The 72,089-nt window shown below is 43.6% G+C and overlaps 1 protein-coding gene and 1 long non-coding RNA gene across 13 annotated transcripts in view; both read right to left on the bottom strand.

Moving 5' to 3' along the window:
- Positions 1-12,788: 12,788 nt before the first annotated feature.
- On the bottom strand, positions 12,789-38,502 carry Gm31630. Of its 4 annotated transcripts, none has more exons than XR_873805.1 (3): positions 37,499-38,502; positions 23,025-23,226; positions 12,789-14,565 (listed from the first exon to the last, which is right to left on the bottom strand). It is a non-coding gene; the product is annotated as a predicted gene, 31630 (long non-coding RNA). The 4 variants fall into 4 exon arrangements; XR_382750.2 differs by lacking the exon at positions 37,499-38,502 and adding an exon at positions 24,331-25,846; XR_382749.2 differs by lacking the exon at positions 37,499-38,502 and adding an exon at positions 25,018-25,048.
- Positions 38,503-63,281: 24,779 nt separating this feature from the next.
- Positions 63,282-72,089, bottom strand: part of Mtx3 (metaxin 3) — a 13,488-nt gene continuing 4,680 nt past the window's right edge. The window contains exons 8-10 of one of the 9 annotated variants that reach the window (NR_160868.1): positions 71,989-72,089; positions 71,134-71,222; positions 63,294-68,728 (exon numbers count right to left, since the gene is read on the bottom strand). The exon at positions 71,989-72,089 is cut by the window's right edge and continues 93 nt beyond it. Coding sequence is in view for 3 of the 9 variants with exons in the window: in XM_006517717.1 (XP_006517780.1) it covers positions 68,618-68,728; positions 71,134-71,222 (200 nt within the window). In the remaining 6 variants the exon portion in view is untranslated. Of the gene's footprint in view, positions 68,729-71,133 lie in introns of those variants that run through there. The other 8 variants (NR_160869.1, XM_006517717.1, NM_001162945.2 and 5 more) reach the window with 8 other exon arrangements.

Below are 72,089 nucleotides of genomic sequence, written 5' to 3'. Positions count from 1 at the left end.
TAGCTAAAGCATAAAAACATAAAAACAGCATAAAGAAGGGAGGGTGTCTTAGTTAGGGTTTTACTGCTATGAAGAGATCCCATGACCAAGGCAACTCTTATATAGACAACATTTAATTGGGATTGGCTTACAGTTTAAGAGGTTCAGTCCATTATCATCATGACAGAGAGTATGGCAGTGTGCAGGTGCACATGTTGCTGGAGGAGCCAAGAGTTCTACATCTTGATCCAAAGGCAGCAGAAGGCAGGTGTCTTCTGCAGGCAGCCAAGGAAACTCTGATTCAACACTGGACAGAGCTTAGGCTTAGGAGACCTCAAAGCCCACCCCCACAGTGACATACTTCCTTTAACAAGGACACACCTACTTGAACAAGACCACACCTCTCAATAGTGTCGTTCCCTGTCGGCCAAGCATTCAAACACATGAGTCTATGGGTGCCATATCTATTCAAACCACCCCGCAGAGGATTAATTTTGGCTCAGTTTCAAGGAGCTACAGTCCATCATGGCACAAGGCAAGGCACCAGGAAGGTGAGACACCTAGCCACATTGTAGGTACAGTCAGGAAGTAGAGGTGGGAACAGGCTGCAGAGGTCCTTACTCTTTTCTTTATCACAGCTGAACCCCTAACCATGCGATAGAGCCATGCACATTCAGGGTAGACCTTTAACTCTTGGTTAATCCTCAGACTCACCCAGGAATGATTGCTTTCATCTAAAGCCAGAGCTCTAGGCTCCAGTGTTGGAAGTACAAACCCCAAGGAAGGCTGACATCTAACCTCATCTCCTAGGTGATTCGAAACTGTCAGGTTGACTGAAGGTTCACCATCACAACTCTTATCCTTAGAAAGGAAACCCAGCAGCTGTCAAGACCAGGCAGAGAACACAGAGGGATGAGTCTGGCCAGGAGAACACAAGGGGGATTGGTGCAGACTGTAGAAAAAGAGACCTCAAACTCTATCTATAGTTATTAGAATTCCATTTTATTTTCAAACCATGGAAGTCCAAACAAACAGCATGAGGCTGAGTTTCAACAGAGAAACCACCAGCTAATCTGCAGTAACTGGTCCTAATGCTCCTCACTACATAGCAGGAAATCAAATTTAGACAGAATAAGTAGTTACCTCAAAGTTGTAATACTACTTAATTTATAATACCCTGGTTTAGCGTTTATAATTCCAAGACCAGAGTTCTTTTTTCTTTTTCTTTTTTCTTTTTTTTTGTTCTATATTGGCTCTGGCTCTAGATTAAGACAACAACTTCAAAAACCATCAATAAGAAGCACTTTAAAATGAGGAAGGGTCCACAAATAGTTAGCTCTCATTAAATTAAATGTAGCCAAACTCTTTTATCCCAGAATGTATTTAAACTGAGAAGCCTGGCCCTGGTTGTGAAAGACAGACTGGCAGCTGTTGTGTAAGTCTGTGTCTCAGCACTGAACTTAACAAGTACAGGAAGCCTGTAATCACATAGTCACACCTGACTCAGAGCCCTGACACAGTCACTTTCCAGTCACCGTGAGGCTGGAGGCCAGCCTTCTTGCATCCTGAGAAATGATATTGGCCCAGCAGCAAAACCTGGTGGGAGTCATGTCTGACAGACAGGCCCAGCCAGCCATGTCGTGGACCCTTGTGCAGCGGCAGCATTTGACTGTGGTGGCCCTTTACTGCTTTTACTTCTACCTCGAAGGGATGGTTGATTCCATAAGAAAGGAGGAGTGTGGCATTGTGATGAGGACCCATCCTCTTGGCTGCTTTGCTAATTAACAAACATTTGCAGGTGCCTACTGTATGCCAGGCACTGCTCTGGAATCTGAGGGACAATTGTGAACAAATAGAAAATGTCTTTGCTTTTGTAAGGTGTATGTCTTAGTGTGGGATTGGGGAGGAGATCAAGGGTAAGTGAGAAGTTGTTCAAATACTGTCTAGTTGAAGGCAGTGGGGGCGAGGGATAGAATGAAGAGAGTAGGAGAGAGCAGTTTAACTAGTGTGTTCAGGGACGACTCATGAGCAAAGACGGGAAGGATGTGAAGCAATAAACTGGACAGATGTGCAGGATTCCATGCAAGACTCCAAGGACCAGGAGGCACCTCGCTAGAGGGAACAGTGTTCCAACAGTGGTAGGAGGTGGTTGACAGAGGCATTGAAGGGACATCAGACATCTGCAGTGGCTTGAATAACATGGCATCTGCTATGGCATAGATTTTTAAAAACATCCTCAGGGATTAAACAAGAGATTAGAGAAAACAAGTAACAACGAGGGACTCCAAGCAATCGGCTTGAGAAACTCAGAGGAGAGGTACCATTTAGGGCTGCCGAGAGAATTGGTTGCAAGGAAGGATAGGGACTTGGGGGTGTATTTGGGAACTATTAAGTCGAGATGCTAAACATAATTATGAGTCTGAAGAACATGAGAACAGTCTAGACTCAGGACGGGAATTTAGGATAACATTGTGATGGTTTGTATGAACTATCCACATGACAGGATATAAAGTTGTCTTTGAGGCAAATCTCTGGGCATGTCTATGATGGATTTCTGTGACTACGTTAATTGAGAGCAGAAGACCCACTTTAACTGCTATACCAAATAAAAAAAGAGAAGGCAGCCAGGCACTAGCATCCATCTCCCTTTGCTTCCTGACTGTGGATGCAGCGTGATCAGCTGCCTCAAGCTCCAACCAAACTAATACTCTTGCTGTAACAGGCTGGACCCTTGAAGTACAATCCAGCCTCCCAGCCAACAACTCTGATGATGGCTCCCTAGTTCCTGTGGCCTCAGCTGAAGCCGCCATCTCACCGGTTCCTTTTGTTCAATTTCCCTCTTAGCTGATGTGGCTGACATCTTTCTCCTAGTGGTTGGTGACAACACTCCTACACTAATTCTCCATCCCAGTCCATCCCAGTCCATCCCAGGGAACCACTGCTCAAACACTGATTTAGAGCTACCTGGTACTTACCTGGACAGTTTGGTCATTTGCCCTGAGGTGATGACCATGCCCACCTGGCAGTGTCTGGCAAGGTGCCCAGAACAACAGGCTAACAACAGTCACGGAACACCTGGTAGCAAATCTTTTGAGAGTCAGATTTTCACTGTTCTCCTACTCAGAAGAGGGGAGAAATGGGCCCCACCATGCTCAAGTGGGCAGCCTGTTCCCAGACACCCCAAACTCCAGCCTGCTGTGCCCCATCAGTTCCTCTACCTCTCCTGTCTTGATTGTACTTACCCTGCCCTCTGTCATAGCCACACCTCCACCACTCTCTGCAAGCTCCACATCTGTCTCACAATATGGATCTCTATACTATGGACATTCCATGAATATCAAATTGAACCTAATGAATTGACATTTATCTGAATTTGTGGACTAAGGTCTAGCTTGACTGACCTAAGTGACATTTTGAAGCATTTGCTCTGGTCCAGTGATGACATCCCCAGAATACTATCCATCCATGTAGTCATCAATTTAATAGCTATTTCTAGAATTTACTCTGTGCCAAGCACTAAAAACACAACAGTGAGCAAACCCTTACAGCTCATATTTGCTTATGAATAATAAGCAAATAATTAAATAACTATGAAGCCTGCCATGGGGAGAAGTTACACTCTGATGAGGAAAGTAAGGAAGGTGGCATCTGAACAGAGTGACCAGGGACATCTCTGAGGAAGGAATATTTAAGAGGAAACATTAAATGACTAAAAACCAGTTGTGGGAAAGGTAGGAATATTGCAAACCAGGAAGGATCCCTCGAGAGGGAAAGGGGTTGGCTTTTTGAGAAAACTGTTGTGAATGGGGCAGAGGGAGATGGGCTGTGATGGAGGGGATGGGGCAGGGAAGGGCAGAGGAAGATGGGCTGTATGAGGGATGGGGTGGGGCAGTGACATTGCATGTTGAACAAGAAACTGTTTAAGAATCTTGTTCTTGGGCATGTGTGGTGATATGTAGCGAGGATTTTGGTTTCTTTGAGAATCATGGAAATAGGATTTGTTTTCATCTTAATTCCAGCTGTGAGAATGTGCAGCTGTTTCAGATTGTGCACAGCAGCTGACTGTGATTTGCCTCATGCTCTAGCAGGAGTGTGGCTTTTCTAGCTGCAGATAGTTTCTATGAATGTGTGATGTTCGTAATTCTGGGAACTTTTTGGAGGGTATAGAAATGCTAGAGCCCTGAGAGGTTGGTTATTGGCTATTGGTTGGTTGCTGTTGGTTGCTGTTGGCTGTTGGTTGGTTGCTGTTGGTTGGCTGTTGACTGTTGATTGGTTGCTGTTTGTTGCTGTTGGCTGTTGGTTGGTTGTTGTTGGTTGCTGTTGGCTGTTGGTTGGTTGCTGTTGATTGCTGGTGGTCGCAGTTTGTTAAGTGGTCATGCGCAAAGAAGAAATTAGATGCCCTGATGGAGAAGATCAAACTTGCCTCAAGGAACTCAACACCCCTAATCAGCAGGAAGTAGTCTAATGATAACGTCACCCCCTTTCCTTTCTATCCTTTTTTCTCTCCTGTATAGTCTTTGGGGGTTAAAAGAGTGAAAAAGGATAGAAGGAAGAAGAACCCACAAAGTAGCAAAACCAGCTACAGTGGCGTGAGCTTTGACTCCCAACACTTAGGAGGCAGGGGTAGGTGAACTCCGTGAGTTCCAGTCCAACCAAGACTACATAGTGGGATCTTGTCTCAGAGAAAAATCTCATTCTTGGGCTCATGGAGGAAGAAGTTTATGGGTGATGTGAACTAGAGGTTGTTACAAAAAATGGTGACAGACAATGCAGATGAGAACGGGTACCTCTCTTCCATGTTTTTTCCATGGAGAGGAGATCCAGCAGAACTTCTAATAGCATTCCTACTCTGAGAAAAAACTGAAGGAAAAAAGAAAGAATGGTTTGGGATCCAATCTGCTTGAATACTGATGCTTGTAGCAGAAAAGGGAACGGCTGAGGGAAGAGAGCAGGACTGGGGAAAGAACGAAGTGTTCCCATTTGGAAATGTTACAGTTGGGAAACTTGAGAGCCTTCTGTGACACAGCCAGGTACAGTCAGCTCCTTCCTTGGGCCTGCCCTGACTATGAAAACCCAAGACTCTGTTGAGATTGCCTGAAGTTCTTGGGGCTGAGGAGAGCCTTGGAAGGAAAGGCCTGCTGGTCTGGGAGTGAATAAGCTCTGAGAAAACTAAGAATAAGGAAACCTTGTCTCCAGTTGAGCAGACATCCAATGTTCTTGGAAACTAAGGCACGGGAGCTGGAGTGTCTGCCACTAGGGAGGAGAGGTGTTACCCAATAAGGAAGGCAGCCCCAGGCCAGCTCTCAGCTCCATTTCATGAAGGGTCTCTGGTCCTACATGCCACAGGGATGGAAACCAGATTTAAAAGGGAGCTAGGACCTGCCAGCTGGGTACTGTTCAGACATCTGTGGACAATCAATGGGCCTCTTCTGTATTCAGTTCTGCTCACAAGTCCTGATTCACACTAATAAAGGAAGCCTTTCTATTGACCGCTGTCCTGTCAAATCCACGGTGTGCTTTAGGGCTTGCTGGGCTCTGGGGAAACCCTGTAAGATGGAAGGCACTGAGCCCACTACCCACTTCTTGTAGGCAAGGATTAGGATCACTAAAGTCCTGTCCACTGTCACCCTGGGTCATAGTATACCTACCCCTTAGTCCTGGTGACCTCTGCTCTGAGACTGTGCACTCTGTGTCTCCATCAGGATGAATGGAACCCTTTTTCTCCCACTGTTCTGTGCTGATTAAGATTGCTGTGAAACATGACCTTCATCACTGCTGTGTTCCCCTGTGATAAGACTGTTCTCATTAGCCACGGGGTACTATATAACTGGACAAGATCCCATACCAAAATAGAACTTGGATCCATGGCCTGCAGTGACCTGCCCAGGACACCAGCCTCTGACCTACAACAGAGTCTGTAGCCTGTTCTGTATAGCTAACCTTACAACGAGCCAGATTGCTATCCTTGGTGACAATCCAGGAAGCTCAGCATTAGCTCTCATAACTGCCAACCCCATATGTCCAAGACTCAACTAATAGCTGACTAATACCTAATAATTTTGCTGACTTTTTCCCTGTATCCAAATTAGGACACCCACCTCCAAGAAAGCCAAATAGGAACCAAGCCATCCACATGGAGTCCCCTGTTTCAGATGGGCTACCACCTACAGCCACTACCTCCCTGCAGATTCCCATGGTGTCTGATACTGTATGCCTTTTTCCACTTCTCTTCCTGCCATTGAATTTGATGGTGTCCAGTTCCCTAGATATATTACCTCCTTTGAGATGCCATTTTTAAAGCCATTTATTGGCATTTCCTCCGTGAAGTAATAGTGAGTAACTATGTTGAGTGCTAGTATAAAGCATCAAGGAGCTGTAACAAAGACCCCCCCAAACACTGTGGTCCAAGAATGGCAGATTATATTCCTTCCTGCAGTTGTTTCTTAGGAGAGGGGCATTGTCAAGGGTGGAAGGTGACTCTCCTCAAGAATGTATTGGGACCCAGATTCACTTGTCCTCATTATTCTATTTGACCTCACTTCCCTAGTGGAACTGGCTTAGCCTCACTGTACCTGTAGTTTGGGTTTCCTGTCCACTGCCACAAGAAGGAGGGAAGGGGGCTGCAGATGAGTAGCTGCCCCATCTAGGATGTGGTCAGAAATTGGCCGCATCAGTTTCTCCTACACCTGGCAGAGCTGAGCCTCGTGGCTTCTGCCAGGTGCCAAGGAGGCTGGGACACAGAGTGTCTACAAGTACCCAGCTGAAGCTTTGTCCTCTGACTAAAATAACAAGAGACGGTGACTATGAGTGCTCCCATCACCCTAGGAACTGAGAGATGAGAAAAAAAAAAACATTGCTTTTGCCATCAGAGGACAATGGTCCATAAAGATTTGTGTGTCCTGTGAGGACTAGGGCTCCAGACCATGCACACTCTGCTCTAGCCTCTTTCCTCACACACACCCAGCCTCTCCCCTCCCATGTGCTCTGCAGAGCCATGCTGTACCTATTATCTGGCTCCTCACCCAGGCTGTGGGGTAAGGGTCACGTCCAAATTGAATTTGATTCCTCCATGGATTTCAGTGCCTATGAATAATATATACAGAAATAGATGTAGATGTAGATATAGATATAGAAGCCAAAAGCAGTTGGAAATTTATTTGAAATGACTAGTTTGTGCTCTTTCTGAAGTATGTTAAATGTAGCTTTTGAAACAGAAGCCTTGAATTGAAATTTAATACTTGAACGTTTTTGTATATATTTCTTTGTATATAATTTTGTGCAGAACCAATGACAGAAATATTGTGTCATAATAAAATCAGGTTTGTTGATCTTTCAAAAAAAAAAAAAAGAGGTTTAAAACCCTGCCCATCAGTGCTGGTGCAGGTGAGCGAGAGGGTAGCACTCCCAATTGACATCATTGACAGAGTACTTCCCCATTGGCTATCCTGGTTTATCCTTGCTCCCAGTTTCCTGTGCTTTCGCTCAACTGTGATTTCAGTTAGGGACCAAGTCTGTCTTCTACAGCATCATGCTCTATACCTGCTGAGCTCAGGCACACAGAGGATTATCACAGCCTTCTTAGGTGCCATCACCTGAGTAACCCCCAACATCCCTTCTCCCCTCACCTAGCCTTTCCATTGCCCTTCTGACAGCCCCGAGAGCACAGCAGGCACCTTAGAGAGTAGGAAAGTTGAAGGTCATGACATCAAAAGCCATGTGCTAACTCCACTAACATCATAAGCCATGTGTGCTGACTCCAATGACATCATAAGCCATGTGTTAACTCCATTGACATCATAATCCATGTGTGCTGACTCCAATGACATCATAAGCCTTGTGTTAACTCCACTGACATCATAAGCCATGTGTGCTGACTCCAATGACATCATAAGCCATGTGTGCTGACTCCAGTGACATCATAAGCCATGTGTGCTGACTCCAGTGACATCATAAGCCATGTGTGCTGACTCCAATGACATCATAAGCCACGTGTGCTGAACTCCATTGACATCATAAGCCACATCATAATACCACAATCACCATAAAACTCCCCACTGATGTTTTTCTTTGTGGAAAGGAGGCAAGCTCCTAGGTCCTTGAAGTCTGGCCTTTGGCATACAAATTTAATTTGCTAGCCTGTCCCTTACAGTGTGTTCTGCAATGTACTTTCAAGTGACACAGAGTTAATCTCTTCCCAGTAGATCCCAGTCCTGTATCCGTAACCATTCTGGGAATTCCGTGAATTTTGCTCTCAACCCACCACCATACAACTTCAGGCCAGGACTCCTCAAGCCTAAGGACAACTGGAACCCCTTCAGCTCAATGAGAGAGGTATCCAGAAGGGTGAGTGAGCAGCTCTGGGGGAGAAGAGCAAGTCCTAGCAGTAGTCCCCAGCTTCATCTGCTGGTATCAGCCATTCTTTGTCCTCTGCTCAGGCAAACAGCACCACCTCCCATCTTCTTCAGAGAACCCACAATAGCCCCACTATTCACCCTTAGACAGCTTCTCCACTGACCCCTCCATCCCTTCCTGAAAGGCATTTCTGATAAACACTACATTCTCCATCCTGTTCCACTTCCAAGAAGGTCTGCACATACCTAACGGATGGCTGCCACCTCCCCTCACCCCAACTCCTCCCAGACAGCTTAGTGCCTGCCACTGCTGACCCCTTGAGTGGCAGCATGGCTCTGTCCCACCAGCACCAGCCTAAGCCCATGGCCTCTGTCTCGCCCATGCCCAAAGCCAGCACTTATCCATGCCCTGCCTCAGTCCTGCACCACTTAGAACACTGATGGGAAAATTGAGCATCAAAAGTCACCTGAGTTTCATCCCTCCTGACCTCCTGAGGAGCAAATTAGGGGTTTAAAAGAAGACAAACCAGGCTTGAGCAGGGGTGGGAAAACTGCCAATTACAAGTGCTTAATTTCAGGTTCCTTGTTAGGAAAAAAACAAAAAACCCTCCCTGGAACTGTTTCCACGGTAAATGTCTGATGATAATTCTGACCTGAAAATGGTGACGAGGGGAGGAAGAAAGAAAATAGATATTCCTCATGACTGAATTCTCAATGTGGTGTTAAATCAACCCTCAGCAGCACTGAGACGCTGGGACGGGGAGAGGGTTGTTTGTTTGTTTGTTTGCTTTTCTGACTGACATAAGCCCCCAGATGATCTATAAAGGAAACGAGGAGTCTAAATCCCCAGCACTGCTTTCCACACACCCAGCAAATCCAAGGACCCCACCTGCGACTCCTCCTTGCTGGAGCCTTCCCCAGCTTATACGTGTAGACTCAGTAATGTGTGTGCATGTATGCTGGGGGTGGATTTAGCAGTTCCCTTACTTTTCAATGATGGGATTGTTCATGTTTCAACACCTGCAAATACTTGAGAGAGCCTTAATCTAGTCCAAAGATCTCAGCCAGGAGTCCTTCCAGCTCTGTGCCGCCCTTTGCTAATCAGAGCTAGACTTCAGTTAATCCCTCCAGAGGTCCAATTATTTTGCGTGTGCAGTGGCTCTCCGGGAATTATGACAACGCTGAGCAGACCCAGCAGAAGCGTAGAGCTGATACATAAGAAGTCGTCTGCTTTGCAGCTCAGAGAAGCAATTTTGGCTAAGCCGTTCTTGCCTTTACACGGGTTTACATGCTTTAGAATCCGAATGTGGGAGGACCAGGATGGAGGAGGGTTTGCTAATGTCTTAGAGTACTTGGTGGGAGCACTGATCTGCCGATCACTGTGCTTGAGGGAACAGGAAGAGAAAGAGGTGGGTAGAAGAAAACTGGGGAGGCAAATCAGTGTATGGGCAGTTTGAGGTTTCAAGCAGTGTGTCTACCTGGTGCAGAGTGGCTTCATTATTTCCCTTTATCTATCCTACCCACCACCACAGAGGTGCCAGCCTTCCTGTAGATTGGGAGTATACTATTACACTCTGGCTCTTTCAGGAGCCCATGCAATTATAGACATTTCAGTGTCAATCATGCAGAAAGATGCACCTGACCAAGGAGGAAGGTGTGAGTAGTGACTCATCATGATGAAGGTTCCCACATCTACAGTGAAGGGAGAGAAAGAACAGTGTTATCCATAGATGAATCCGCTGGTGCCCAGGGATGACAGGCGATGGTGTAATATTACTAACTTGGGGGTGATGTAACTCATGAAACTTCATTGTAGAGCACATCCTGGGAGGACAAAGGTAAGGCAGATGATGGGCGGTTGGTTTGTAGTTAATCTGTCACTGGGCACACGACCCTAAGCAGGTCTCACATGCACACTGACTCCCTATTCTAAAGCTTGTTCATTTGGATCTGAAAGAGCTCTGACCTAGAACTCCACTTATTAACGGGCTGGAGCCCTGCAGCTGGCAAAACCTCCAGATGCCCACTCAGCCTGCCTGAAGATGCACCTCACCTGCCTGGGATCTTTGCTGTGTCTAGCTACTTGGCATTCCTTGATAATGAACTTTATAAGAAGGCTGACTGAGCTCCAGGGAAGAAGATGGACTTTAGCTCTACAGTCCCAGGCACGGGTTTCCATTGCAAGCAGAGTGGTAGATCAAAGCTAGGCTGGTTTCCTTTCTTTGCTCAATGATGAGGCCAAATCCTCATATGCGTATGCGTATGTGTATGTGTATATATCTTTTATATCTGATTTCCTTAGAGGGCTACCTAAATGCTCTAAAACAGTTAGATAAACAGATATATCCTTTATCAGATGAGTCAGCCATCTGTTGTCACAACAATGGCTGCCATTACAGGCAACCACAAAACCTCAGTAGACACACAATAGGCATTTATTTTGTGCAGAGTCAAGTCTGCCTGGAGGTCACCTGGGTGGGCCTCAGATGGGCAGTTCTTCTGGACTCATCTGTGTCTGCTCAAATGACTTAACGTGGGCTAGCTCAGCTTAAATATCTCGCACATCCATCTTCCTCTTGCAGGCTAGCTTGGGTTGTTCTCAGAGGGACTACAGAAAGCAGGAGGGCAAGGAGGAAGGCATAGACATCCAGCCTGTTGGCCTCGCCTTTGAGATGCCCCATCAGATAAAGCAAACCATAGAGCCAGGCTTAGAAATGGAGATGTGGAAGAGGGGCAACTCCAGTTACCTGGGCAAAGATGGAGGATCCAAGGAAGGATATAAAATTAGAATGACAGTAGCCCGTTTCATCCAAGCCCCAGTGGGGCCTGACGCCATGGTCAGTACTGAACTCTACCCATGCAAACTATGGTAATGTTGAATGCTTATAAATTAAGCAGAAAGGAGATAAACATCAGTAATGATAAAGCAGAACAATATAATATGCTAATGAACGAGATTCTACCACAACTCTCACCTGCCTGGGATCTTTGCTGTGTCTAGCTACTTGGCATTCCTTGATAATGAACTTTATAAGAAGGCTGACTGAGCTCCAGGGAAGAAGATGGGCTTTAGCTCTACAGTCCCAGGCACGGGTTTCCATTGCAAGCAGAGTGGTAGATCAAAGGTTTACCATTAAAATTAAGAGCTGTTTGTTAAAGTTGCCAGTGGCCAATGGTTGGGCAGGGAGACAGAGATGGGACTTTAGGATTCAAGGATAAGAGGACCGAGAGAAGAAGGAGGAATTAGAATCGCCATGCAGGGCAAAGGAATAAGGTCCAGGTTTGAGAGCTACAGAAGAGAGAACGTCCCAGTCATGTAAGAGCAAAGGAAGAGAAGCCCCAGAGGGCAGCCCTGATTGGGTCTAAGGCAGCAAAGACGGAATATAGATTTTAGTAAGTAATAACTCAGGAGTATTGGAGGGGAGGTATTAGCCACATGGAAGTTTGGGAGTGGTCCAGCCATTGAGCTGTTTAAGGCATGTTAAAATTTAAGGCTGCTTGTGTGTATGTGTGTGTGTACACATGCGTGGAACCCAGAACGTGGGGCAAGTAGCAAGGAACTCACATCACTTCCACTTGGGTGATTTGAGCAGGATTAATTGCCTACAGCAACCGTTTGTTTCTGGAATTTTCCATTTAAAATTTTCAGACTGTGGGGCTGGAGAGATGCTCAAGGGTTAGAGATGCTGCCTTTTCAGAAGACATCAGGCAGCTCCATATAGCTCCATCTCCAGGGAACCTAACACCCTCTTCTGACCTCCACAGGCCCCTTCGTGTATATGCCAATACACACAAAAGCATAGATAAAAAGTAAAGCCCTGAGAAGAAATGGACACCTTGAACTGCCCAGGAGGTCATTAATTGATTGCTATCTATGGTAGTTTGAGTAGGAATGGCCCCCATAGACTCGTGCCTGTGAATACTTGGCAGACAGTGACTGGCACTGTTAGGTCTGGCCTTGTTTTTAGTAGGTGTGGTCTTGTTGGAGGAAGTGTGTCACTGTGAAGGTGGTCTTTGAGGTCTCCCATGCTTAAGTTCCACCCAGTGTGGAATTCCAGTCTCATCCTGGCTGCCTGCAGAAGACAGTCTTCTTCTGGCTGCCTTTGGATCAATATGTAGAACTCTCAGCTCCTTCCTCCAGCACTATGTCTTCCTTCACACTGCCATGTTTCCAACCATGATGATAATGGACTAAACCTCTGAAACTGTGAGCAAGTTTTCCTTTATAAGGGGTGCATTGATCATGGTGTCTTGTCACAGCAATAAAACCCTAAGACACTATCTAAGCCTGACTCCAGGAACCCAAACCTTATGAGTATATAACAGGAGGTGTTCTGACCAGGAGCAAGAACATACCATTGCCAACCCCACTTTAAGAGTTCATCCGAGGGCAGGCAGTGGTGGCGTATGCTTTTAATCCCAGCACTTGGGAGGCAGAGGCAGGCGGATTTCCAGGACAGCCAGAGCTACACGGAGAAACTCTGCTTCGAAAACAACAACAACAACAAAGAGTTCATCCGAATGGGCTTCTCCGTCACCGAGACAAGATAATCCTACACAGGAACAGTCTATTTCCCCAAACTTAAGAACTGTAGGTTGGCAAACAGTCCCTGGAGATTGTCTCTTCTTATCTGGTGATAGCATTCCCCCTGCACTGATCCCTGGCTGGTGTCCACTGATAGCCTGTGAGAATGTTTTCCCCTGCAGTGGTCCCTTTAGCCATTACCCAGCCTCGGTCCTTGAATGTGCCTCACTTTATTCTGTAATATACTGTCTTCTATCAATATGTTATGCCCTGTGTGTCTCATCTGAATTCCTTCCACCCATATCACAAGGCCTGGGGAGCACAGAGGAGTGCAAAGCAAGACCTCAGTAACAAGTAGGCCTAGCACATAAAGCAATCAACCTACTACAATACCCTTCTGATTTCTATTGAGGGAATCTGTCTCACAGCCCCTGTCTTCCTTTCAGTCTTCCACTTCACACCTGTGCCTTCCCAGCAGGCTGTCTGTGAGATTCCCACAAAGCTAGGGATGTGTCGAAGATAATTATTAATAAATACCAACAAACACCTCTTCAGACTCCCTCAATTACAGAGGTGACGCAGCCTAGTGTTGCTGTTTATGTGAAACGAAGGTGTCCTTCCCAGCTCCACACACATTTGTGAAGTGTTTACAGTCAAAGAAGCTCCATTAGAAAAAGCACAACACACCCCAGAGTCCCTGCGCTGTGTCACTGGAGCAGGCTGCTCTCTCCATTCCCACCCCACCCTTGTGGAAGCCTAGCCAGCTCAGAGGCCTGGTGACAGCTTTTGTGAATGGAGGAGCCCTTCTCCTGGGGTGGCAGGAGCTATAAAAGGTGGGATCTTGTGCAGAGCAGGACCAGCACTTGCTATTTGGCCTGGATCTCTGGATCTCTCGCTTTCTGGAACTCTCTGATTTCCACTAAGTGCAAACCACCTCGTGCAAGGTTAAAATAAGTGGCTGTCTTGTGGTCCCCCAATCTGAGATCACAGCTGAGAAATGAATTAAAGCTGTTGAGAGCAGGGCATAAGGGTGGTTTAAGGGTTTTCTTCCTGTCTCTCTTTGTGTCTCTCTCATCTCTGTCTCTCTGGTACTGACTGCCTAACCGGGTCTCTGGCCCACACTGGCCTATGCTACTGGTGAGAGGGCAAGAGGTTGAGAGGTCCAGAGGTCGTTGCTTCCCTTGTCTCTTGCCTTCTGCATCTGCATATTACAGCTCCAGCCTCACTCCAGTTAACCCCACGCTCAGCTTCCTGGGAGAGGAAATCTTGTTGGCTTTGCTTTGGAGGGAACTTCTTCCTGCCTCAGGGGGAAGCAGGAAGGGGGAGGGAGATGATGTGCACTCTCTATTTCCAGAGGGCAGCTACTGGTCTGCAGAACCCTGTAGATATTAATACTGAGCGAAGGGTTTCAAAGCTTATTTTCTTGTCTGTGAGGTGGACAGCCTGTTAGAGCCCAGATCTCTCAGTACTGAGAAAATGCAGTCGTCTCAATGCATGCATAAGAAGGAATACGAGAAAAGAAGGGCTTTTCGTTGAACAGTCAAGTGTTAAGCCACCAATGTAGGGGTCCACAGGAGTCCTTTTATCCAAATCCTCTGAAACCACGTAAGGAATCAGTGTGGGCCAGTGTGAGATCAAGCAGCGCTTCCAGAGGACCCGTCCTGCTTCTAGGTCTTTGACACACTGATTTATGGGGTTGCTTCAAATAACCTGGAATAACAGATATAAATAAAACAGAATAAAATATTGTTGAAATATGTTCACTAGTAAAAAAAAATGTTCACTATCCACCAATGCCCACCCCAAGAACCCCAACAATGACACTGTTATATTTTGAACCACTCTTGTGAGTGGCTTCTGTCCAGGCACCCATGCAGACTCCAATCCAGGCTGGCCCTGGGCTGTGGGGTTTCCCTCTTTGAACGTCCTTCTTATCCACCAGCCTTGTTAACATGCATAGGCTCTAGTCCTTTGGGACTAATGCTCAGTACCCCCTTGCACACCATCCTGCAAAGTCTCTGCTGCTAGGCACATGTGCTGCTAGGTGGTGAGTGTTTAGTCAAACCTCAAATATGTTCCCATTTAAAATCACTTTCTTATCCCCTCAGGGCATCCCAATGCCTTTGGAAGAGAGAGACATGGTGGGAACACCACACAGAGACAAAGGCAAAAATAAATGCACTCCCTCACCTGAGGTGGCTGAGTCAGTACAGGATGTTCACATGAATGGTTAGAACCCTAGGCCTCAATGAATTCACTTTGAAAATAAAATGGTTTCCACTTTATCTTCAGATGTAAGAGCCCAAAATAGTACCAAGACATGTTTAGTGACACAGTTCAAATGGCAAGCCTGGGGGTTCCCATGCCATTTGGTTTCCTTTGCTCTGACAACCACAAATCCATCCTAAGTTTATTCCGCAAATCATGTGGGCTAGATGAGAGACACCTGCTCTGTTGATGGGGATGGACAGTCTGCCTCAGAAGCAGAGAATTCGCTCATTTCCCCTCTGGCACCTTTCCCTTATCAAGCTGAGAGAGAAAAGTACCACAGAGCATGTTAGCATCCCCCACACCTGCGAAGTTATGCCAAAGGAGAAAGGATGGCCCCGTCTGCCAGTATCTGTCACATTCCATGCCCTCATTTGGATGCATGGGCTTCTCCACCGAGCTTTACTTTTACAAAAGCATGAGGGACAAAAGCTAAACAAACAAATTACAAAACATTTAAAATGATGAGTGTTAAGAATAAAATATATTAGGAAAGGGGAGTAAGGAGCCCAAACATTTCCTATTTCCTTTTAAAAATTGTGTGTGAGCATGTGAATGTATGCATGCACATGGGTGTGCGTGCATGTGTGTGTGGTGTATGTACAAGTGCGTGTGTGAGTATGTGTGCATGTACTCATGCTTGCATGTGTAATGTGTGTGATGCATGTACATGTGTGCAAGTGTACATACGTACATGTGCACATGTGTATGCCTGTGTGTGTGCATGTCTGTGCACACTTGCCAGTGCAGGCACATGTGGAGGCAGAGACCTGTGTCCACATTCCACATTTTAAAATTAGGATACAGACCCTGAACTTGGGGTATGTGATGGTAGTTGGTTTTAATTGTTAAACTGACACAGTCTGGAATCACCGAGGAAGCCGGGCGTGGTGGGGAATTATTTTGATTAGTAGGAAGACCCACCCACTGTGGTTGTAAAGTCATGGCTCAGGCTGGGGTAGGACTTCTTGGTGATGTAGCTGTGTTCTCTTACATTTATATTCTATTTTTTCTTTTTTGATAATTTCACATATGCATAAAATGTGGGTGTTTGGGTTTTTGTTTTTTCTTTTTTACATGTATTTTATACATGTATTTTGATCAGATTACCAAAATGAAGCAAGCAGAAGTAGTAGTGACAAGAAAGACAAAAAATATAATGTGAAACTACAAACATTTTTAGGTGAATAGAAACTAATACTTGGAATAATGGTAGGTTTGACTCCATTTAAAAAAAACATTTTTCTATAGTATGAAGGACATTATTCAGCGAAAAAATTCAAAACCTTAAAAATAATTTTATAATATATCTGAATGACTAAGGATTATTATCTAAAACATTTTAAGCATCTATACAACCCTCCCACACACAGAGAAAAAGAAAAAGTAAATATAGGCAATTAATATGAGAGAAAATGCAAATAAACTTAATAAAATATACTCAATCAGACTAATAATCAAATAAAACATTAAAACAACACTATGCATCTCATCGGATTGGCAAAAGTTAAAGTTTGTTATTGTCTGGATTTGGTCAGGATATAGGGTAATAAGTGTGCCAACTTAATGCTAGGGAAACTGTGAGTATTAGGAGCTGTTATAAAGAGCAACCTAGGAGTTAGTACCTAGTAAAAAATGAAGAGTCCCACAATATCCGATGCAGCAATTTTCCTCCCTATAGCTACACTTAAGAAATACCTTACACATAAGAACCCATACCAAAGATGTTCACTTCTTGTAACAGTGAACTATGGGAAACCCTCTGAATATCTAACCACTGACAAGTACTGGCTCTACTTTAGAATAAGGCATGTCATTGGATATATAGACCTTCAAGATACATTACTGAACCAAAAAATATATGCAGTTCCAGGGCCCCAAAATAAGGTATTTTATGACATTTGGGAAGAGAGCAAAGGGGGCATTGCCGTGTGTGCCTTTGAGCATGTGCACAACAGAAAGTTCTAGAAGGAAATAAAGCAAGATCTAGGTGGAAATGCATCTACTAATGAGAGCAATCCTACTCTGGGAAGGGAGAGAGAAGACAGAATTTTGATTCCTGGGGAGAGTGTACTCACACTACTGAATACTTGAAAATAAGTTACTCAGAAATACTAATATCAACCACAAACATTCACCATGAGAGATGAATATGGAAAGGCAACAGGGCCCTTCTGCTTTATGGGAGGGGTCTAATTGGTTTGTCTGGGGGCTCTCTGGAGCCCTGGGCCTGAGCTGTGGTGGTCCCTGAGAACGGGAAGAATTCCATGGGGACTGGGCTGCCTGAAGCAACCTATCTGGAAGACACAGAAAGGTCTTGTCATTCTGAACCTTTCTAAAAGTGGACGTATAGTTTAATTATCAAGTAAATAACCCAAGCTTGCCCCCAAATGTGACTGATACAGAACGATATTAAGAAGAAATAAGGCTCACCCCATTATTCCACCTTCTGGAGATATACCACAGCATTGGGGGTGCATACACTCCCCTGGCTCTTCTAAGATCCAAGCTAGTTTGAGCAATAAAATGAGCAGCCCCAGGCTCACCCAAATTAAGCAAAGTGTGGTGGTGTCAAGGAAGGATCTGTCAGTGTGTGAGAGATGAAACAGAAATGGACACATAGCTTCTTGATAAGATTAAATATTGCTTCTTTTTCTAAAAATAGAAGAAATAACCTATTTCTCAAAACCACACTTTACCCCCTGTGAACATGTGCAACTGTTGCCCAGACAGCAGATCATTCTTGGCTCTTTGGACGCACAGAGCATGGATGAGCCCTCTGGATCTTCTCAGGGTCGTTCCAAGGGGCCTGGCCAATGGAATACAGCCAGGAGGGCTGGAAATGCCTGCTCGGCAAAGTTCTTTCTTTTCCTCATTCCCATTGATAAGTCCTGAGCCTTTTTTAGCCAGACACTTGTCAACAAGAGATAAACCACACAGAGGCTGAGAAGGGAGGATGGGCAGTTGCTGGCTCAGAACTGGCATAGGCCCTGCAACTGCCTGAATGGCCTATATTTAGGGATGAAGGCTGTTCATCCTTAGAAGGACAATAGGATCTCTGTATGTTCGAGGACCCTGGCCAGGGTTGTCACATGCCTGTATGATTGGATCTAGATCCACATTCTGGCTTTCCCAGGTTCTAGGATAGCAATGATGGATACTGTGCTGGGCAATGGTGGACACTGTGCCTTTTGTAAGAAACCCTTTACTCATGGGCTTCTCATCTTATGTAGCACACTTCATGGTATTCTCCAGTCTGCAGGTTCAGAGAATATTATGCCCAATCCTAAGGTAGCCAATAAAGATGAGGCCCAGGCTTTGCCAGTAAGTAGCCCAGACAGATATAAACAGATCTGACACTAATTAAGAAAGGATAAAAAATAAATTACAAATGCCACTGGTATATGTCTATAACTCACCTAGGAAGCAGAAGCAGAAGCAGAAGGATTGCTACAAGTTTGGGGCCAGGCTGTTCTACATAGTGAGTTCCAAGTCAGTCAGGGTTACACAGTGAAAAGCTTCCTCACAGAAACAAACAAAATATTAAAAGAGAGCAGAGCTCGGTGGAGCACCCCTGTTACCCCAATGCCAAGAGCAAGGGGAGGAAACATTTCTTTCTTTAGGATCAAGTTCTCTCTCATCGTTACCAACTGCAATGTGATAAAGGTTGTCCTCAGCTGTTGAGTCAAGGCACAGAGCCTGTTGATCAAGTTAGAACATGTGCAGAGCAAATACATCCAAAGGATTATGGACTGAGCACAGAGACGTTCTGCCCTTTCCCTAGTGAAGAGACTGCACGGGCACATTAACAGTGCAGTAGCTTTGCCTTCTGCCATGCTAGGGAACAAAGGGGTCAAGAGGGAGTCAGTAGCTTCTTATTCATATTCCCCAGTTTAGACTTTTGCTTGACTATGAGATCCAGTCTATGTTGCTGTTCTGCCTTGTGACCCTGTGACACCCCCCTCCCAAAAAAAACAAGGACATGTGCTGGTTTAAATGACCTTCTTCATGTCTCCAGCTATGTATAGCTCTCAGCTGCATCATCTGTAACTCAGTTCTGAGCCAGAATCTCCTTCAGAACCCATCACGTTCTCCCTTTTATCATGGATAATTTCTGATTCTGTGCTTATCCTCAAAGGAGCTCAGCTTCCAAAGCGGGGGTGGTGGTGAGGTCGGGGAGCCACCCATAGCGTTTGGCTTAGCAGACATTTCAGTCAGTGTGCTGTCTTTACCTTCCTTGAGCAGTGGGCCTGTGAACTAAGCCAGGCCAGTTACACTGTGAGCTGCAAGATGAATCATGCAAGAATGGGAACGGTGCAGACTCCTTCATTCAGGAGTCATCTGTCTCCAAGACCGCTGACTAAATACTAGCCCTCAAATGATCATGACTCCCTCTGGACTTCAGTTTCCTCATGGGGAAAGGAGTGAGAGCTGACAAATCCTTTCCTAAGACATTTCAATGATCAGCAAGAACTGACTTTAGTAAACATAAAGGTGGTAGCCATTAGGGACACCTAGTACATCTCACAATTGAAGAGAAGACTAAGGATTCAGATGCTGTGGTTTGAATTCATTCCTCAAATGCCCTGTGTTAAAACGTAACCCCATATAGTAACTGTAATAACATAGACTAACCTCTTTATGCATTGGAGAGGTGACTGGGGCTTCAAGCTTCTACTATTAGAAATATACTATTTACCTAAAGAGTCACCGGCCATCAGGTTCTGTTATGAAGTAAGATCTCTCTGTCATGCATGCTCTGCCTCCAGACTGTGAGTTCAGTAACTTCTAGCCTGTACACATTACCCAATCTCAAGCATTTTATTATAGCAATATAAAATGACTAAGACCTCCCATTTGAAACTAAAGGGAAGACTGGAGGGTCCTCAGATATCAACGGGATCTCTGAAGCTATCCTGACTTCTGGCTTTTTTTTTTTTTAACTTATTCACATTAGATCTCACTCGCTTCAATCTTCCAGTCAGCCCCTCCCACAATCCTTCCCTCATTCCCCTCCCCTTCTCCTCTGAGTAGATGGGCGCCCTCTTTGTATCCCCCCCCCCCCACAACACACACACATCAACTCTTTGCAAGGCTAGACCCATCCTATCCCACTTAGGCCAGACATGTCAGCCCAGCTAAAACAACATATCCCACATACAGGCAACAGCTTTTTCTGACCTTTTCCAAACCTGCTTCTAAAGCCTTCTCTAAAAAAGGTGGGTGTCTTAATTTCTATATAGCACCTATAGTGCCTACTAAACATTAGTTGACATAAAACAGTAGACAAATGAACCTAGATGGATCCCACCATCACCCCACACACACTTTGTTTTTTGAGACAGGGTCACATTATGCAGCCCAAGCTGTCTAAAACCCACCTCAAGCTCACAGTCCTCCTGCCTCTGACCCCGGACTGTGGGATTAGCAGGCATGCACCATCATATTCAGCCTTTCTTGCTTCCTGGCAAGAAACTGATTCTTTTCTGCTCTCTACCTTTCTTCTGGCCTGTGGACTCACACAGCGCTTAATCAAATCGTAACATCTTGTCACATTTGTGTCCTATGCTTTAAAGCGATGAAACACAGACGCTGTTAGAATCCATTCAATATGCCTTCTGAATTCCTTTTTGTTTCTTCCCAAAAGTAATGAATTTGGTGCTTATGTATTCTGCCTGCCTGTGGTGGTTTGAAGAACAATGGTCCCCACAGGCTCAAAGGGAGTGACACTGTTTGGAGGTGTGGCCTTGTTTGTGGGTGTGGCTTTGTGGGGGAAGTGTATCACAAGTGGGCAGGTTTTGAGGTATCAGAAGCTAAAACCAACATTTCTACTGTCTGCTGATCAAGAAAGTAGTAGACCTCTCAGCTCCTCCAGCACCATGTCGGCCTGCAAATGAAGGCAGCAGACTAATCCTCTGAAACTATAAGTCAGCTCCAATGAAATGCTTTCCTTTATGAGAGCTTCCAATGTCATGGTGTCTCTTCCCATCAATAAAATCCTAAGACACACATTTACTCTACACAGGGTCCAGATAATTGAGCTGATAGCTTGAAGAGACCCAGTGCTTTAGTAAACAAACACAGGCATTTAGAACTCCGCAGTAGCAAACAAAATATTTTTTCATAGCAAGTCATTGGCTTCAGCCCAAATGGCATAAAAGGCAGTGGGATGCAGGTGAGGGGCTTCCTGGGTTCTCTTTATCCCGGGAAAAAGTTGAGACAGAGATTTTTATGCCTGTGTCCTGAAACAAGGGTCTTAGGTCCTTAGGGTGTTCCTTCTACCTGGTTCCTCACACCTGACCTGGCCTCTGTAGTATTGTCTAGCTTGTGTATTACCTTAACTCTCAACAGAGTAGAAGCCAGGCGTGGTGGCGTATGCCTTTAATCCCAGCACTCGGGAGGCAGAGGCAGACAGATTTCTGAGTTTGAGGCCAGCCTGGTCTACAAAGTGAGTTCCAGGACAGCCAGGGCTACACAGAGAAACCCTGTCTTGAAAAAAAAAAATCAACAGAGTAGAATACATTTGCGCAATTTCAAATTTACATAAGTAGCATGTTGATACTGTTTGTATCATTCTGAAACTTGCATTTCCCCCTTGACTTCATATTTTAGAAGTTTAGAACTACTTGGAGTTCTATAAGAACTATCCCAGTATAGCCAGAAAAAAAAGTCCTTTTTTTTTTCTCCTAGTGAAAACTTGCAGTTTTAGAAATGTGACAGACCCCGCTGTGAATGTGCTCATACACACCTCGTTCCTTGCTCCTATCTCATGCGTTATGCTCTATGACAATCTGACAGTCATGTGGAGTAGAGTATGCTGGTGGTTGTGCTGCATGTGTTTCTAGAAAGGGTCAAACCATGAAGACAAGGGGGTGTCAGCATTTTCTTCCTGTGTCAGTGTAAATAGTGCAACCTCTAGCAGACACTACACATCCCTGCCTAAAAGCAGAGAAAGCTGCCACAGATAACACATCGGCCAATGGACATATTCCAGGGAAATATTATTTACGAAACCAGGAAGCTGGGGGTTAGGGTGTAGTTCCTTTAGTAGAGTGGCTGCCTAACATGCACGAAGCCCTGGGTTCAATCATCTGCACCACATAAATTAAACACCTAGTGGAGGTGGAGGAGATCAGGAGCTCAAAGTTATCGTCAGCTACATAATGAGTTCCAGGCCAGCCGGGGCTACATGAGACCCTGTCAAAAACAAACTAACCGATCAACCAACCAAATAAACAAACAGGAAAAAAAAAAAAAACTCTCCAAAACAGGAGACTGACCAGTAGGCCATACTTATTCAAGATAGACTATATGAAAACAAAAACAAACAACAACAACAAACCACAAGTTAATAGAAAAATAAACAAGATCTGAACAGGTAGTACACAGAGCTGTTGCCATAACGGGCAGCGAGTACACAAACAGCTCAACCGCCTCAGACACCAGCTCCTTCAGCTGTGTCTAGGCTGGCCGGAGGCAGCCATGCAAATGGGACCACTGACCAGAGCCTCTGGAGGCAGTTCTGCCCAGTAGGCCCTGTCTGTTATTATTTGCACTGAAAAATTTCAGGACCCTCCTGGCCACCCTCATACTTGTATATTTAAGAAAAGTAATGAATAAATAGATGAATAAATAAATTTTTAGAAAGGCATCTGCCAGAGTGGAGAAACTGGAGAAAGCAGCATCCAGGGAAGTCATTATAACAAAGGCCCAGAGAACATTTGCCGATCATCCTTCTTTGGAGGTTAGATCCTTTCACTGTGAAAAGGAGAAACAGAGAACAGGATAACAGCCGACTCAAAGAGATTTCCAGAAGGCTTTCTGCCTAGTCAGCTGTAATGCTGCCTCAGAACACTGCTGACATCACACATTTCAAAGGAGTCTGGCCCAGGAGAGTTTACCATTAGAGAAACGTCCCATTGTCCTGATGTGCGTGATCAGTGGAGAGACCAAGAGCTGCGGAATTTGCAAAACTCCTCGGATAAATCTGCAACCTGGGAAGAAGCTAGGGCAGATGGTTCATGATCTGTATTGAACACTCCGAGAAGAGCTGCATTTCTGTCTGTGACAAGTGACCAAGCCCGCTCAGTCAGTCAACAGGTTCTCCAGTTCGGGAGTGAGGATTAAAAGGAAAAAAAAAGACAATTAGACAACATTGTAGCGTGACCCCAGTCAATTCTGAGACTGAAGGCAAATTTTTATTTTCCAATCCACTTTTTATACTATTTTAATTATATGCAAGTATTTTGGGCAAGCAGTACAATAAGGAACTAACAAAGCAGCAAGCGATTACTCCCGTGACAGTTGTTTAAAAGGGCTTGTCATAATGACTTAAGCCCACTCCCTCATCCAAGCCCAAAATCTTGCCTAGTTCTTCTGTTCCACCCTAAGACTAAAATTCCTGCCTTATTCTACTTCCCTATTACAGCCTAAAGTTAGATTCTTGCTTACTTCTTATGCCCTAATGTTAGATTCCTGCCTGAGTTTACTTCCAATGTCAGATTCCTGTCTGAAGCCCACTTCTTTGTCCTTAGCCAATGTCAGACTCCTGCCAAGCGGTACCCCAAAAGGCTTCCCACAGAAAAGCTGATGGAGGAAGCCTGTGTGCTATATTTGGCAGCTTGGAAGGTTCTGGCTGTGTAGGTTCCATCAGGAAGAACCCCAAGCAATAGGGGTTTAGATGAGGGGCTGATATCTCCAGTTAAGACCAGGTTAGTCCTGCTCTCAGCTCTCTAGGATGATCTGACACCTTCAATATTGCAAATGTCAAATAGCTGTTAGCCAGGTGACAGCAGATGCCACCTGCTGTGTCTGACTTTGGTCTGACATGAATCTTTGAACATTGATGACCCTACTTCCCCCAAGGAAGTCCAGAGATCACTGCAGTGGAATTATTTTCTTATCTGCATCCTGCTCCTTGCTGCTAACAAGGAACAAACTAAACAGACCCCCATCAGTCAAATGGCTTAGGGAAACTTGGAACCAGCCTGAGACCTCAAAGCTCTGTGTTCTCAAAGCAGGCTCTTCAAACCGCCACTTTGAACAAAATGTCCCTTATATGCCACATGTCTGGTAAGACACTAATTAAATTCTCTGAAATAGGTGACAGAAGAAGTCACTCTGGCAGTTATTTCTCAGTTTGTCTGTCTTCTTCAGAGACTGTTTTCTCTAAAGCTCACAGGACCCAAGTTGTGTCTCAGATCTCACCAGAACACAGAGACCAAGGATGTCAGTGGCACACCCACTCCAGTGGAGTCTTTGTGGCAAGTCCAAAAGCTTGGCCGCAGTCCTGAGGCACAAAGTTTCATGGAAACTGGTCTCCTGGAGAGTCTTTGTCATCCCATAACAGAGATGTGTTTCAGATTTGTCCTTGCGATAGTGTGGAGGGTCTTGCATGCTTTCTTTCAGTATTTTACTGGATAAGAGCTAGCAATCTCAGGGCTACTTCAACAAAGTAAACTTAGAATTCTCATTACAGTCAGGTATGGCAGACTACATTACATATTAGAAGAAAGTTGGTGAGTTCCTCTGACAAATGGAGGTTCCCTATGGATACTTAAAATAACAGCTGAGTCACTCCCATATTCAGGAATTTACAAAGGTCTAAGAAGAAGGAGGGTTGTGGTTTAAGGAAGAACTAGAGTATTGCATTATTCATGAAAAGGTTAACAAGAGCAGAACCCCCTGGTGCTCTGTTCAGGGGAATATCACAAATTGCATAAGGCGCAAAGGAATAGCATAAATTGTGACTAGTGTGCAAAATCCTCACCTGGCTCCTAGAATAGCTGATTTTAGATAGGGCTGCTTTTTATCTCAGTTGTAATCACTGCCTGGTTCCTTTATGTATGCATTTCTCTGTTTTGTGTCATTATGCATAGGATAACTTCAATGTACCTTGGCTGATGTGTCACCTGACTTCTTTGTTTTCTTCTGTAATATAAGTCTGATGCTCGCTTTGAGAAATTTCATTCAGCCTTCCAGTCCACTCGAGCACCGGGGTGCCATGCCAGCGGAGTCACCCGACACCCGCAAGGGCCCACACAGGATTCCACACGGGATCCTAAGACCTCTGGTGAGTGGAACACAACTTCTGCCAGGAGGCAGTTTCGAACACCAAATATCTGGGCACCTTCCCTGCAAGAAGAGAGCTTGCCTGCAGAGAATACTCTGACCACTGAAACTAAGGAGAGAACTAGCCTCCCAGGTCTGCTTATAGAGGATAACAGAGTCACCTGAGGAACAAGCCCTAACCAGAGACAACTATAACAGCTAGCTTCAGAGATTACCAGATGGCGAAAGGCAAACGTAAGAATCCTACTAACAGAAATCAAGACCACTCACCATCATCAGAACGCAGCACTCCCACCCCACCTAGTCCTGGGCACCCCAACACAACCAAAAATTTAGACCCAGATTTAAAAACATATCTCATGATGATGGTAGAGGACATCAAGAAGGACTTTCATAACTCACTTAAAGAAATACAGGAGAGCACTGCTAAAGATTACAGGTCCTTAAAGAAAAACAGGAAAACACAACCAAACAGAAGTCCTTAAAGAAAAACAGGAAAACACATCCAAACAGGTGATGGAAATGAACAAAACCATACTAGAACTAAAAAGAGAAGTAGACACAATAAAGAAAACCCAAAGTGAGGCAACGCTGGAGATAGAAACCCTAAGAAAGAGATCTGGAACCATAGATGTGAGCATAAGCAACAGAATACAAGAGATGGAAGAGAGAATCTTGGGTGCAGAAGATTCCATAGAGAACATCGGCACAACAATCAAAGAAAATACAAAATGCAAAAGGATCCTAACTCAAAACATCCAGGAAATCCAGGACACATTGAGAAGACCAAACCTACGGATAACAGGAGTTGATGAGAATGAAGATTTTCAACTTAAAGGGCCAGCTAATATCTTCAACAAAATAATAGAAGAAAACTTCCCAAACATAAAGAAAGAGATGCCCATGATCATTCAAGAAGCCTACAGAACTCCAAATAGACTGGATCAGAAAAGAAATTCCTCCCGACACATAATAATCAGAACAACAAATGCACTAAATAAAGATAGAATATTAAAAGCAGTAAGGGAGAAAGGTCAAGTAACATATAAAGGCAGGCCTATCAGAATTACACCAGACTTTTCACCAGAGACTATGAAAGCCAGAAGAGCCTGGACAGATGTTATACAGACACTAAGAGAACACAAATGCCAGCCCAGGCTACTATACCCGGCCAAACTCTCAATTACCATAGATGGAGAAACCAAAGTATTCCATGACAAAACCAAATCCACACATTATCTTTCCAAGAATCCAGCCCTTCAAAGGATAATAACAGAAAAAAAAACAATACAAGGACAGAAATCACGCCCTAGAAAAAGCAAGAAAGTAATCCCTCAACGAACCAAAGAGAAAACTGACACAAGAAAAGAATGCCAACTCTAACAACAAAAATAAAAGGAAGCAACAATTACTTTTCCTTAATATCTCTTAATATCAATGGACTCAATTCCCCAATAAAAAGACATAGACTAACAGAATGGCTACACAAACAGGACCCAACATTCTGCTGCTTACAAGAAACCCATCTCAGGGAAAAAGACAGACACTACCTCAGAGTGAAAGGCTGGAAAACAATTTTCCAAGCAAATGGTCTGAAGAAACAAGCTGGAGTAGCCATTCTGATATCGAATAAAATCGACTTCCAACCCAAAGTTATCAAAAAAGACAAGGAGGGACACTTCATACTCATCAAAGGTAAAATCCTCCAAGAGTAACTCTCAATTCTGAATGTCTATGCCCCAAATGCAAGGGCAGCCACATTCATTAAAGACACCTTAGTAAAGCTCAAAGCACACATTGCACTTCACACAATAATAGTGGGAGACTTCAACACACCACTTTCATCAATGGACAGATCGTGGAAACAGAAACTAAACAGGGATACAGTGAAACTAACAGAAGTTATGAAACAAATGGACTTAACAGATATCTACAGAACATTTTATCCTAAAACAAAAGGATATACCTTCTTCTCAGCACCTCACGGGACCTTCTCCAAAATTGACTATATAATTGGTCATAAAACAGGCCTCAACAGATACAAAAATATTGAAATTGTCCCATGCATCCTATCAGACCACCATGGACTAAGGCTGATCTTCAATAACAACATAAATAATGGAAAGCCAACTTTCACGTGGAAACTGAATAACACTCTTCTCAATGATACCTTGGTCAAGGATGGAATAAAGAAGGAAATTAAAGACTTTTTAGAGTTTAATGAAAATGAAGCCACAACATAACCAAACCTATGGGACACAATGAAAGCATTTCTAAGAGGGAAACTCATAGCTCTGAGTGCCTCCAAGAAGAAACTAGAGAGAGCACACACTAGCAGCTTGACAACACATCTAAAAGCTCTAGAAAAAAAGGAAGCAAATTCACCCAAGAGGAGTAGACAACAGGAAATAATCAAACTCAGGGGTGAAATCAACCAAGTGGAAACAAGAAGAACTATTCAAAGAATTAACCAAACGAAAAGTTGGTTCTTTGAGAAAATCAACAAGATAGATAAACTCTTAGCTAGACTCACTAGAGGGCACAGGGACAAAATCCTAATTAACAAAATCAGAAATGAAAAGGGAGACATAACAACAGATCCTGAAGAAATCCAAAACACCATCAGATCCTTCTACAAAAGGCTATACTCAACAAAACTGGAAAACCTGGACGAAATGGACAAATTTCTGGACAGATATCAGGTACCAAAGTTAAATCAGGATCAAGTTAACGATCTAAACAGTCCCATATCCCTTAAAGAAATAGAAGCAGTTATTAATAGTCTCCCAGCCAAAAAAAAGCCCAGTACCAGACGGGTTTAGTGTAGAGTTCTATCAGACCTTCAAAGAAGATCTAATTCCAGTTCTGCAGAAACTATTTCACAAAATAGAAATAGAAGGTACTCTATCCAACACATTTTATGAAGCCACTATTACTCTGATACCTAAACCACAGAAAGACCCAACAAAGATAGAGAACTTCAGTCCAATTTCTCTTATGAATATCGATGCAAAAATCCTCAATAAAATTCTCGCTAACCGAATCCAAGAACACATTAAAGCAATCATCCATCCTGACCAAGTAGGTTTTATTCCAGGGATGCAGGGATGGTTTAATATACGAAAATCCATCAATGTAATCCATTATATAAACAAACTCAAAGACAAAAACCACATGATCATCTCGTTAGATGCAGAAAAAGCATTTGACAAGATCCAACACCCATTCATGATAAAAGTCTTGGAAAGATCAGGAATTCAAGGCCCATACCTAAACATGATAAAAGCAATCTACAGCAAACCAGTAGCCAACATCAAAGTAAATGGAGAGAAGCTGGAAGCAATCCCACTAAAATCAGGGACTAGACAAGGCTGCCCACTTTCTCCCTACCTCTTCAACATAGTACTTGAAGTATTAGCCAGAGCAATTCGAAAACAAAAGGAGATCAAGGGGATACGAATTGGAAAAGAGGAAGTCAAAATATCAGTTTTTGCAGATGATATGATAGTATATATAAGTGACCCTAAAAATTCCACCAGAGAACTCCTAAACCTGATAAACAGCTTCGGTGAAGTAGCTGGATATAAAATTAACTCAAACAAGTCAATGGCCTTTCTCTACACAAAGAATAAACAGGCTGAGAAAGAAATTAGGGAAACAACACCCTTCTCAATAGTCACAAATAATATAAAATATCTTGGCGTGACTCTAACTAAGGAAGTGAAAGATCTGTATGATAAAAACTTCAAGTCTCTGAAGAAAGAAATTAAAGAAGATCTCAGAAGATGGAAAGATCTCCCATGCTCATGGATTGGCAGGATCAATATAGTAAAAATGGCTATCTTGCCAAAATCAATCTACAGATTCAATGCAATCCCCATCAAAATTCCAACTCAATTCTTCAACAAATTAGAAAGAGCAATCTGCAAATTCGTCTGGAATGACAAAAAACGTAGGATAGCAAAAACTCTTCTCAAGGATAGAAGTACCTCTGGTGGAATCACCATGCCTGACCTAAAGCTTTACTACAGAGCAATTGTGATAAAAACTGCATGGTACTGGTATACTGACAGACAAGTAGACCAATGGAATAGAATTGAAGACCCAGAAATGAACCCACACACCTATGGTCACTTGATCTTCGACAAGGGAGCTAAAACATCCAGTGGAAGAAAGACAGCATTTTCAACAAATGGTGCTGGCACAACTGGTTGTTATCATGTAGAAGAATGAGAATTGATCCATACCTATCTCCTTGTACTAGGGTCAAATCTAAGTGGATCAAGGAACTCCACATAAATCCAGAGACACTGAAACTTATAGAGGAGAAAGTGGGGAAAAGCCTTGAAGATATGGGAACAGGGGAAAAATTCCTGAATAGTACAGCAATGGCTTGTGCTGTAAGATTGAGAATTGACAAATGGTACCTCATGAAACTCCAAAGCTTCTGCAAGGCAAAAGACACCGTCAATAAGACAAAAAGGCCACCAACAGATTGGGAAAGGATCTTTACCTATCCTAAATCAGATAGGGGACTAATATCCAACATATATAAAGAACTCAAGAAGGTGGACTTCAGAAAATCAAATAACCCCATTAAAAATGGGGCTCAGAACTGAACAAAGAATTCTCACCTGAGGAATACCGAATGGCGGAGAAGCACCTGAAAAAATGTTCAACATCCTTAATCATCAGGGAAATGCAAATCAAAACAACCCTGAGATTCCACCTCACACCAGTCAGAATGGCTAAGATCAAAAATTCAGGTGACAGCAGATGCTGGCGTGGATGTGGAGAAAGAGGAACACTCCTCCATTGTTGGTGGGATTGCAGGCTTGTACAACCACTCTGGAAATCAGTCTGGTGGTTCCTCAGAAAATTGGACATAGTACTACCGGAGGATCCAGCAATACCTCTCCTGGGCATATATCCAGAAGATGCCCCAACCGGTAAGAAGGACACATGCTCCACTATGTTCATAGCAGCCTTATTTATAATAGCCAGAAGCTGGAAAGAACCCAGATGCCCCTCAATAGAGGAATGGATACAGAAAATGTGGTACATTTACACAATGGAGTACTACTCAACTATTAAAAAGAATGAATTTATGAAATTCCTAGCCAAATGGATGGACCTGGAGGGCATCTTCCTGAGTGAGGTAACCCAATCACAAAGGAACTCACACAATATGTACTCACTGATAAGTGGGTATTAGCCCAAAACCTAGGATACCCAAGATGTAAGATACAATTTGCTAAACACATGAAACTCAAGAAGAATGAAGACTGAAATGTGGACACTATGCCCCTCCTTAGAATTGGGAACCAAACACCCATGGAAGGAGTTACAGAGACAAAGTTTGGAGCTGAGACGAAAGGATGGACCATCTAGAGACTGCCATATCCAGGGATCCACCCCATAATCAGCTTCCAAACGCTGACACCATTGCATATACTAGCAAGATTTTGTTGAAAGGACCCAGATGTAGCTGTCTCTTGTGAGATTATGCCAGGGCCTAGCAAACACAGAAGTAGATGATCACAGTCAGCTATTGGATGGGTAACACGTCCCCCAATAGAGGAGCTAGAGAAATTACCCAAGGAGCTAAAGGGAACTGCAACCCTATAGGTGGAACAACAATATAAACTAACCAGTACACCAGAGCTCTTGTCTCTAGCTGCATATGTATCAAAAGATGGCCTAGTCGGCCATCACTGGAAAGAGAAGCCCATTGGACACGCAAACTGTATATGCCCCAGTACAGGGGAACGCCAGGGCCAAAAAAATGGGAATGGGTGCGTAGGGAAGTTGGGGGGGGGAGGGTATGGGGGACTTTTGGGATAGCATTGGAAATGTAATTGAGGAAAATATGTAATAAAAATATTTTAAAAAAAAAGAAATTTCATTCAGATCCAACACTCCCTTGTGTTCGTGTCTGTTTGTCACTCACCGACTCCTTATCCACTTGAGTACGGGGTCCCTGATTTCTCCCGCGGGTTGAGGGACTCTGACTGAGCCAGCCGTGGCAGGTCAGTACACGACTAGTTGATCGTGCACAGGATAGATAAGATGGTATTTTTCTCAAAACAGCATCTAAGACAACACCTATTAATTGGAATTGGTCTACTGAAATAATATAGGTGTATGCCTATAATCCCAGTACTCAGGAGGCTGAGGCAGAGGCAGAAAGATCACTATGAGCTTGAAGCCAGTCTGTGTTACATAGCAAGCTCTGTATCAAAACTATACATACATTCATACATAATACATACATACATACATACATACATATATGAATGCATGGATTCATGCACATACATACATACATACATATGACCAATTTAATATTCTCAATTGTGTTAATTAAGCCTTCTGTTTTTGTGAAAAGTACTTAAAAGAGACAGGTGAAAGCAGGAAGCATTCTGGCTCAGAGTTTGAGAGGTTTCAGTCTGTGGTTGACTCTGGGCCTAAGCAGAGACTGGGCAGCACAGCAGGGACATATGGCTGAATAAAGAAGCTCGCTTGGATAAGAAGCAGAGGACAAGAGACGTCTTTCTGAGGTATGCCCCAAGACCTGCTTCCTCCAACTAATACATCTTATGAATCTATTGAGGAATCATTTCATTGATCAGTTCAGAGGCCCCATGGTTTCATCGCTTCCCAAAAACCTGTTAGCTACAACCACGTTCCCAGAACACAAGCATAGGACATTTCATATTCAAACCATAAGACTAATCAGTGGTATATTGATGATTTTTAGACACTGGAGATGATAAGATCAACAAAGAAAGATATCTGCCTTTGAGGAACAACAGCTGGGTGGACAGACCACGAGTCATAAAGCGTGGGGAAGGAAGGTTGTGGGAGTCTGAGAAGAGATAGCTCAAGAGGCAACGTTAAAGGAGTAAAATAGCACAGTGAGGAGGGGAAGCAGGGGCGGCTAGGCAAACAACAATAAGAAGCCAGTGGACAGGAATGCCCAGTGTGTGGGGATGTGACCCTTAGCTTGTAGCATCAAAAGGTCACATGGAAAATGCTGCCTGGAAAAGCTTTGGAGGACATGAGGAGATAGAATGTCAATGAGAAGATAAGCAGAGCAACCCCTAGAAGGATCTAAGATCAGATCTGAGTCTTAGAAAACTAATTCTATTATCATAGTGGATGCAGATTATAAAGACAAGGTTTGAGTCAGGCAACCTGATCTGGAAAGTACATTGTTGATAGATTCGGGGCCAAATTTCAAATCATAGTTATTGAATTGATGAATGGATTAATCAATTAACTAATTAATTAGTAATAGTGAAAGTGGGTGAGCAAGCAGGGATCTGGCTCCAGCCTCTTCTTCAACTAAAGTAGTTTGCTTTTATCTATGCACTGCTCTTTGCCATAGACCTTGAAAGAAATACTTTGTGGCCTTAAAGAGGTAGTCTGACATCCATGGCTCAGGCAGGAGGCAGTGCAGGCCTCTAAGGCAGTGCTTCTGAGAGAAGACACCATGGCTCAGGCAGGAGGCAGTGCAGGCTTGTAAGGCAGTACTTCTGAGAGAAGAATGTGGCCAACAGTTTGCAGTTTCTAGAACACAGAGGGGATGCTGACCAGCTATATGTGAGTTTGGGTTTTCAATTTCTTTTCTTTCAAGAACAAAATAACATAAACAAAATAACATAAACAACAAGGACTTTCCAAATCTATCTCAAAATTGTCTTCATTTAAATTTAATTTTTCTTTTTTTTTTTTTTTCATTTTTATTATCCAGGTATGAAGGTGTATGCTTGTAATCCCAGCATTTAGAAGGTGAAAACAGAAGGCTAGCCTGGGCTACATGAGATTCTATCTCAAAAAAGAAAATTATATTTTAATGCAAAGTGACAAACATTATTTTAAAGACCATATTGGTAAGTTAATGAGATATTTCCCTATAAACTTTATGTTAGTTTTGACTTTACTTCCCCCACACCACATATAACTCACACTTTCAACTGGAAATCTCATAAAGTTTGAATTTGTCCTAATTAGCAAACTGTGAAAGCAGTACCATTGGCTTGCCTAGGATACTTTTTTCCAGGTAATTAGAAAAAGTTAACAATCCCAATTAGTTCTTCCTCAAGACATTTAAGTCACAAGACAGTGAGCCATGTGCCTCTGTGTACCAATGGTAAATGACTGTCCTTACACACTGTCTATGTTTCTACAAAGGTCTGTGTTACAGCCCTACTCTTCTCCTGGGATTAGGAGGGGTAATGGTTGGCTTTCTGTCACTATCCTGTGTTTCTGTTACACAAAATACACTGAATAATCAGGATATAAAGAGAAAGGGGTTTTTTGTTTTGTTTTGGTTTGGCTTTTTTGGCACAGTATTGGAGACTTCAATTTTAGTGACAATTTTGGAGGTTTGGTTTCTTTAAAAAACAGAGAATAAGAATATGCTTTCATTTTAGTCCCAGGTGTAGGATATGCGGCTGCTTCAGATTGTCCATAGAAGCTGACTATGATTTGCCTCATGTTCTAGCAAGGGTGTGATTTTTACCAATAGCAGATAGTTTCTGCAGTTGTGTGACATTTAGAGTTCTGGAGATTTTCAGAGGGTATATAAATGCTAGGGCCCCAAGAGGTGTGGCAGGTTGTTGGTTGTTGGTTGCTTGCTATTGGTTGAGGTTGGTTACAGTTTGTTAAGTAGTCACGCACAAAGAAGAACTTAGATGTCCTGATGATGAAGATGAAACTTGCCCTAAGAAACTTGATGCCCCTAATCAGGAGGTAGTAATCCCTTTCCCCTTTATCCTTTTTTTTCCTCTCCTATCTGCCTCGGACTGGACTCAGTTGATCCCTCAACTCATAGGAGAATCAGGGTTCCAGTACTCAGGTGGGCAAGGAGTTGGCGGGGTGACAAACAGACACAAACACCAGAGAGAGTGTTGAATCTGAGTAATTTCTCAAAGCAAGCATCAGACTTATATTACAGATGAAAACAAGGAAGTTAAGTGATACATTAAGGTCATCCAAGGTACATTGAGGTTACCTGATACAAAAATGACTCTTTACACAAAACAGAGGAATGCTTACATAAAAGTTAGCAGTAATCAGGCAGTGTTTACAACTGGGATAAAAAACAGTGTTTGCAACTGGGATAAAAACAGCCCAGCTAAGATCAGCTTAATCTTAGAATCCAGGAGCAAGGGCTTTATGCTCTTGCCATAGTTAATCCACCTTCTCCCTAGGACATTATAAATTCCTGTATATGGGAGTGACTCAGCTGTTATTCTAAGTATTTGAGTTCCTTCTTAGACCACAACCTTCCTTATTCCTAGGCCATTGTAAATTCCTGCACATGGGAGTGACTTGGCTGTTATTCTAAGTTTACTTTGTAGAACTAGCTCTGAGATTTCTAGCTTTTGATCAGTAAATTGCAATGCCTGATTTCTTTCATTATCTACACTGGAGGCATTTTGTCTGAATGAGTAGCATTCTTACTAAATTTAAAACCTAAGGTCGGCTCAACGATTCCCTAGGATATTGGAAAACTGGTGGAGGCTAATCTAACTTAGCTATATGTCAAATCATTCCTTGGAGGCAATTATAATAAAACAATATTGAAGGAAAGTACACAGATCCATTCACTGACTGATGTAGGGACAAATTTGGAGCATTCGTGCTACAGGATGCCAAGACTCCAGGAGAAAAGTTTCCGTGAAACTTTTTGCCTCAGAACTGCATCCAAACTTTTGGGCCTGTCACGCCGTTTTCACTGGAGTGGGTATGTCACCTACCCACTCATGTTAGGCCACCTACCACCCATGTTAGGCTGTTGAAAGGGCAAAAGAAAGAAGAACCCATAAAGTAGCAAAAGATGGATACATTCAGACTAATAATCAGTTGTTCCTATTACTTTGGGGCCTGTGTAGAAATAGCGCATTATAATAGAAAGACTGGGGAAAGGGAGTCTGTCCACCTCAGAATCAGAACGGGGCAGGGGTAAGGTCTCTATAGCCCATTCAAATACACACCTTACAGTAGTTACTTTTGAATATGAATAATAGGAAATTTCTAATATGAATTTCCTAATGTAGACATTAGGAAACTGGAACTGTTTATCAGAATCATCACCAAGGGCAGCTCAGTGACAAAAAGGCGAGAAAAGGATCCTATAGTAGTTATCATTTCTGTAACACGTAAGGAGCCACAACCCAGGCAACTGTGTGTGTGTGTGTGTGTGTGTGTGTGTGTGTGTGTGTGCATATGGAAAGGGGGCGTCCCCTGCAGGTGTCACAGGAGGCAGGGAACTAACTAGGAAGAAATGAGAATGAAAACTTTTAGTCAAACTGGATCAAACTTCTGGAGAATCTGATGCCAGGAAGTTTATTGCCAGTCTGTTTAAACCCAGTACATTTGGGAAAAGGTTTCCAGGTGATAATCATTCCAATTCCAGGTTGTCTTAGTCAGAATTTCTATTGCTGTGACAAAACACCATAGCCAAAAGGCAAGCTTGGGAGGAAGGGGTTTATTCACTTATACTTCCATATCATAATCCATTATTGAAGGAAGTCAGGATAGGAACTCAAACAGAGCAGAAACCTGGAGGCAGGAGATGATGCAGAGGGCATGGAGGAGTGCTGCTTACTGGCTTCCCCTGGCTTGCTCAAGCTGCCTTCTTAGTGAACCCAGGACTACCAGCCCAGGGATGGCATCACTCACAATGTATAAGACGTTCTCCCATCAATCACTAATTAAGAAAGTGCCTGACAGCTAGATCTGGATCTGTAAACATTCTAGCTTGTGTCAAATTGGCATACAAAAACCAGCCAGTATACAGAGAGACAAGAAAGTTTAATGTATAACTACATTGAAATAACTTTACAAAGTACATGCCACCATGAAGATAGGTTCTATAAGACCTGGTGTGGTCTCTGACAGAGGTAGCAGAGAAGCCAGAAGGCTATGAAGTATATGTGACATCTTCTCTAAGGGTGAGTTGTATTAATGGAGAGATAAAGATAAAGGTGTAGGGAGGGATAGTCTGGGATAGACATTCTGGGGGATTTGGGTGAGGTCTGGCTCCACAGATTGCACAGGTCCCAAGGTCATGGACAATATCCACTCCAGCCTTCTGGGTATAAAATAGGTATTTCCTGCTTTGAGGAGACACCCCTGTGTGATTACCATTCTTGGTTTCCCTAGTGATCTGTAGGTGCAAGGACCTTTGTGCTCACAGCAGGTATTTGACCTTACAGTTCAGAGGAGGAATCTATAAGGGCAAGGGGGTGGGGCAAGCTGGCTGCCAGAGCAGGAGGCTGAGAGATTACATCTTCAACTGTCAACTTGAAGCACAGAGACTGAATGGAAAGTAGGGAGAAGTTATACGCTCTCAAGTCCCAGAACTAATGTCCTTCCTCCAGCAAGCTCCACCTCCTAAAGGGTCCTCAACCTCCCACCAATCAAGTGTCTATGAGCCATCAAGGAACATTTCACATTCAAACCACCACACACCCCTAATGACCTGACCTCCGTTCATAGGCTTCACTTCTTAAAGGTTCCAACTCCTCACCCTTCCCAGGTTTTCTCTTCTCCCCTTCTCTCCTCTCTCCCCTCCCACTTTGGTCCCTCCTTTCTCCTCACCACTCCTTTCCTTCCTTCCCCCATGGACCTCAGTGGGGGCAATCCAGTTCTAAACTATGTTAAAAGACAACGGGATCATGGGGACAGAGTTCTTACACATGAGATTAATGCCCTTACAAAAGGGACCCTTAAAAATTCTATTTGTCATGTGATAAGACAATGACAGTGGTCATCTATAAACCAGGAAGCAGGTAGCACTTTTTTTTTCAGTACTGGGAAATGACCTAGGGCCTCACCATGTTAGGTAGGCTACTGGGCTCTCTGTTTATTTTGAGAGGCTCACTCACTAGCTAGGCTGGCCTTAAACACACTCTGGAACACAGCCACTCTTGAGCTTGCAGTTCTTTTGCTTTGGCCACAAGAATGGTTAGAATGGCAGCCCTGGGCCACCAGGCCTAGTTCTGATTGTGGATCCATACTTCTGTCTGTTGTTCAAGCCACCCAGTCTCTAGAGAGCTTCTGTTACAGTAGCCGAACAGACTAGAACACCAAGGGACCCCAGCTCCTGGATGCTCCCTTGTGTCTCCTGTCAGCAGGTTCTCAGAGCTGAGGAACAGTCTGTAGGCATTATGTTTTTGGGTACTGTGTTTTCTGATTTCTCTGCCCCCATATCTTGTTCCAATCTGGACATGGCATTGTAATTGCTTATACCAAGAATTTCCTGTCTCACGTTTGTATAAACAGTTCTTACCATTTATTCCCTTCCAGGGTAAGGGGGTGGGGAAGATTGTCTCAGATTTGCCATGAGGATAGACTGATGAGCCAGGAGGAGAGCATCTGAGAAGACACCATGAGAAAAAAAAAAAACACAAAGAACCAGATCAATAGTAATATGCAAGTATTCGGATCATGGCTGGAGGTAGCCGGATAGCTTAGGGGCTAATATCATCATTTACCTAGCTCTTGAGGTGTAGCATGAAATGGACTCTGTGTGGTTATTGGGGACTAGCATAGGTTAAGGAAATACAGCCACTGGATTAATTCACTAGTTACGTTTATAATAAAAATAAGTAATTTTACAACAGCTTCTGTCAATTCCCCTGACCATAAGGCCCCAGAGTCCAGGCAACTGATAGCTTGAAGAGGAGGGACCATTGCTGTCTTCTGAGACAGGGCTTAGAGTTCACTTGTCCATAAAGAAATCGAGTTTCAAATGGTGGCTTGCTGCCGCTGGAAGCCCATCAGGCAGCCAGGCACTTTATGCAATGGCACATGTTAAACACTGTAACCTGAGTGTGGAGTCTAACCATTACGCTATGGCTTCTGTCTGCAGTATGATGGAGTATGCAAACAAATAACTGAATGAGAGCTTTAGAGAATCATCCAGTCAGAAGTGAGAGGCAGAGTGTATTCCTTTTGGCTTCCCCACCCCTTTAGAGTCACTATGCAGTGTTACTCTCATCCCTGGACTCCATACTAAGTGGAAATATTAGTGTCTCATGAGTCCCAGTTCCTTAAGAGGCTTAGAGCCCTTTCTGAAAGTGTGTTCTCCTGTGTCTTTGGGCCAGCTGCCTGGATAATGGGAGGGTTCCAATGGGTAGGTAGTTGAGATCCTATGTTTCAGTCCTGGGTCAGCCACGTGTTATACAGCTGAGCCTTTGAGCATGGGTCGGGCCAGGTGCGATTTCTGTTAGCATCTTGCATTCTGTATGTTACAGGTTTGTTTGTTTGTTTGTTTGTTTGTTTTTTGGCTTGTAGGTCATACTTGGTGACAGGTGACCTTTCCATAGCTCTTCTTTTCTGGTAAAAAAAAAAATCAGTAATAACAGCCCAACTGCTTTACTATGTCTTTATTTTTATAACTTTCTACCAGAGTATTGCTTCCCTTAGTTGGCCTGTGGGTTGGGGACACAGATTTGGCTACCACACCCACAAATACTTGACGACAGGCAGCAGGGAAGGCAGGGAGCCAGGGCTTGAAAGTTCCAGAGTTTACAGTTCCCACTGGGATTTAGATTTGATGGACCCATCTCACCTTCATAAATTACTGACCATGGCCTTTACCGACCGCAGCTTCTCTTTCCTTTGAACTTTTCTCTGTGTCTTTGTTCCAAAAAAGCCCAAAGAGTCTGTTCTAAAAATTGGCCATCCCCCTGTTTGGACGGGCCGAGGCTGCAGGGTGTCACTGTGAAAGGAGACCTCTCTATTAGATGTTCCTGTGGTTCCAGGCTCACTGAGAGCTGTGCCTCTGCCCTGGCAAAGGGACTCATCGTTTGAAAAGTTATTTCTAGCCCAGAGCAGCTGTTCACAGCTCAAGTTCAGCAAATGCCGTCACTTCTGCAGACTCAGTACCAGCGTGCCCAGGGACAGCATGGTGACCTTAGTGCCTGACTTTGATGAGTAAGCAGAGTGACCACTTGTCCAAGGTCTTATAGAATCACCCATCGGGTATTCAATTATACTCTCTCTTCTCACCTGGTCCAGCAAAAGCCTTAGAAGCAAGAACTCAGAGAGTCTCCTAGCCCCAGGTTGCTGCCCTGGAGTTTCCCAGGAGAAATAAGATTATTATAATTAAATCAGCAAGAGAATCTCTCTCTCCCATGGGTTCTTGTGTGGCAGGAAGTGTACTTGATACTTTCAAAAACTACCATGCTCATTTAGAGACAGAGGCTTCCATGAACTTCATGACTAGGAAATAACAGAACTAGAGCTTAAACCCAGGTTCCCCGGGACCCCAGGCTCTCCTTATTCCAGTATGGTGTATGGACTAAAATCTGACCCGTCTCTGTGCCGCAGTGATGGGAGGGACACGTGGAAACCCCTGTCTAGCTCCTTCTGCCTACTGTTCTTCAATAGTTTGATGATATTCTGCTAAAATAATCAGTCCCTTTGCCCAGCCCCATCTCCATCTCCTTCCTGTATGCGGACGTCTTCCATTCCATGTGAACGTCCGAGCAGGAGGCAGGGAAGTACAATGTGCACAGCTCAGGCTACTGCCTGGATTTCTCTTTCTCTGCTCTCCTTGGTCAGCCATGCCATGTAGTAGTTTTTAAAGGTCAGCCAAAACGTCAGTGTGACATTAAACTGCCTTTGGCTTCTGGTATATCTTAGGTCATTTCTCCCTCTGGCTGCTTCTTCATGGCCTCCAGTGTTCCTAATTCAGGTCTCTACCCAGAGGTGCAAGGACAGCAGGAGCTCTACCTCTGTGACCTGCTCTTCTATTTCATTTTCCTGTGTGGTAGAGGTGGGTTGAGGAAATGCAGATCTCTCCATCCTTGCTCTGGGAGGTACACCATTGGCCTTGTCTCCCTGACACCATAGAGAGACTCAGGAGGAAGGTCACAGAAAATTTTGTTCAGATGCTCACTGCACTCAGTGCCTGTCTTTATGGTGCCTCTATGAGTCAGTGTACCAAGGGCTCTTTCTCCTAAGGAGGTGTTTCTTTCTTTCTTTTTTTTTTTTTTAAAACTCCCAGGGTTCCAGTCCTTCCTGGTAATTTGGTATCCTTGTCTGTCTGGGAAGCCATGGGCTCCTGGGCCCACAGAAATCAGAACATGTGGATAGAGGGTTGAAGTGTGGTTTTCCTTTACAGCACTGGGAGATGTGATTGTGTGCTCCCTTGTCCCAAAAATGTATCTTTTATCATCGTATCCATCTCACCGTGTTTTCTTTCCCTCCCCCTGCCCCACCTTAAGAAGTCTGTAGATGACTGGGTCCTTGGCTTCTCAGGAACTGTGTAGACAAAACACAAAATTAAAACTTCCCCTCCCACCTTCAGGAGCAGAGGCCTTAGTTCTAAGAGGATTCTTTTTATTTATCATTTAAGGGATCCAAAGAAGCAATTTCTCAAACTCCACAGAGAGCCTGTTTGTCTGGCAGGAGGTAGTGGAGAGGAGACAGGGAGATGGATTTGTGGGTTCTAGGAGCTGAGAGCCAGCCCTGCTTCCAAGGAGAGTGATTTCAGTACACATTACCCCAGGGCACTTGGCAGACAGACTTGGAGGTGGCTGGGCCTGAGGGTCCAGTCCAAGGGAGGCTGCCACAGAGATAAATGATGTGGGCCAAGGAGCCAGGGCCAGGTGGGCTTCCTGCAAAGGCCTTGGCTGGCCTCTGACATCAACAACTTCCTGGAGCCCAGGAACACTGAGGTGACACATTTTTCATTTTCTGTATTTCTTCTGCCAACAAGAAGAAACAAGAGCTTGGCAGTGGAAATTAAGTTGTTATAAGAAAATGGAGAGATTCTTAAACTTTCTGTTTGTGGACTGGGATTTACGGCCTTCCTCACCTGCCTCTGCACGCACCCCTTGTGCTAATCCAGTGAGGAGGGAAGGGCTTTGTTCACACTTTATGTCTGGACCTTCTGTCCTGGGCCCAAGAATAGGCCTCTAGCTGTGACCACAAAAGTATTCAGTGTGTCTCCCCCTCCCCACCCACCCCATTTCAATAACCATTCATCAAAGAGTTTTAAATGGAAAGCATTTGGTAAACACTGCTCAGTTTTTCCAGGCCCTTCCACCTCGGAGGGATCCGGCACATCATCTTCAGGAGACTGGATAGCCCTCAAGAGGCTGGGAAGCAGACTCCTTCCGGACAGACCTAATTAACACTGCGGACCCTTTCTGTCGCCCGCCTGGGTGTTCTGGCACAGGGTCTGCCTTACTGTTTAGACAATACCTAATCTTGGAAATGCCTCTGTTGAGGAGCCTCACCCCCCCCCCCCCAGCATATATTAAATTGACTACGCACTCAGCTGGGGGAGCAGAAATCAGACTCGGGAGGGAGAGACTGTTACCGAGAAACAGGAGGGGTAGAGATGTGACCAGGACTGAAACTACACTGAAATTCTGATTAAAGTACCAGACCCAGTTGCACAGAGGTTTCTCAGGAACACTCACACTGTTGAAAATAAACTGGAAAAAAAAAGTGACTACACACTGGCTCTCGTGTGCAGTTGTTTAACAGACATGGTGTGGCCTGTTTCCACTTCCTGACATATGGCTACTGATGAGGGAAAATCTATTTTGATTGCAGAGTGACCTTCAGCAGTTGGATGCTCTGAGAGATGAACAGCAGGCCACATTGTTTTCTTCTTGCTCACACGTCACTTTCTGGCCGTTCTTGACGGGTCATAAACACACATAGAATGCTAACTCAGTGGCTTGCTAGCTGTCCTCAAGTTGAAAAGGCACTTTTAAAAATAAATGTTCCTTATGTCTACTTTTTTCCACATTTTCAACTCTGACATTCAAGTGGCCATCACAGACCGTCAAGTAACACATTTGAAACCCAACTTTGGAGCCCCCCAGTGTGTTTCCTCCTCCAGGGCCTGTGGTGAAGCACCAGGCTATGCATGCTGTAGGTGAGATCATTAGAAACAGTGCTCGTTAGCCGTCATTACATTGCAAAGTAAGCTCAGTCTATTCTTCTAAGTTCCCATAGGAAGCTGTGTGTGCAACCAAGGCAGATGACTCCACCCAGGTTGATGAGATCCACTGTGGCAAACACTCAAGGTCTTCTCAGCCTGCTCAAGGCTGGGAAGGGCACATGCTATGTCATTCGTGAACATTCACCAGTGATCAATTACTTTGAAGCTGGCCTTGCTTGGATCTTCTTGTTAGAAAGCTGATATTCATCTTGGTTCCGGGACTCCACAGAACTTAGGAAATTAGTCTGAACAGGTGAGAGGGTGCGCCACAGAACCGGACAGCTTCTGGGACAGGCGGAGGCACAGAGCCACTGAGGCAGCACCCTTTGCGGGCCGCAGACAGCCGGCCACCATCCGGACCAGAGGACAGGTGTCTGCCTGGCTCAGGAGGCGGCCTCAGCCTCAGGAGCAGCGGGTGCCATCTTGGTTCCGGGACTCCGCCGAACTTAGGAATTTAGTCTGCACAGGTGAGAGTCTGCACCACAGAAGCTGACAGCTTCTGGGACCTGCCAAAGCAACACAGCTTCTGAGAAAGGTCCTGTTTTGGTCCTTCTTCTTCAGCCAGGAGTAGGTCCAAACACAAGATATCTGCACACCTTCTGTGTAAGAGAGCTTGCCAGCAGAGAGTGCTCTGAGCACTGAAACTCAGAGGAGAGAATCTGTCTCCCAGGTCTGCTGATAGACGGTAACAGAATCACCAGAAGAACAATCTCTAAACAGAGTCAACTATAACTACTAACTCCAGAGATTACCAGATGGCGAAAGGTAAACGTAGGAATCTTACTAACAGGAACCAAGACCACTCACCATCATCAGAACCCAGCACTCCCACTTCGCCCAGTCCAGGGCACCCCAACACACCCGAAAACCTAGACCCAGATTTAAAAGCATGTCTCATGATGATGGTAGAGGACATCAAAAAGGACTTTAATAACTCACTTAAAGAAATACAGGAGAACACTGCTAAAGAGTTACAAGTCCTTAAAGAAAAACAGGAAAACACAATCAAACAGGTAGAAGTCCTTACAGAAAAAACAACAAACAGGTGATGGAAATGAACAAAACCATACTAGACCTAAAAAGGGAATTAGACACAATAAAGAAAACTCAAAGTGAGGCAACACTGGAGATAGAAACCCTAGGAAAGAAATCTGGAACCATAGATTTGAGCATCAGCAACAGAATACAAGAGATGGAAGAGAGAATCTCAGGTGCAGAAGTTTCCATAGAGAACATCGGCACAACAATCAAAGAAAATGGAAAATGCAAAAAGATCCTAAATCAAAATATCCAGGAAATCCAGGACACAATGAGAAGACCAAACCTACAGATAATAGGAGTGGATGAGAATGAAGATTTTCAACTCAAAGGACCAGCAAACATCTTCAACAAAATTATTGAAGAAAACTTCCCAAATCTAAAGAAAGAGATGCCTATGAACATACAAGAAGCCTACAGAACTCCAAATAGACTGGACCAGAAAAGAAATTCCTCCCGACACATAATAATCAGAACAACAAATGCACTAAATAAAGATAGAATACTAAAAGCAGTAAGGGAAAAGGTCAAGTAACATATAAAGGCAAGCCTATCAGAATTACACCAGATTTTTCACCAGAGACTATGAAAGCCAGAAGAGCCTGGACAGATGTTATACAGACACTAAGAGAACACAAATTCCAGCCCAGGCTACTATACCCAGCCAAACTCTCAATTACCATAGATGGAGAAACCAAAGTATTCCACGACAAAACCAAATTCACACATTATCTCTCCACAAATCCAGCCCTTCAAAGGATAATAACAGAAAAAAAAACCAATACAAGAACGGGAACAACGCCCTAGAAAAAACAAGAAGGTAATCCCTCAACAAACCTAAAAGAAGAGAGCCACAAGAACAGAATGCCAACTTTAACAACAAAAATAACAGGAAGCAAGAATTACTTTTCCTTAATATCTCTTAATATCAATGGTCTCAACTCCCCAATAAAAAGACATAGACTAACAAACTGGCTACACAAACAAGACCCAACATTTTGTTGCTTACAGGAAACTCATCTCAGAGAAAAAGATAGACACTACCTCAGAATGAAAGGCTGGAAAACAATTTTCCAAGCAAATGGTATGAAGAAACAAGCTGGAGTAGCCATCCTAATATCTGATAAGATTGACTTCCAACCTAAAGTCATCAAAAAAGACAAGAAGGGGCACATCATTCTCATCAAAGGTAAAATCCTCCAAGAGGAAATCTCAATTCTGAATATCTATGCTCCAAATACAAGGGCAGCCACATTCATTAAAGGAACTTTAGTAAATCTCAAAGCACACATTGCACCTCACACAATAATAGTGGGAGACTTCAACACACCATTTTCACCAATGGACAGATCATGGAAACAGAAACTAAACAGGGACACAGTGAAACTAACAGAAGTTATGAAACAAATGGATCTGACAGATATCTACAGAACATTTTATCCTAAAACAAAAGGATATACCTTCTTCTCAGCACCTCATGGTACCTTCTCCAAAATTGACCACATAATAGGTCACAAAACAGGCCTCAACAGATTCAAAAATATTGAAATTGTCCCATGCATCCTATCAGATCACCATGCACTAAGGCTGATCTTAAATAACAAAATAAATAATAGAAAGCCAACATTCACGTGGAAACTGAACAACACTCTTCTCAATGATACCTTGGTCAAGGAAGGAATAAAGAAAGAAATTAAGGACTTCTTAGAGTTCAATGAAAATGAAGCCACTTCATACCCAAACTTATGGGACACAATGAAAGCATTTCTAAGAGGAAAACTCATAGCTCTGAGTGCCTCCAAAAAGAAACTAGAAGAGCATACATTAGCAGCTTGACAACACACCTAAAAGCTCTAGAACAAAAGGAAGCAAATTCACCCAAGAGGAGTAGACGGCAGGAAATAATCAAACTCAGGGGCGAAATCAACCAAGTGGAAACAAGAAGAACTATTCAGAGAATCAACCAATCGAGGAGCTGGTTCTTTGAGAAAATCAACAAGATAGACAAACCCTTAGCCAGACTCACTAGAGGGCACAGGGAAAGCATTCTAATTAACAAAATCAGAAATGTAAAGGGAGACATAACAACAGATCCCGAAGAAATCCAAAACACCATCAGATCCTTCTACAAAAGGCTATACTCAACAAAACTGGAGAACCTGGATGAAATGGAGAAGTTTCTAGACAGATACCAGGTACCAAAGTTGAATCAAGATCAGGTTAATGATCTAAACAGCCCGATATCCCCCAAAGAAATAGAAGCAGTCATTAATAGTCTCCCAACCAAAAAAAGCCCAGGACCAGATGGGTTTAGTGCAAAGTTCTATCAGACCTTCAAAGAAGATCTAATCCCAGTTCTTCACAAACTATTCCACAAAATAGAAACAGAAGGTACTCTACCCAACTCATTCTATGAAGCCACAATTACTCTGATACCTAAACCACAAAAAGACCCCACAAAGATAGAGAACTTCAGACCAATATCCCTTATGAATATTGATGCAAAAATCCTCAATAAAGTTCTTGCTAACCGAATTCAAGAACACATCAAAACAATCATCCATCCTGACCAAGTAGGTTTCATCCCAGGGATGCAGGGATGGTTCAATACACGGAAATCCATCAACGTAATCCAGTATATAAACAAACTCAAAGACAAAAACCACATGATCATCTCGTTAGATGCTGAGAAAGCATTTGACAAAATCCAACACCCATTCATGATAAAAGTCTTGGAAAGATCAGGAATTCAAGGCCCATACCTAAACATGATAAAAGCAATCTACAGCAAACCAGTAGCCAGCATCAAAGTAAACGGTGAGAAGCTTGAAGCAATCCCACTAAAATCAGGGACTAGACAAGGCTGTCCACTCTCTCCCTACCTATTCAACATTGTACTTGAAGTCCTAGCCAGAGCAATTAGACAACAAAAGAAGATCAAGGGGATACAAATTGGAAAGGAAGAAGTCAAATTATCACTTTTTGCAGATGATATGATAGTATATATACGTGACCCTAAAAATTCCACCAGAGAACTCCTAAACCTGATAAACAGCTTCAGTGAAGTAGCTGGATATAAAATTAACTCAAACAAGTCAATGGCCGTTCTCTACACAAAGGACAAACAGGCTGAGAAAGAAATTAGGGAAACAACACCCTTCTCAATAGCCACAAATAATATAAAATACCTAGGCTTGACTCTAACTAAGGAAGTGAAAGATCTGTATGACAAGAACTTCAAGTCTCTGAAGAAAGAAATTAAAGAAGATCTCAGAAGATGGAAAGATCTCCCATGCTCATGGATTGGCAGGATCAATATAGTAAAAATGGCTATCTTGCCAAAATCAATCTACAGATTCAATGCAATCCCCATCAAAATTCCAACTCAATTCTTCAACAAATTAGAAAGGGCAATCGGCAGATTCATCTGGAATAACAAAAAACCTAGGATAGCAAAAAGTCTTCTCAAGGATAAAAGAACCTCTGGTGGAATCACCATGCCTGACCTAAAGCTGTACTACAGAGCAATTGTGATCAAAACTGCATGGTACTGGTATAGTGACAGACAAGTAGACCAATGGAACAGAATTGAAGACCCAGAGATGAACCCACACACCTATGGTCACTTGATCTTCAACAAGGGAGCTAAAACCATCCAGTGGAAAAAAGACAGCATTTTCAACAAATGGTGCTGGCACAACTGGCTGTTATCATGTAGAAGATTTCGAATTGATCCAGTACTATCTCCTTGTACTAAGGTCAAATCTAAGTGGATTAAGGATCTCCACATGAAACCAGAGACACTGAAAGTTATAGAGGAGAAAGTAGGGAAAAGCCTTGAAGATATGGGAACAGGGGAAAAATTCCTGAATAGAACAGCAATGGCTTGTGCTGTAAGATCGAGAATCGATAAATGAGACCTCATAAAATTGCAAAGCTTCTGCAAGGCAAAAGACACCGTCAATAAGACAAAAAGACCACCGACAGTTTGGGAAAGGATCTTCACATATCCCAAATCAGACAGGGGACTAATATCCAATATATATAAAGAACTCAAGAAGGTAGACTCCATAAATTCAAATAACCCCATTAAAAAATGGGGCTCAGAACTGAACAAAGATTTCTCACCCGAGGAATACCGAATGGCTGAGAAGCACCTGAAAAAATGTTCAACATCCTTAATCATCAGGGAAATGCAAATCAAAACAACCCTGAGATTCCACCTCACACCAGTCAGAATGGCTAAGATCAAAAATTCAGGTGACAGCAGATGCTGGCGAGGATGTGGAGAAAGAGGAACACTCCTCCATTGTTGGTGGGATTGCAAGCTTGTACAACCACTCTGGAAATCAGTCTGGCGGTTCCTCAGAAAATTGGACATAGAACTACCGGAAGATCCAGCAATACCTCTTCTGGGCATGTATCCAGAAGATGCCCCAACTGATAAGAAGGACACATGCTCCACTATGTTCATAGCAGCCTTATTTATAATAGCCAGAAGCTGGAAAGAACCCAGATGCCCCTCAACAGAGGAATGGATACAGAAAATGTGGTACATTTACACAATGGAGTACTACTCAGCTATTAAAAAGAATGAATTTATGAAATTCCTAGGCAAATGGATGGACCTGGAGGGCATCATCCTGAGTGAGGTAACCCAATCACAAAGAAACTCTCACAATATGTACTCACTGATAAGTGGATATTAGCCCAGAAACTTAGGATACCCAAGATATAAGATATAATTTGCTAAAAACATTAAACTCAAGAGAACGAAGACCAAAGTGTGGACACTTTGCCCCTTCTTAGAATAGGAAACAAAACACCCATGGAAGGAGTTACAGAGACAAATTTTGGAAGTGTGACGAAAGGATGGACCATCTAGTGATTGCCATATCCAGAGATCCATCCCAGGATCAGCTTCCAAATGCTGACACCATTGCATACACTAGCAAGATTTTGCTGAAAGGACCCAGATATAGCTGTCTCTTGTGAGACTATGCCAGGGCCTAGCAAACACAGAAGTGGATGCTCACAGTCAGCTATTGAATGGACCACAGGGCCCCCAATGGAGGAGCTAGAGAAAGTACCCAAGGAACTAAAGGGATCTACAACCCTATAGGTGGAACAACAATATGAACTAAGCAGTACCCCGGAGCTCTTGACTCTAGCTGTATATGTATCAAAAGATGGCCTAGTTGGCCATCACTAGAAAGAGAGGCCCATTGGACTTGCAAACTTTATATGCCCCAGTACAGGGGAATGCCAGGGCCAAAAAGGGGGAGTGGGTGGGTAGGGGAGTGGGGGGGGGGGTATGGGGGACTTTTGGTATAGCATTGGAAATGTAAAAGAAAATAAGAAATTAATAAAAAAATAAAAAAATAGAAAGCTGATATTCTTCAGAACCTTCCAGAAAAGGTCTCACCCCCTGGCTTGCATGATGTCACTCATTCTTTTTTTTTATTAGATATTTTCTTCATTTACATTTCAAATGCTATCCCAAAGTCCCCTATATATACCCTCCCCCTGCCCTGCTCCCCAATCCACCCACTCCTGCTTCCTGGTCCTGGCATTCCCCTCTACTGGGGCATATATACTTCACAAGATCAAGAGCCTCTCCTCCCATTGATGGCCTACTAGGCCATCCTCTGCTACATATGCAACTAGAGACACAAGCTCTGGGGGGTACCAGTTAGTTCATATTGTTGTTCCTCCTATAGGGTTGCAGATCCCTTTAGCTCCTTGGGTACTTTCTCTAGCTCCTTCATTGGGGGCCCTGTGTTCCATCCAATAGATGACTGTGAGCATCCACTTCTGTGTTTGCCAGGCATAGCTATATCAGGCTCCTGTCAGCAAAATCTTGCTAGCATATGCAATAGTGTCTGGGTTTGGTGGCTGTTTATGAGATGGATCCCCAGGTGAGGCAGTCTCTGGATGGTCCTTCTTTCTCAGCTCTGAACCTTGTCTCTGTAACTCCTTCCATGAGTATTTTGTTCCCCATTATAAGAAGGAGCAAAGTATCCACACTTTGGTCTTCCTTCTTCTTGAGTTTCATGTGTTTTGCAAATTGTATCTTGGGTATTCTAAGTTTCTGGGCTAATATCCACTTATCAGTGAGTGCGTATCCTGTGTGTTCTTTTGTGATTGGGTTACCTCACTCAGCATTTTCAACAAATAGTACTGGCTCAACTGGTGGTTATCATGTAGAAGAATGCAAATTCATCCATTTTTATCTCCTTGTAAAAAGCTCAAGTCTAAGTGGATCCAGGAACTCCACATAGAACCAGAGACAACGAAAGTTATAGAGGAGAAAGTGGGGAAAAGCCTCAAAGATATGGGCACGGGGGAAAAATTCCTGAACAGAACAACAATGGCTGGTGCTGTAAGATCTAGAACTGACAAATGGGACCTCATAAAATTGCAAAGGTTCTATGAGGCAAAAGACATTGTCAATAAGACAAAAAGGTCACCAACACATTGGGAAAGGATCTTTACCAATCCTAAATCTGATAGAAGACTAATATCCAATATATACAAAGAACTCAAAAAGCTGGACTCCAGAAAATCAAATAACCCCATTAAAAACTGGGTACAGAGCTAAACAAAGAATTCTCAACCGAGGAATACCGAATGGCTGAGAAGCACCTGAAAAAATGTTCAGCATCCTTAATCATCAGAGAAATGCAAATCAAACAACCCTGAGATTCCACCTCACACCAGTCAGAATGGCTAAGATCAAATTTTCAGGTGCTGGCAAGGATGTGGAGAAAGAGGAACACTCCTCCATTGCTGGTGGAATTGCAAGCTAGTATAACCACTCTAAAAATCAGTCTGATGGTGCCTGAGAAAATTGGATTACAGGAAGATCCAGCAATACCTCTCCTGGGCATATACCCAGAAGATGTTCCAACTTGTAATAAGGACACATGCTCCACTATGTTCATAGCAACCTAATTTATTATAGCCAGAAGCTGGAAAGAACCCAGATGCCCCTCAACAGAGGAATGGATACAGAAAATGTGGTACATTTTCACAATGGAGTACTACTCAGCTATTAAAACAGTGAATTTATAAAATTCTTAGGCAAATGGATGGATGTAGCTCATTTTTGAGTTTCAACTATATTCTGGACACTTTTTATCCAATTCTTTGGTAGGCTCCACCTCCTCACCCAGATACTTGGATGCTAGAGTTAAGCAGGGTTTCATCTGTGCACCAATATTTTTCTTACTGGGTACTGTGTACCCCAATGGCTTAAGTTACTCTTCCTCAGACACTGCTCACATTCACAGTTCCCACCCAGCCTCTTCCATGAGTTCCCTTGTGTGTATACTGCTTCATGGGACCCTTGTCTCCAGTGCTAGTCTAGGCCATAAGTCTCAGCATCATCCCCAATGCCTCTTCCTTCCTCATCACTGTCCTCTAATCAGTTTCTACCGTCTCTCATCTCTCCCCCTGCCACCAACCTACTCCTGTCCTCCTCTCTTATCTAGACTTCTACAACCATCTCTTCACTGATACGTCTTTCCCTAGCAAGACCAGGAGGATCTTTCTAGACCCAGTAGGATTATATCACTCTTCAGCTAAAATCTTTGTCAAGAGCCCTCACAGCCTTTAGAAGAAATTTTAAACTTGGGTCAGGCTGACAAAGCCTTCGTGATGGGGAACTCTCCTTCCAGAACCTTCTCTTCACCTTTAGGACCCAGACTGGATATCCCTGCTTGCATTTTGTATTACTGCACACAGACTGCTCCCTCTGGATCTATGGAGCCTTCTCCCCTCTGTGAGGTCACCCTTCCCGCACAGCCTTCCCCGCCTTCCCTCTCTGCATTAGAGGCCCTTGTGGTACTTTGTTCTTCCCCGGTGCAGCACTTCACGTGCTGAACTGCAGTAGCAGCTTCACCCACAGGCATGCTCCAGAGAACATGAAACGCCTCGTCTGTCGTGATGTCTACAGCGAGTACTTCATCATGGATGCTCAAAAATATTTGATGAGTGGATGACGGAGGATGCCTTATAGACCTGTTTTTGTTTGCTTGTTTCCTGATTCTAAATTCTGAACAGGGAGAGATCAATTTGCCTGGCTGGAGTCAGTCCCATCCTTGGTCTGACATGCTGAGCAGAGTGTGAAAGTCTGGATGGAGTTTTTTAGAAGATGGGGGTATGCTCACTAGAATTCCATGAGGTCCTTCTCTAAAATGAATTTGAGAATTCTCTAAATTTTGAAAGCATGAATTATGTAACACTCACTACTTGTTACAAGTCCATTTAGCTCATCCTAAAGAGATGAAACTTCGCTCAATACTCATTTCTTACACACTCATTTCTTACATATCACTTGCTGACCCATCAGCCCACCCCGCTGTGTAATGAAGTTACTGCTGTGTGCCCAATGCCAGGTAGATGCCGGGAGGATGTGATGAAGACCTCTGCTTTTATGACGCTTACTTTAAAAGATATACAAATTGAAATTTTTGTTGTGAAGACTAAACAAATTACTATCTCGGGAACATTTTGACCATTGCACATATATAGGTTTTGTTTTTAATTGCTGGGGTACAGAGTGTTTGAGGTGGAGTTGTTTGTTTTTGTTGTTGTTTTTGTTTTGTAGCCAATGCTGGCCTCTGTCTTACTGTGTGGCTGAGGATGACCGTGGGCTCCTGGTCTTCCTGCCTCTATACCACAACAGCCTGCTCTGAAAGTAGATTTTCTTACCCACTGAAATGAAGAAGTGACTTTCCAGATCTTTGGGGAGAGCAATGCAGCATGAGGAACTGGGTTTGGATTCCCAGAACCTACATAAAACCCTAGCTGCAGCAGCCTGCACCAATATCCCCAGCCCTAGGAGGACAGAGACAGGGGGACCCCTGAAGCTTGTGAGTCTAGTCAGCTCTGGAAAAACTACACTAGCTGAGAGCTCGCCATCTACTGAGAGAAGAAAGAGAAATATCTGGGTGGTGAAGATCAGTCAGCTTAGAGACCACTCTGGGGTTGCTATGGACTCTGGAGCATCTATCTTTGACTATGATTCAGATCTCAAAAGAGATACTTGAGCTAGAAATGTCAGTCTTCAGAGTCTCACCACACAGTTAGTCTGCAAAGCTGAGGGGAAGTGTACAAAGAAGTAAAGTATGATTGGCTACAAGGAGTCTCAAAGCCAGGCAGACAGGCTGGCCACAGAACTCTGTGCAGAGTTGTTATGTACACGTCTTAGAAAAGAGGAGATAAAAAATATCTGGTATTCCATAAACAATACTGGAACCAAGAGAAGGACCTTTTGTTTCTGGTTTAATGGAGCTTAAAATCAATGGTCTGCTTTGCCTTCTTAAGCTGATATAGTGGCTTCTCCTATCAATCACTATGGCTTCCTTATCCAAAGAGTTCAAAGAAAGCCTGGAGTGATTGGAGATCAAGGTGGCTTTGTGGCTGGTCAAGCCAGAAGGTGAGGGAATCATTAGGCTAGACTAAGAGAATCAAGTGTCTCTAGGGGGTGATGAGCAGCCATTAAGGGCACCAAGCAAGGATGCAGGATGAGCACTCTGTATTTTGGAAATATGAGCAGTGTGGAGAGTGGTTTGGGAAGGTAGAGTCTCATGCAGAAACTGGGAGACTGATGGCATTTCTGCTTCAGGGATCTGGAGCAACAAATCCAGGGCCATGCAAAAGGTGTGCTATTTCTATGCAAGCAAAGACCATGGTGAGGAACCAAAGAGCCTAGGTGACTTACTGGCTAGAAACAGTAAGAGAGAGGATGATACCAAGACCCTGGTTTGCATTTTCCCTAATACATCCTCACTCTTCACAGAATTCCCTCAACATTTTCTGCAGCCATGACTCTAACTTTCTAATGTGACCACTGCGCCTCCTGAAGAGAACATACAGATTCCTCTAAAGATCACTGCAGCCCTGCTTCAGTGCTCAAGTTCCTTCTCCATTCCCCTCCTCCTGGTTTTTCTTAAACCAGCTCCCATTAGCCTTGTGCTCTGACATCAAAACTGATCATGGAGGTCACCGATGACCTCCATTTTGCCAAGCTGCATAGCCAAGCCTCAGGGGGCCTCTTCTGAGCCTCCAGTGTGGCTGGTCACTCTCTGTCCTATCTCAGTCTTCAATGGCACCAGGCCTCAGCTGTTTCTCCATGATCGCTGAGTGACTGGAACACTTCAGGGCTCACTACTTAAGCTTCTTTTCTCTGTAATTCAAATCCTTGAAAATCTCCTCCAGCCTCGTGATTTTGGATGATATCTTTGAATGCACTTGTGGCTCTTTAGTTTGTCCCTCCTGGACTCCAGGCTTACCTAGACATTGTGCTCACTGAACTTCTGTTCTTGGGTGTTGCATAGACACCGACTCAAACACACGTCAGAAAGATTCCCAGTCTCTCTTCCTCAGCTGTTATACACATGCTCCCCATTCCCCACCTTCCCTCCCACTTCTATCTCAGTTAATAAGCAACTTGATCCATCTAGTGTTCATGCCAAAAAATCTTGAAATCATCTCTCTTCTCTTTCTCTTACAATGCACATCTAAATCTCCATAGTGCTGGCAAAATATACTCACCATGCAATCTCCACTTGCTCCTGCCTTGGTTTTACAGTACTGGAATATACTCAGCATCTATGCCTACATATCCTCTTGTCTATCCTCAGTACCACAGCTTAAATAAACCTTTAAAAAAGCAATTAGATGATGTGTGTGTATGTGGGGGTGACTCAGTCAGAAAGTGCATACCTCAAAAGCATGAGGACTTGATACAGACACCAGCACCAACCAAAAAGTTGGGCACAGTAGCATAACTCTGTAATCACAGTATTAGAGTGGCAGAGACAAGATGAATCCTGTGGCCAGACAGTCTAGCTGCATTGGTAACCTCTAGGTTCACCAATCATCTAGAGCTGATGTTGACCTTCACAGAAATGTGCACACATGTGGTAGCATATGTTACCCTTCACAGGTGCCTACGCACACAGACACATGCTTACACATGCATATGGGGTGCAGGAAGCCAACGCTACATAAAGGCTTTCACGTGCTCTCCTGCCTAGTCTGCTCTCCCTCCTTGGCTCAGTGACCTTAAATCCTTTCTTTGCTTGCTCACTCTGTTCCAAAGAGCCTAGACTCTAGACTCCTCACTGTTTCTCAAATATGCCCAAGAAACTCTACTGTTCGCCCCGCCCGCTATCAAGAAGACCAAGCCCACACTTTAATCTCAATTCTGTACAAATGCCTTCTTCAGAAAACAATGACTATCTGCCATGTTTACTATCATAACTCACCCCATCTCAGCCTCCCCAGGTCTTTATTTCGACATCTTTCCCCTAGCACTGATCATTTGTATTATCCTATGCTCCTATGCAACATGCTTGGTTATTGTGTCCATTATTAATTGTCTCCCCCTGCTGGAATGTCAGTCCCACAAGGCCAGAGAGACTAGCTGTGTTCACAGTAGGATCCTGTGTAGCAAGATCCCTAGAGGCACTCAGGAAACATGTGTTAGATGAATGAATGAGTTCTTTAAGTTTTTAAGAACAATAAGCTTCTTTATATGCAAAAGCTGACTCAATATCTCCACTGGGGTGTGAAATGAACAAATACAGAGAGGTTAAAAGGCAAATATTACCAGGAACAAATGATATACTGAGCCTCAGACTTGTGATGTGATCCATGGATGTATCTCCCAAGGGTTTGCTTTCCAACTTGCTCCTTCCATGTCTCCTTCATTTTCAGCTCTGCTCTCCCCAGGATGAGGAATGGATAGAGCAATAGTGTCTGCTGAAGGTACATCCTTGCTCAAAATCCATCTTTTTCCTTCTCATCCCCACACAGTCCTCACTATGACACAATATTAGAAAAACCGGATCCTAATGTATAAAGTCCCCATAACAGAAAAAAAAATGAGAAGTATAAAAAGAGAAAGCCAGAGATTCATAAATTAGCCACCATCACCAGTGATTTTTATTTGATTCATTGGAATGTAGAGGGAGCACAGACACTCACTATACCTTTATAGTAAGAGGGAGGAGACTAGGTGAGCCAAGCCAAGCAGAAGGCTGGGATGGGAGCTATTCCTTGGGGTTAACATGAGGGCACTTGAAGATGGGAAGAGGGTCGCCACCAGGAAAAAAAAAAAAAAACAGATCACCTGTGTACAGCCATCATGAGAATGCATCTTATTTTCATTTAAGGCAGATTCCCAGGCCAGGATGCTGCCGGGAATAGCTAGGAAGTTGTTCCATCAACCCTGGAAAGAGTCCAGTAAGTGTGTGGTAAGTGACCTCTCCTACTAACCCTTTTTAAAGATCCCCGTTACTTCCAAATGACTCTCTCCCTATACTGCTAATCTTCTGCAGCATCAGGAACAGCTAGAGTGAGGCCAGCCTTTTATTTCATGAAGGAAGGAGCTCCCGTGAACAATCAGTCCTCAAGAGAAACACTATGACTTGTTCTCCATACATAGAGTGGGTTAACTGTGGTCAAGGAGTACTCAGCGAGCAAAGCACTGGACAGACATGGGAATTTAACAGCATCTAGTTCCCTCTTCCCGGCCTGTGCTCTCCTCTTGCCAATGCCCCTCCAGTAGTCTTGAGGTGACTATTTTATTTTCCACATTCGTCTCTTCTGCAGTGTATCTGTATTTCTTCTTGTTTGGCGCCAGATGTCAGATTGGCTTGCGTTATTCCAGGATGAATCATTTGGTTTCCTGTCCATGTTCCTAACCTTTCCAGCGCCTCTTGTATCATGTCTCAGTCATCCCTGCTGTTTACAATGCCTCTCAACTTAAAGCCATCTGCAAATCTCATTAGCGACATGCTGACTCCTTCTCCCCAAGATACAGGGCGTGCTGAATACAAGGCCTGACACCAATTCTCTCTTCCTCATTTGAGGAAATACTTTTTCAGACTGTTCTCAGTTATTACCTTTTTAAAATATGATAATAGTCTCATTGCACATATATTCTTATGCTCCCAGTTTGGCCAAATCTAGACATGTGATGTCCAGATTAATAAGGTTTTTTTAAAGTGAGGTAGAAGGGCTGGAGACATCCTAGGATGTACAAGGCCTGGGTTTGAACCCTAATGCTGCCAAAGGGAAGAAACTGAGTTAGTATCCACTTTAGAGAATAGTTAATTATTAATACCTTTAATAAGTCATGTTTCCTTGCATACTTAAAATATTTAGCTTGCAAAAATTAAAAAAAAATGTACTACCCCACTTCTTAAAGTTAGATTCAGCCTTGAACACAGTTGCTTTACATTGATTAGCCAGGCAGTAAGAAACCACGCCTTGATAAACTTCAAAAATATGATTCAAATATTTCATGTTAGCAGCAAGACTCTGAGGAAGCCACTGGGCCCGTTGTGATTCACTGGCTCTTGGCTTCAACTTTCCCTACTCTTTTCTGATATTATTCAACATGTTTTCAAATCTTATTCTTCTCTCAAAAACCTCAGAGCCTGATGCAATGGCGGATTCCTGTCATTCAGTGTGGAGGAAAATAAGACAGGCAGATGGTGAGTTTAAAGCCAGCCTGGGCTTCAGAGTGAGCCCTTGTCTCAGAATAAACAAAAGATCCAAAACTCCTTGAGTACCTTCTGTTCTGAGCTCCAGATGTTGGACTATAACAAAGAGCTGTCTTGATGCTCCAAGTGCTTCTCTATTCAGCAAAGACTGTGAAGAGAAAAACCACGGTGGGGCTGGAAAGATGTGCAACTAAGGGAGCCAGTCGGGAGCAAGAGTGAGATGCATATACATTCAGACCCTGATGATCTTGCCCTGAGACTGGCAGGAGTATGACTTCCCTCCTTGGTCTGGGTCTGCATGCTTGGGCCATGTAGCCTGTGTAAACCCCACCTCTGCCACCCTTGAGGAAGTCACATAGCCTGGTGGCCAGATTACAGGTTTAACTTCCTCTCTCCCTATAAGGACATGCCCAGCAAGCACCTGGAATTCCTCTTCATGCAAAAAAAAAAAAAAAGTTCCCAGAACTTCGGCATCAGGTAATAATGTACACCCAGCCCCAAGACCTCTAGCCGCTCACTCCCCAAGGTTTATATAGCCCTTGTTGTCCCCAATAAAGGTGAGCGGTTTCACTGAAAACTATCTCGGAGAAGGCCATGTCTGTCCACATTCACACAGACCGAGATTCTGTGGCACCCACACACCCAGATAAGCTTCTTTCCTTCCAAACACCCCTGAGTACTTGCCACATCTGGATCTGTAATATGCATTAGCCCATTAGTTCCTCACCGAAACCCCACTCTACAGCTGGCAGAGCAGGATTCAGAGGGTAAGTGATTGCCTCTGATGCAGACAGTGGATGGATAGACACTCAAGCTGCAGACACTGGAGATGATCAATTGCTAGAGACTATGCTTTTGTTTTGGCTGCTGATTTCAGAGGTTTCTATCCATGAAGCCTTGTTGCTTTCTGCAACAAGGCAATGTCACACAGACACATCATACTGAGAACACATACTACAGGAAGCAGAAGGGAGCAAGGAGCTGGAGTCCCACATCCCCTTTAACGGTGTGTGCCTCCCAGTGGGCAGCACCCCTTAAAAGTTTCTACTGTTTCCCAACAAAATCAACTCCAAGACAAGCCTTGAATGTATTCTCTACACAGTAACTTGCAACTGAAATTCAAAGAACAGAAACATGGAAAAAATATTCTATCTTGTTAGTTACTGAGACTATATATTAAATAATTAAAATGCTACTTTGTACCAAATTAGTAAAAAAGAAAAAAAAACACAGTATGTGAAGCTGGTAGGGCTGCAGTAATAAGATCTCCATTGCACAGGGCTGTGGGGGATGTAAAATGGTACAATCTTTCTGAGAAACAGTTTAGCGCAGGCAATACAGACCACTGCAAGAGGAGCCAACCTCACTGGCCCTCAGAAGGGATAAAACCAAACACTACCCCATCTAGACAATGAAACCTCGCACTGTCACTGAAAACCATGGGAACATTGAATGTATTAAATGACCTATAGGGACTTTCTGGTTATTCAAAATTTATTGCAGAATAGCAAATACCATGAGGTTATGATATATAGAGGAGAGAGAGGAGTCAGGGGGACATAAAGAAAAAAGGAGGAGACTGGAAAAACAGACACCAATTAGTTAACTGAAGTTATTCATAAGAACTACTCCAGGGCTTTTTCTATTGGTATTCTATGCATCGTTCTGTCTGTGTGTACACATGAGCATGCACAAGTCCATGTGTATATGCACACATCTGTAGATGTGCAGGTCCCTGAGCTTGTAGAGGCCAGAGATCAACATTGAATTTCCCTTGGTGGCTTTTCCACTTTAATGTTTTGATATGGGACTCTCAATGAACCTGGAGCTTCACTGGGCCAAGTAGACCAGATGGCCAGCAAGCCCCAGCGATGTTCCGGTCTCTATGCCCCATTACTGGGGCAACAGATATGTGCTTTGTAAGGGTGATGAGCATTCAAACTCAGGTCCTCATGTTTGTGCATCAAGCACCTTGCCAACTCAGCCATCCCCTCAGCTCCCATTATCCTATACATTTTAATAAGTTTAAAAAGTGCATAGAAACATCCACACTTCTAGCTTCGTTATAATAAAGAATATTTCAGAATAAAAATCAAGTTTTTGAAAATCACCATCCTGGCATATTAAACTAAACCTGGCTTTTAAACTCCGAATCCATTGTCTTTTTCCATCTTATTTTTCTTCAGCTCCTAACCACGATTAATCATTGATAAATCCCTTGATGACTTGTCTGATTTCATCCTCTGCTTTTTAACCACGATACTGATTTCTCCACCTGGACAATTTGTGCTTCTAAACTCTGCAGCCCAGTCTTCTCCCCACAACAGGCAGCTCTTCTGTTTCTTCAAAGCCTCTGGTGGGTCACCCCATTTCATCCTCTGCTTCTGTAAAACTTGGCTAAGGCTTACAAGGGTTTCTGTGTCTCTCACAGATGCCCATCAGTATGTGAGTTCGGACATCCTTTGTTGGCAGGGGCATCGTCCATCCTTCCAAGATAACTGTCTTTAGAGCTTCACTATGACAACAAACTCCTCACCACACATCTAATGGAGCCAGAGAACATGCAATGAAGAATTGTTTCAGCTCAGGTATACTAAACTCCTATGCCCTTCCTGTACATGCACAAAGGTAAGAGTGGAGAAGATTTCCTGCTGCCTCTCCTGGTCTCAGCTTTCCTCAGCTGCCTATAGTCCTTTGCATAGGATTGAGGCCACATGCCTTTGCTCTGCCCAGTTTGGCATGTTCATTATCTTTTAAGTCCTCAATTGGTCCATGTCTCTCTTCCCAACAGTAATCGAATGGTTGCCCCACATTCCTCTATTGCAGAATTGGACATAAAAGCTACATATGCAGTCTCCTTTGCCTTTATCTTTGGGGAAGTATCTGTAACTATGTCTATGTCTGTGGGGCAGAAGGAAAACACACGTAGATGACAAGTTCCTGCTACGTGCTATGGTTTTAGTGTTTCTTCCAAAGACCATGAGTTAGGACTTTAATCCCTAAGCCACTGAGAGGTGGAAGCTTGGGGGGGGGGGGTATCAGGCAATGAGGGCTCTGCCCTGTGAATGACTAATGCTAGCATTACCAGAATGGGTTAGTTATTTGTGGGAGTTTCTAATAAAAGGGTGAGCTTAGCCCCTCCCTATCTCCCTCATTTCCATTCTACCGAACTTCCCACATGAGGTAACACAGCATATGACCATCACTAGGGGCCAGTTCCTTACTCATGGCCCTCCCAGCTTCAATTATGGTAAGAGATAGTTTCCTTTCTTTGTTTCCTTTCTTTATAAATCACCTAAGCTGAGCGCAAAACTGAGTTATAGCAACTTGAAATAAAAGAGTCTAAGTCAAGCCCAGACAGTCCTAGACTGAAACTACACTCATTTATCTCATACTGTAAGTTCCCTGGATGCAGTCTCTGAAAGCCTTCATATATACTCCCTCAGATGAACTAGCGTTTGGAAGCTGTCTGTGCTCAGCACCACCATGAAAGCTTTCTCCTTGCAAGGTTAAGGACACAGGACAGAAATGAGATTCAAACAGTGTGGACACTTTCGGCTTCCACACGGCACCAGAGACTCGAGGATGTGTGCTGAGGCTGGCAAGAGTGAGAGATAAACAGCTTCAAAAACACAGAAGATTAAGTTTGCTTGGCCATGAGCCTCAATGACTACAATTTCTGTATGGTTTTAGAACTAGTCTTGATTGTATACACATGCAACACGTTTTTTTTTTCTTCTTCTTCTTAATTTCCACACCTACTATACCCCTCCCCCCATTTTCCTATGTCATTTTTAGCAGGGGTCAAGATGTTATGTATGATTCAAAATGCAAATGGTGTATCAGGTTTAAAGGATAATCTTCTCTCCCATGGGGGAAAACTGGGATATTGCACATCAAACCTGGAAGAACATAAGAAGTCTCCAAGTAAGTCAGTTTGCTTTCTGCATTTAAAATGAACCTTAAGTCTATTTGGTCCTAATTGAGAAATACCAATACCTCTACACCAAAAGATTTAGCTTTTTCAAAATGTGACTCTTGAGAATGTCACCATCCCCAGTGAGACCTAAGGAACCAACCCTTAACTGAATTTATAATGTGAAAGCATATCTGTTTTTTTCCATTCTCTTACTGCAAAGGACAAAGCTAGTAGTGTCTCCCCCACTTGGAAATGTGCAACTTTTGGAGCCTTGGTTGGTTGTGTCTTTAGAAATTAGAAATGTCTTTGATAATGTATAGCTGCCTTCATTTTTTTTATCATAGTTGCTGAAAGGCACCCCAGGAGGCTGACCCTTGTACCCTGAGAGACGGCCATGGTTTTCTCCCGAAACTCTTGTGAGATCATGAAGAGGCTAAGGTCATCATTTAGGATCCAGATCACAGAATGGCAAATCCTAACCTCTCAGCACCATTTCCTCTTCAAACCCAGCCAAAAGTTTAATTTTATGTGCACGGGTGTCTTGCCTGCATGTCTTTTTACCACATGTGGAGGCCAAAAGGCAGCTTTGGATTGCTGGGAACAGAACTGGTGCCCTCCAAAGTGTGGAGCAGAGACCGTAGGAAAGGCCATTCAGAGACTGCCCCACCCCCACCCGGGGATCCATCCCATATACAACAGTCACCATTTCGGATGCCAAGAAGTAAGTGCTGGCTGACAGGAGCCAGATATAGCTGTCTCCTGAGAGGCTCTACCAGAGCCTGACCAATATAGAGGCAGATGCTTGCAGCCAACCATTGGACTTAGTACAAGGTTCCCAATGGAGGAGTTAGAGAAAGGACTGAAGGAGCTGAAGGGGTTTGCAACCCCATAGGAAAAACAATATCAACCAACCAGATGCCCAGAGCTCCCAGGGACTAAACCACCAACCACAGTGTACACATGGAGGGACCCATGGCTCCAGCTGCGTATGTAGCAGATAAGGCATTGTCTGGCATCAATAGAAGAAGTCTGTGATCCTATAAAGGCTTGATTTCCCAGTGTAGGGGAATGCCAGGGCAGTGAGGTGGGAGTGGGTGGGTGGGAGGGGGGACATCCTCATAAAAGCAGGGGGAGGCGGAGGGGCAGGGGCAGAGGGAGGTTCCAGAGGGAAAACCAGGAAAGAGGATAAGATTTGAAATGCAAATACATAAATATACAAACAAACAAACAAACAAAAACAAAACTAGTGTCCTCTGGAAAGAGTTGCCAGTATGCATAACCACTGAGCCATCTCTCCACCCAGCCTCTCAGCTCTTCATCTCCATTCCTCTGGGGCAAATGGAGGCAGGCAAAACTTTTCATTTTTCCTACTGATAGCTGTGGTTGTGACAAAGGAACAGCAAAGTACTATTTGCGCTGCTATAGTGTGGCATCCCCTAAATACTCGGGGATTTAGAGTGCCCCAAATCAGACAAGGCCAATCCTCTGATAGAATCAATTAGGAGTAAGAATTCCTTGATTTGTCAACTGGCTCTCAGCTGTGAGCTGCAGGTAGTTCTGTTTCCTCAGGGGAATTCCACCCTTCCCTCAACTGCAGCACTGTGCTGCCCTCCTGCAGGAAGCAGGTGACATCCCTGTCTCGCCACCGCAGCTGCTTCAGGTTCTCTGTGGATACAAAACTTAGCAAAGAGGTAGCAGTTTCTGAAGTAAGAGAACTACTTACCTGAACAGGTCCTGGAAGAGCTCCACATTTTAGTACATGTTAATTATCTTCCAATGAAAACAACTCTGGCTGACACCTATCGGGTTCCTATCAGGGACTGCCCTAAAACCGCTATAAGGAAACCACAATGCTCTCCACAGACATGTGTTTATTTAAAAAGATTGGGGGGGGGGGCGGGCAGAGGAGATGATTCAGTCAACAAAGTACTTGCTTATGAGGACCTGTCTGACCCCCAGACCCCACACTGAGGAAGCTGGATGTGGTAACACAATGTATGGAATCCTGGCACTGAGACGATGGAGGCGGGACTTGCCTGGACTACTTGGTGAACACCAGGAAAAGGTGAGTAACACCTGAGAAATGACACTTAAGGTTATATGCTGGCCTGTGTATGCTCACCCTCACATATGCACTTACACACACACACACACACACACACACACACACACACACACACACACAGAGGCACACACACAAGCATATGCACGTACATAATTAAGAAGAAAAAGAAGCAAACCAGTGCCCTCCATCCAGCCTAAAACAGTGTTCTTTCCTTAATGTCTCCATTCAGCTGAATGGAACATTGCTGGACTGGGGGCCGACTAAAGAAAGGGCAAAGGAAGAGAAACTGACAGATCTGAGGAATGAACGAGCAACAACCGTGCACAGCTGTAGGTGTCTGGTGTGGCATGCAGGTCAGTGGCCTTGAGAGTAGGCATGCACCCACTTGGTATGGAGTACACATCTCACAAGGGTACCCATGGATCCTAGACAAAAATGGGTGAAATGAAACGGTACTTCATCTGGCTGAGCCCCAGCACCCAGTAACTGATAACTTTTTTCAGCTGCTAAAGTTCATCTCAAGAAAGGCAACCATATCAATGAATAAATGATATACACCAAGAATTAACAAACAGTCCAATGATTTGAAATTTTATTGAGAAAATAGCTATTTTGAGATTATATCCAGTTTCTCATTTGTCAGAATACATTCTTAACAGTGACCATCATTTCCACTTCTGGGTATTTCTACATCAGCTCTAGGTAAAATACATTCACAGTAGGCAAGGCTATGGTATTTGCACACTAGAACAGATGCTTACGTTGTTTCCCATCCAGAGACTGCCTTGGGAGACGGAGCCAATAAACATCATATGCAGCTCTTGTCCCTTCCTCTGTTGATCTTCCAGAAAGCTAAAGTGAAGCTACAAAACCTCAGTTTCACTTAAGGATGGTTTCTATTTTATAAAACAATAAGACGTAAGAGAAACCCAAATCATCTTTATGCATTTAAAGGCTTGTATACACCCGTCCGCCATCAGATCAAGACGCCAGCAGCCCACAGACCAAAGAACAAGCAGCCAGAATGGCCTTCTCCTTCTCCAATGACTCTCAGAGGCTGATGCAAACTCTGGCAGGGCACTTCCAGTGATCGCCAAAGATCTGGGATATGTAAACTACATGATTACAGGCATTGCTCTAATCTTCGAGTGGAAAACCGAAGCGTCAGGACTAAGGTCCAAGAGCTTTTCCTGTGGTTGGTTGCTCACCATTACTCCAGCACCCAAACCGCACGGCAAGTTGTGCTTCTAATGTACATCCAAACCCTGGAGCATCGAGCCTGCGACTGTGTATATATGCTGCAGAGGCTGACAAAACGCCATGGCCTCACTGGTGAGCTGGTTTAGACTCTGGGAGAAATGGAGCTTGTTTAGTCGCCCTTACCATCACCAGAGAAACACTCAAAGCAGAAACTTTGTAATGAGCACAGACAACAAATCCTCAATGTTCTCCTAAGGACATTTCTCAGAACACAAATCCCATAAAACATCGACTTTTAAAAAATCCTCAGTAAAATAAGTTAGGGAAGTGGTATTAAGTGGAGGTGCTTACTGGAGACAATGAGTCCCCCTGGGGGATGAGTATGCGCCTGCGCGCAGCCTTGTTCAGTCTGTCCTCTTTGCTAATAAAGTAAAACATCTCTGAAGCTAGAAACCAAAAACACACATTTACACATCAAAGGCTCTGAAAAGCCTACAGCAAGTCAGCTCTGCACAATACAGCATTTTCCAAACTTAGTAGAACAACATATTCTGCCAAATTCCCTCTTAGAATCTACTCTTGCAGAAACTAAATGTTTTTTACCTTATAACTTCAGATTAATAATAACGAGGGCATAAAAACAACTAGCCTGTTTCCCCTTTGAAAGAAGCTGCTTATTCTGTTGGCACGATCCTCTATCACAACGCACCTTCACTACTCACAAGCAATCAGCTCCAGCTCCCCTTCCATCACATGGTGCTGTTTAAGAATGTTAATTCTTTTAAGTAATCCACGGACTGTTTTTCTGGAAAAATATTTTTAAGCCTTTTAAATTCCCAGAGTCCTCATTTGCTTTGGACACAACAGCACTGAGTGCCAAACAAGCATCCTGGGGTCCCAGCGATTGCAACACCAACAGCAACTTCCACACTAACAAAGAACCAAAGGCCCCCTGGCCTTCTCATCATGACGGGCAGCACTCTCAAGCCCAGTGATGCTTCAGTTAACACACATTAGAAACGTAAAATCATAAGCATCTTGATATTTTAATGGAAAATCCGTTTTGGTGTGAGGTTGTTAGAAACATTCTCACAAGGCAAGGGCGATCTTCCGGGAAGCATGTTAGAAACCTGAGCCCCTTTTTCTTTAAACTCAAGAGTGAAATAAAAAAATTATCAGTATATAATCTAGTTCTCATTTGGAACTGAATACTAAGTCTGCAGTGTTAAATTTTAAGATAGAGATATGTAGATAGTGACGAACTTACTCTATTAGGTTTGCTTTTTGAAAATCCTTTTATTTTGGAATAATTATAGACTCTTAAAGCATTACAAAAATGGAAGGAGATATTCCATGGCCCCATCATTCAGCTTCCTAAGTATATTTAAATATATTTTACTGTTAATTATGTGTATGTGTGTGTGGGTGGGGTGGGTACAGGAACATTTTGAGTACAGGTGCTCATGGATTCCAGAAGGGGGCGCCAGATCCCCTGGAGCTAGAGTTCCAGAAGGTTGTAAACCCCCTGCTAGAGGTCCTGGGAACTGAACCCACGTCCTCAGCAAGAGCAGTGCGTTCTCTCAAGTACTGAGCCATCCATTCAGCTCCCACGCATATTTAAATATTTATATTCTGCCTTTGAGTGGTTATTGTTGTGGCTGTTGAAAAACTGTTGACCCTACCAAAAAAAAAAAATCATTTTGAGCAAGCTTGGTAGGTGCATGTCTTGAGATGCAGTACCCAATTCAAATACCACCTGAACAAAGTGGTTTTCTTACAATATTCCACAAGTTTCTGCCTCTGTTGATGTTCATTTTGCCCATTTTTAAACTTTGAAAACACTTTAACTTAGATTTAACTTAAGTATCTTTGTTCCCTGTGTTACTGTATTTATCAGTTATAAATTTTTAGGGATTATAACTGGAAATAAAAATGGTTGCTTCCAAAAAGTATCAGGTCCTCTAGTACCCCGACATTTGCTACTGTGAGCCTTTTGTGGGGTCCCCTCATGCCCTTGTCTGTGGTTTCTTCAGTGTTAGGTCACCACTGTGATGACAGTGCTCACTGAGGGTGTTTTCCTGTGGGAATTAGCAAACTAAATTTTTTTTCTAGCTCTGTAAAATCAACAAAATTAAAAATGGGCATAATCCCTGTTCCCATGCTGGCTGCTACCACCACCTCTGAAACCCATGGCTCACAGTGTTTGGTCAGGGCTGTGGACCATTTTCTCCAGCAAACTCACGCACATACATCCTGACAGGGTCACCAAGGCCCTTTGTCCAGTCTGAGGAACTACCTCCTTCTAAGAGCTTCTCAGTGTGCCTGGTCCCTGAAGTATTCTATGCTCAGTTACAGCTTCCTCCTGTCCCATTTACTTAGACAAATAGAGCTGAACTCAGTACTAACATCTAAGTTCTTACTCAGCTAACTAAGGTTCTGCAGCTCAGAAATGTGGTTTTGAAGCACATGGGCTACAGAATATAAGGCTAAAGGCAGTTCAGAGCAGTGTGACCATAAAAAAAAAAAAAACAAGTCACTTTACAGACATCCTCTCCACTAAACAGAATGAGTGCTTGTTATTCTAAAATGATTAGGAAGAGTTTGGTGCACACACAGCACAGTAACTCCCTGGTTGAAGTCTGGAGTCGTCTGAACATGGCCTGCTGCATTCTTCTATCATGTAAGCCCCTGCTCCTTCCTCAGCAGAACTTACCTCAGAATCACCTTCTAACATCACCCACAGAGTGAGGTCTCGTTCTGTTGATACGGTTCTTTCTCTTAGGAACTGTCAGCTTTCAAGAAGAATTGTCCTACTCTTACATGCATTTTACAATTATAAACTACTTCAAATACTTTTTGGAAGGTTTACCATTAATACTAGTTGAAAATGACTAACCCTGATTAAAGCATAAGCAGATATATGACTAATGTGTCAACCATCCTTCTTCAATATAAAGTCAATCCTAGAGACAACGAAGCCTCTTGATCATTACATTTAAAACACAATACTCAGATATACTCAGATTTCAGATTGTTGTAACTTGTTTTAGATCGCAAAAATACATACACTCACACCTCCCGTACACACATACACCACACACACATACACACATACACTTACCCTACACACATTCACTCACACACACATGCTCAAACCCACACTCACTAGCACACATTCACCCCTACATCGCACACTCTATGCACACACATACACACACACACACACACACACACACACACAAACACCCTTTGTTAAAGCATCTCTGTGAAACTCGTTGAGTACATGTCCTAAATGCAAATGCACTCACAGAGGTGGATGGGACCGTGAGGGCTACCTGTGTCTTATTTAAAGCTTCAAGAATGAGTATTTACAGTGACCTAAGACTTACATCTACCAAAAACAGAGCAACCTGGGGCGATGTAGGTCAAATGCAGCTGAGCTCCGCTCTGCTCGCAGTAGCCGAGTCTCTAGACAACACAGCCTGGTTTCTGCAGAACTTGGCAACATTTTCTGAGCACCACAGTAATCTTGTAAGACACTAATCCCAAACATGGTCCTATTTTTAAAATCCCAGAAGTAGTTTTACAATAACAGAAGCACGTTGGCCACTAAAATCAGCAAGTTTCTATTATATGTAAAACTACCACACAACAAATCCTTGAACGGCTCATTCACAACCAATAACTGTAAATCGTCTGAGAAACCTGCTATTGACTCATTCCTTTGGATCCTTCAACTCTAATTAAAAATGCACAGGAAATAATAGTTTGTCAGAAAGTGTGACTACATGATATGCGTATTAGGAAACAAACTGCTTTGAGTCAAATGGATCACGGAGACCCGACACACGGGAGCAGATCTGAGACGCTCGCCACGGCTCATCCCAAGGAGGCTGAACAGTTAGGTGAGCACAATAACAATACAGTAGACAGCTAGACTTCCAGTTCTGGAGTTGATATAAGAGTGAGACACGTAAGCAATGGTGTACTAAATACACAGGTCTAAGGCTGCCATGTTCATCTCTGCTAGCTTAGAGCAAACCTATCAGCAAGTACTTAGTCACACTGGCTTGTGTGCGTGCGTGCATGCGCATGTGCGCTATCAGGGGTATTATATAAACCACCTTTAACATTTGCATATGTAGCAGTAAACTGCCAAAGGAGCAGATTTATGAGAGAACAATTAAGAAGCATATTCCTCATTGCTTTTTAAAATTAAATATAGGCTTTTCTATTGAAATAATTTCTATTTTTCCTGGTTCCTAAAATCGGCATCAGACTTCTTAAAAGAATAAGGTCTCAGCCAAAAAGCCACATATTATGTACTGAGACAAGTCTAAGAAAAACTAAGTTAATAAATTAACTTAAATACATTAAAAATGTACATTCACAACAGAATTGCAGCTTTTGGTCAGCAACACCTGAACCAAAGGCAAAGATCTGCCAAGGTTAAGGCAGGATTTTTATATACAGTACCATTGGCTTGTCCTGCCCACCCACCCACCCAGTTCGCTTAGCATTCACCTTTATTTAAAATGCACTGCCAAGCTAAAATAATAGCTTTCCTAATTTAAAAAGAGTCAGATACAGCTCCCTCTGCTCTAGTCTTAAACCTATTACAGCATTCTTTGAGTCTCTGTGCACTTGGCATCAGCAATGACTGCAACAATCATTAGACCAGCTGCAACTGGCTGTGACTGTCAGGGTGACAGCAGCTGCAAGGAATTACTCTCCTCTTCTGCTGGAGTCAGTTTGAGGGTCGGCAGCTTCCGAGGAAGAAGCTGAGGGCTTTGGCGGAGGTTGCCATCCATCTGTGAAAAGTACAAGACACATCTGAGTGAGGCTGAGGCTCTAGTCTTGTGGAGCGTGGCCTCCCCATTTAGTCTACAGCCTGGGAGAGGGTAGAACCAGGTGTTTCTAGGACTGATGGAGTAACTTCCTCTGATAATAATCACTCAAAAATTGTGGATGTCAGACCTTGTATACTAGCTGCCTCAGTATCCATAAGAAGCAATGTGGCTCTAACTCGCCCATCACAAAGTTACAGTAAGTAACTTTGAAAAGACTACACTGCTGGACTTACTTGACCAGAGCCTTCCTTACCTAAGACACCATCTAGAAGTCATTGTGGATGCAATGTTTCTGCGCTCTGCTAATCTTCCCCACGCACTGACTAAAAGGCACAGAAAGAAGTCCTTTTTCTAGGTCCCAACAAAGCCAGTATCAGAGCTCAAGCTTGAGCCAGGACTTCTTATTGTAACACTGTTGGTTTTTAACTATACTTCTTTTCCAAACTGAGAGTGGCCAGCATGCAAAAGCACCCCACAGGAATTGAGAGGATGCAGAGCAAAGGATGCTGGAAAAAGATATGGCAAGCGATGCTCTTTTGGTCTAATCTGGAAGTCCTTCAAGCACCACTTCTAAACTGACTTCAAGAAACAATTCATACAAAGTATATTTTTTAAATGCCCAAGAAGTTCAGAGACACACACTCACACCCCTAGAGCACTAGGACAGGGACTGCTCAGTACTTAGTTAGATCTTCACAAACCACCTTCACCAAGACTAACATAGATGGTGCAAGATGCAGATCTGGAGTTGATTTTCTACCAACTTTACTCCTTAAAAACCTTGAAAGCAGCTGCCATCAAACCACAAAAGCAGCAGAAAATAATATCCTATCATTCACCCAATAGATAGGCTGTTTTCAGAGCTCCGTATAAATGCAGAATACTTAAAACTTCCCTTGTTTCTCAGGATGCTCTTTCAACACAAGGAGAAAACATTTTAGCAAAGTGTATATGTACAAGGATTGCAAAAAACAGAAAATAAAAGATTAATTTTCACTTTCAAATGAGGAAAGGGTGTGACCAGAGAACAACTGTAGCAAGTGGCTCCCGACTTCCAGCAAGAAGTAAGTTTCTCAAGCATTCATCTTTCTTTTAAGCTCTAGGCTTTTGCTATAAATTTTAACAGTGTGTTTAAGAAGACCTGCTGCCCTACACTGTTACTCCAACCATCACAAACCTCCCACAGAAGAGCAGATGCTGGTGACCAGCTTACAAGACTTCCATAAACTGATGAAGACCCAAGGTAGATACGTATAAAGTAGAAATGGGGATCCTAGTTTTGTCTTCTGCCTGTGTGGGTACTTCATAGTTCCCCATAGGTCACCAATTCCCCACATATAGAATATGGAAACTTTGTCCAATAGCCTTCATCTATTAGATGGGTGAGATCCTTTGACCACGCACACATCTTAATAGGATGTGTATTGGACTAAGCAAAGACTTGAACTCACCCAGGTTTTAACTCAGACTACCAAAATATATCACCAAATGGAACTCTGGGAAGGAACCAAGGCCATCCCCGAGAATGCCCGTGGCAAGCCTCCTCGCCCCCTGGTGACAGACACAATCTCACTTGGTCACTGCACAGTAGCCTACAGGAGAGAACAATAAGCTACCGCACTCATGCTAGAGCCTCAGCCCCTGGGTCTACAGTCAAGCTTGCTCTCGACTTTCTTCAGCCCAAAGACCTTGGCAGGTGACAGAACTGCTCACACCTTCACATCTGTGAAATGGGACAGCAGTAGAATCTGCACATAATACTTCCGGGAGGCTTGCCTGAGCTACCCCATGAAGCTCTTACACCTCAGTGCCTGTGAGAAAGAGTGAGCTTATCAGACACTTGGCGAGAATCTGCACAGCCTCTCGCATGATTCCAATTGGAATCCTTCTCAAGTCTTCCACGGTCGGCTCTCTCCCCACTGCCCGGGTCCTTAGAGTCTCTCACAAACTGAGACTCTCTAAAGTATGAAAATACCTAAGCTGGTTAAAAACGCTGCAGACCACATTAAGGCCAGAAGGCAGGAGGGTACTGGGAAAGAAGAGAGACATTACCACTAAGGACGATGGGGCATGGGTGCTTAGACCTGCAGAAATAACTTCAGGACGGAGCTTGAACAGCAAGCAAGGCTTGCTTCTGACTTGCTGTCTTTAAAGGCAATGTTTGTGTCACCCAAGTTGATAAATGCAAACTACACAGTAAAAAGCAAACCAATACAATTACTTAGTTTTTCCTCAATGGGGCCGCTGCTGGCTTCAGAGCACTGTATTAAATAAGTCTTTGCTGAAAGTATACTCAAACAAGTGAATACACAAATCACATTACTAAGTTCCCACAGAGAGGAAAACAGGGACTGAAGTCACCCGACCTTCTCAATTAAGTTGGACTCCTTATTTACAAGCTGCGTGAGCTTCTGCAGGTTTGCATCTACCATTTCTTGTCCAGCTGGGGAGACACCTGAGAAGCCAGGAGAGAAATCAGAGAAAGAAAGGGAACTTTGAAAGACTTTCACACTGTTTAAGGTTGAAAACAATGCTTTTCTGTTTACCCACCCTCCCAATTGCTCTGCTCCCTCCCCCAAAGAAAACAAAAGAGAAATGGAGAGAAAAACCCATTTTGGGCTCAAGGGGAAAGTTAGGAGGGACAACAGCGCTCCAGAAGAAATCAGAAAGGAAAACACAAACTGTATCTATGGAGGACCCTGCGCAACATGACATGCAGCCAGCCACAGAGGTTAGGAAAGGCAAGGTAGTCTCACATATATGCTGCCTCTCTCGAATCATTACACATCAGCCACTGGTCAGAACACTACAGGCAGCTTGCTAAGGCAGCGGTTTCCTACCATCTACTCACCAGGCGCCCAAGACATTTAAAAGGATTTTTTAAAGTAGGTCTTTCTGAGCTTGATCCCAGGACATTCTAATTTGGAAGGTATAAATGAGCTGTGTCGTCAGTCAGGCTTGCTAGCCACTGCTCAAGAGTGACAAGGCTGGATGCCTCTTGGTTCCCTAATGTCCCATGTCCTAGACCCCCCTGTCTGTAAAGCACATAACTCACGACAAAAAAACAGCCTGTCTACCTAAGCCAGGTACTTCATAACTTCTGTTTCTTAAAAGGACAATTTCAGCCATCTCCACAGATGCAAACTTCGTGCCCCAGTCCCTTAAGCACAAGGCCCCCGTCACAGAGAACTCCATCCTAAGTCCAAGAGCCCTCTACTTACTAGATCTCCAGTTTGGTGCAATCAGTTTTCAAGTAGAATCATGGGACTGCACCTCACCAAAGTCACTCCGCTACTGATTTCTGTGCATGAAGGAAAATGCT

The sequence above is a fragment of the Mus musculus genome, chromosome 13, assembly GCF_000001635.26.
Source record: "Mus musculus strain C57BL/6J chromosome 13, GRCm38.p6 C57BL/6J".
Lineage (NCBI taxonomy): Eukaryota > Metazoa > Chordata > Mammalia > Rodentia > Muridae > Mus > Mus musculus.
Note: the sequence above shows the minus strand (reverse complement) of the source record. Positions and strands in the feature narration are given on the sequence as shown.